General features: G+C 38.0%; 1 protein-coding gene and 1 long non-coding RNA gene across 4 annotated transcripts; one reads left to right on the top strand and one right to left on the bottom strand.

Annotated features, from left to right (window-relative positions):
• Positions 1-24,724: 24,724 nt before the first annotated feature.
• On the bottom strand, positions 24,725-27,796 carry LOC111094206. Its single transcript, XR_005384632.1, has 2 exons — positions 27,703-27,796; positions 24,725-26,153 (listed from the first exon to the last, which is right to left on the bottom strand). It is a non-coding gene; the product is annotated as an uncharacterized LOC111094206 (long non-coding RNA).
• GALNT3 (polypeptide N-acetylgalactosaminyltransferase 3) lies at positions 27,546-71,712 on the top strand. 3 transcript variants are annotated; one of them, XM_038584703.1, is made up of 11 exons: positions 27,546-27,608; positions 48,083-48,704; positions 53,116-53,288; positions 57,890-58,039; positions 59,747-59,981; positions 60,470-60,587; positions 62,263-62,463; positions 64,832-64,963; positions 65,167-65,268; positions 69,316-69,468; positions 70,320-71,712. In XM_038584703.1, the coding sequence occupies exons 2-11, from the start codon at positions 48,193-48,195 to the stop codon at positions 70,440-70,442; spliced, it is 1,899 nt and encodes a 632-aa protein (XP_038440631.1). In that variant the 5' UTR covers positions 27,546-27,608; positions 48,083-48,192; the 3' UTR covers positions 70,443-71,712. The 3 variants fall into 3 exon arrangements, with proteins under 3 accessions (XP_038440631.1, XP_038440630.1, XP_038440632.1); XM_038584702.1 differs by lacking the exon at positions 27,546-27,608 and adding an exon at positions 27,886-27,945; XM_038584704.1 differs by lacking the exons at positions 27,546-27,608; positions 69,316-69,468; positions 70,320-71,712 and adding exons at positions 27,886-27,945; positions 67,483-67,602.
• The last annotated feature ends 377 nt before the right edge of the window (positions 71,713-72,089 follow it).

Genomic DNA, 72,089 nt, shown 5'->3' with positions numbered 1-72,089 from the left:
TCTGTGCATACACAGCATTAATATGCAATAAATGAATATATAAAACATAGAGATAAATATTTATATGTCTTACAAATGGCAATTTTCTTCCTTATACCTATTCCGTAGTTTATTTTCCTATTTTTCATGGTTTTTAAAAATTTAAACATGTGTCCAAATAAGCCCATATAAATCTACATTATTTTTCCTAATGACTATGTAGTATTTAATTATATGAATTACCATAATTTACTTAATCAGTTCCCTATTAAAGTGAAGGGTAGATGGGTTGTTACCTGCTTCTTTCTTTTTCCTACAAATAATTCTTCAATAAATTATAAATTTATTATAAATATGTCTTCCCATGTACACGTAAGTACATGTAAATAGGATAAATTCTAAAATTAGAATTGCCCAAAGTCTCCACCTCCTTTAAGAATCTACCTATTAAAAAAAAAAAAAAGAATCTACCTATTTAGTAGATTTGACAAAATTTGTTTTTTCAGTTGAATAGTTTCACAATGAAAATATGAAGAAGCAAAGAATTCACTGTATAAAACAGAAACAGTGGTGGGCACTGATTTGAGGTCAATAAAACACTCATTTTTGAACGTTTAATGCCTAAAAAAAAATCAGCATGTAGATGCTGTCAAACTAGAGAGGAAGGATCTCCACAAGCTTATGCTCCCATAAGAAACACCAGACTTACAGTTCCTGAAAGAATTTGCTACTAAGTTGTGAAGAGGATACCTTCTAGAGCATTTAAGACCTCAAAGCAATTCAATTCTGCAGTTATTTATTGCCTGTCTGCTCTTTACTAAGCCCCCGTGGACTGTAAAAAGAATTGTACACTGTCCAAGCCCTCCAGGGATATGGCAGTCAGAGAAGACATCTGCACAAACAAGGTATTTCATGAAAGAACCCTATTTGGGGTCACTGTAACTTGGAAAAATTTTTATTTGACAAAGTATGTCATAAGGAAAGGCACATTTCTCTACCACATTATAGCTATCAATAAATAAATTTTGAAGGAAAGGGGAATGGAGGAGGAATAGGAGGAAGGCAAGGAGAAAGAATATGAGAAACAAGAAACAATCTTCAGTATGTATCATCCAAAAAGACTTCTTACCATGTCTTATTTATCTTTGTGTCTCCATCAGTCAAGTGATGGCCCCAAGTTTATACCTCATGACCTATCTACCTTGAATGATTTACTTTTCTCTGCAACACTCAGAGCCTCCCCCACCCCCGCTGTGCTTCTCTGCCTTTGAACATACTTGGTTTTGCCAGGAATGTCTTCCTTACATCAGTTCATCCAGCAACAGCCTACTTACTCTACCACTGCAGACTCAAGGATCATTATTTCTCCTTCCACTCAGGAATACACGCCCACTCCTTCCTCTAGGCTCTCAATTATAGTTTTTCTTTCTTTTCCTGACCTCTTGTTCTTCTGTACAATCAATAGAACGTTATCGGTTCTTCCCTGCAACATTTATCATACACTGTCTTAATTGTGGTTATTGTGAATATTACTTACAACTAGGATATCGTTCCTTTCATCGTCTTCTCTAAAAATACATGCTTGTATCTCTAAAAATACACTGTTTAGCACAGTGCACTATATTTGATTTAAAAAAAAAACTTACTGGGCATCTGCTATCCAGACAGTATACAAATTTAATGGATTATATTACATCAAACACTTGGTAATAATAGCAAACGATTAGAGAGCTAACTATGTGTGGGCACTCTTTTAATTACCTTACATAATTAACATTTAATTCTCATGGCCATGGGATGTAGGTGTGCTTTTATTATCACTTCCATTTTCAGATATGGAAACTGAAGTACTGATAGGTTTAATAACTTGCCCAAGTTTAATAACTTGTGGTTATTAAGTTGTGTTGGCAACAACCATTGAGCTATCGTGTGAGACTGACCAGAGTAAGCTTAAGCATGTTTACATTAACACTTAGGGCGAGGCATTTCAGTAACAAGGCTCAGAGAGGCAAAATAACTTGTTAAAGGTCAGTTTGTTGTCAAAGTTAGGTCTGGAATTATGTGTAGCTCGCAAATCGTATTTTCCACTGCCTATGCTTCAACTCAAAGAAAAGTCCTTTGCCCTAAGGCATGACTCAAGTCTCAGTTTGCATTTTTCAGCAGTAGTTTCTGTCTGCCCACCACCCATTTCCCCTTTTTAAATAGCACTTAGTTATCTTTACAAGGACCTACCACCCCACCCAACGCTCTCAGCAACCCCCCCCCCCCCACAAAACTCTCAGTCCATGGAGGTAACACATGTATTGTTATGCCATTAAGTTTACATGTCTTCTCTGTGAGAAGGTCTGAAGTTCCCTGAGAGCAGGGATAGTCTCTCCTCTTCCTCCCCATCTCTTTTTCTTATAGATGAATCTCTCACACATGATATACATAGTTGAAGTTGAAAATATTAAATGAATGTCTTGCACACTACTTGCTCACTCAATATTTGTGGGAGTCAGCTCTTTGTTGAATAAGATAGCAACTAAAATGGTCTTCATCAGACTCTTAGAATCTCAGGCAGCAGAGAAAGGTCAAGTGTACGCCCAGGTATAGTCTACTTCCTCATACTATTCAATGACAGAGTATTTGACTCACTGAAAATTTCTAAGGCAGTTTTCTTTCATGGGAGGGCCTGTATGGAATACCTGAGCATAATCCAACCTATTATATATAAAGGAGCAACAATTCCACATCTTTTTTTGAGGAAAAACAAATCAGCATTTTCCAGATGGAGAAGTAAAGGGTTTATGATACCTGTCTCAACAGCAAAAGGCAAGCAATCTGTACACAGTATTAGTCTAAATTTAATTAAGACATTTAGAGTTTCTGGCAGTGAAATAATTATAATGTCTACCCATTTCCACCTTTCAAAAAAAGTATAGTTCCAAAAAACAAAACACCCAAACCAAGCCCACAGACTCTAAATAAAAAATAAACATAACAAAGTCCTCTAAAATTCCATTCCCCCCACCCCCAATGATGAGCACTTTTAGGCTTTTAAAAAAGGATCAAATATCACATTTCTTCCAAAGAAATATTTGGAGGAGTCCGCTCTGCTCTGCTCCACACATATCTTTGGTTTCTCTTTGGGATAGTGGTGTGCTGTGTCTAAGAAGAAAGGCAGCAGTGACGCAAGTGCTGGCCCAGCCATGAGAAGAGAATTCTGCTTCCATCTCCTCTGATTCTGCACAGTGACCCCCACTTGAGACCTACTGATCTAGATGGTCTCTCTTTCTTATTCAGTAGTTTGACATTCATTTGCCTTGTGCAAAACCCATTTGTTTCCCATTATCCATGGAACCATTGCCCTGAGTATTTTCTGAAGAAAACAGCCCTAAATAGATGCAATTCGAAAGAATGCATTGAGGTCACCCATGTAGGGGGCACTCTATTTCATACTCTAGGGATACCATGCTATCACCCTGTCTATTATCATTTAAAGATCCTATTGGGAAAAGAAGATGAACATAGCGATAATGTTGTTCCAAACCCCTGGTGCTCAGATACCACAATTACTATGGAACAAAGGAAAAGTGAAGAAGGTTCATATAAATGCAGAAGTTAGACAAGATGCAAATAATTGGTACCACACTTTAGTCCCTACTTTTGACTAAGGACCCTACTATTTCAGCTAGTTCTTCTCCAGACTGTTGAGTCTAAGAGCACTAAAACTGTTACTGTACATAGAAATAAAGCTGTGGGAATTCAGGGAGGGGGGTGGTATGAAAGAGGAAGTGTTTGCTAAGAGACAAATTAGCATAGATCACCATTACATCCTTGTGCAGCCATTCATACTTCTCTTTTTGCTAATTTTGGTCTAGATTTACTATTTTTTTTAAATCTCTGCTGAAAGACAGCACTGAGAAGAGCTGGGCCTGAAGATGAAGTAGCCCAGAGGATAGTTTTAATAATGGCTAATATTTCCTAAGTGCTTACAACCTGCTGACCCTGAGACCCAGGCTGTCTCATTAAATTCAGTGCCTCATGATGTAGGTACTACTGCTAACCTAAATTGACAAATGAGGAAATAGCTTAGAAAGCTTAAAAAAAAAAAATCCAAAGTCACACAGCAGTGTTTTAATCACTATTCTAAATGACAGATGAGCAACATAAGCATCATAAACTGAGGTGAAGCAACAGCTGAGTGAAAAGGATCTGCTCTAGGAATAAAACCCCTCAGACTAAAGTTCTGCTGTCTCAAACTTTCTGAGCTTCAGTGCTTCAACTGCTGAGATTATGCAGTTAGTATGAAAATTCACTAAGATAATGTTTATTTTAAGGACTCTAACTGCACACAAACCATACAAACAATGAATTCCTGTATTACATATAAAAGTGAAGAGTTGTGAGTTAGAGGGATCCCTGGGTGGCGCAGCGGTTTGGTGCCTGCCTTTGGCCCAGGGCGCGATCCTGGAGACCCGGGATCGAATCCCACATCAGGCTCCCGGTGCATGGAGCCTGCTTCTCCCTCTGCCTGTGTCTCTGCCTCTCTCTCTCTCTCTGTGACTATCATAAATAAATAAAAAAAATTAAAAAAAAAAAGAAAAAAGAGTTGTGAGTTAGAAAGCTTCCATTAAAGGACCGAAATTGAGGGAAACCAGGTTGGATATTAGGGGAAGGATGGCTATGTGGCAAAGTATTCCGGTGTTTGGAAGTTGGGGCAGAGGAAGACACACCCGATATGCTTTCTGGGAGAGCAAAAGAGGAAGTGCCAAATGGAATATGGGTAGCTGCTGACTGGCAGAGGAATATTAGACCAAGAAGAAAAAAGAAGGAAAGGAAGAGAGAAAGGGAAGAAGGAAGGAAGGAAGGAAGGAAGGAAGGAAGGAAGAAAGGAAGGAAGGAAGGAAGGAAGATCAGTTAGTGAAAGACAAATACCATATGATTTCACTCATATGTGGAATTTAAGAAACAAAACAAATGATCATGGGGGGAAAAAGACAGAGAGGCAAACCAAGAAATGAACTCTTAACTGTAGAGAACACCCTGATGGTTACGAGGGGGGGTGTGGGGGTTGGGTGAAATAAGTGATAGGGATTAAGGAAGGTAACTTGTCATGTTGAGCATTGGGAGTTGTATGGAAGTGTTGAGTCACTATATTGTACACCTGAAACTAATATTACACTGTGTTAACTAACTGGAATTTAAATAACAACTTAAAAAAAAAAGCAAGGCCTTTAAAATACTATAACCCCAAGGGAAACCAAGCAAAACCAAAGAAAGTAGATTATAAATGAAAAAGATGGGCAAAAGTGAATAACTACAGAAGCTTAGTGATGGGTATGTGAAGGTTCATTGTACTTGTCTCTTTCTGTGCACATTTGAGAAAATTCTGTAATAAAAATGAAAACAAAAAAAGAAAGGAATTAAAGAAAGAAGAAGGAGAAGGAAAAGGAGGAAAAGACAAAGAAAGAAAGAAAGAAAAAGAAAGAAAGAAAGAAAGAAAGAAAGAAAGAAAGAAAGAAAGAAAGAAAGAAAGAAAGAAAGAAACAGAAGAGACAGTTAAGGCTCAAGGTGAAGCTACCTACAGACTAGCATGAGAGAAATAAGGACATGGATTCTTCTCTGGCTACTGGATTATTTACTTTTGCTCTTGTGACCTGCTGGAACAAAAGCTAACCTATTCTGAAAAAGAGAAAACTGTACCCTTGCTCTTCTGCATATTTGTTTTGGGGACTCATATGAGATATGTAGGTTTTTTTCTGTAGCTTGTTTCGTTTTTTTTTTTTTTTTTCCTTTTTTTCCCCTTGAGAGGAAACTCATGAAGTTGAATTTGACATTTTTGCCAAATCTCTTATATCAGCAGTTCTAAAATTTAGTAGGCATCAAAATCCCTGGGATAGGTTTGCCAGATTTAGCAATTAAAAATGCAGGATGCAATGTGTCAACTATATTTCAATAAAAAAATAACTAAATACACAATGCACAGTTAAATTTAAAATTCAAGAAAAACAAAAAAAATATTTTTTAGTAAAAGTATGTCCCAAATATTTCATGGTACATATTTTAAAAATATGTTTTACACGAAATTCAAAGTTTACTGGAAGTCCTGTATTTTATCTGGCAACCCTACCTGGAGGGCTTGGTTATAAGGCAGACTAACCAGGTCCATACTCAGTAAATTTGAAATAGGGCCAAGTGATCCACCAGGTGATTTCAATGTGGCATGTTCTTTTTTTTTTTTTTTTTTTTTTAAGATTGATTGATTTTAGGGAGAAAGAGAGGGACAGAGAGAGTGTGGGCATTTGTGCAGGGGGGGAGCGGCAGAGGGAAAGAGAATCTCAAGCAGACTCCCAGCTGAGTGAAGAAACAGATGTGGGGCTCAATCTCACAACCCTGAGATTACGACCTGAGCAGAAATCCAGAGTTGGATGCTTAGCAGATGGAGCCACCCAAGTGCCCCTCCGCATAGCTTCTTCTTTGACAACACTTTGAGAGATACTGGTTGAGCTTGGATAAAAAACAAAAATTCAGCTGAGTAAATTTAAAGATCTAATTGGCTATATTAAGCAGTTCATGAGTCAGGCAGTGTCCCATCTAACAAAGGGATGGGATCTAACAGAAGGGAGCTCTGAGAAATTGTAGAAAACGGAAGGGTTTTATAGGAATAAGGGTGGGGCAAGGAAGTTAAGAGCAGAAGAGAAGAAAGGATTCTTTCAGGCAAGGTCATCTTCTCCTAGGGAGAAGGGCAGGGGGTCTCATTAGGTGGATCACCTCATCTTCATTTGGGGGATGGAGAGGCTGATGTGATAGATTACCTTATTGGTGCTGACCAGAAAACTCCAGATTGATAGGGTTAAAATTCCACTCTTGGAGAGGTTGAAAATGCAATTAAATCTTGGTTTACTGTCTTGGGAGTAAGTGATTCTACCTTGGCCTTATAGTTTTACTTTTAACATTGGGAATGAAGGATTTCGTAAGGCCAGAAGGGTATCTTGGGGAGAAAAGGTGTGCATAGCTATGGAGAGGCTTGGGGGTGTGAGAGGACCCGTTCCTTAAGTGACAGCAGAGATAGGTTTGAGTGTTAGGATCCCAGGATGGTAACAAGAGAATACATTCATTGAGCTCCACTGTTGTGCCATCTAGTCCTCTCAAAAACCACATGAAGAAAATAACTATTATTATCCCAATCTCATTAGATGAGGAGATAAAAGCTCAGGGTTAAGTAACTTGCCCAAGGTCACAAAGGTAGTATTTAGTGGAGTCAGGTTTGATCTAAGTCCAATTGTTTGCAAAGTCCACACTATACAACAACCGGAGGCTTGGGCAATTTTGCCAGTACAACTACTTTTTCCCATTCAGAGCCCTTTCCAAATAGCTAAATTAACTAAAGTGTGGTCAAGGATATGACATCTGCCCTCAGAAGTACTCACAAGATTTCCATGTTCTGATGTATAATAAGCCAAAGGACCTTGGAAGTTTGTGAAAAGTTTAAGCATCTGAGCTGATGAAAAACACAGAGAGCTATAAAAGAAGGTATTTCCAAAGGAAAGCTTTTTTTTCTTTCTTTCTTTCTTTTTTTTTTTTTTTTAATGGTCTTGTACATTCAGCATCAGCCAAAACCCATCATCCCAAGTCGGGAAGTCGGGGCATGTCAGGAGATGCCCTCCTTTGGAGAATAAACCAACAATTTTCTCACCAGGGGACCTAAGATGGTGAACTGGCTCTAAAAGAGGATGTTAGGTGAGAGCACTAAATATAGGGAACAGGTTGATGGAAGAATTGGAGCTGAGTAGACTAGAAAGGAGACAACTCAAAGAGAACATGACTGCAGTTTCCTAACTCGGAATTGGTAGAAAGAAAAGATTATGAGCAAGAACACGTGGGATGTTTTGGAAAAGGATTTTGACTCAATAAGTACGTGGTAGGTTGTATTATTCAAAATATTTGCTGTCTTTCTCTGGGATGTTTCTCCCCTTTCCTTGTTCCATCCTGGGTTGGGGTTTCATGTGACTTTTGCTGGCTAATGAAATGGAGACACTTCAAGTACAGCCTGGGATTTGCCCTGAACTCTTTTACTCTTTTCCTCCTTTCCCAGAGGGGAGTCAAAGTGGGGCAGGGCCAGGGTGACCTGGTGTAGGCACATCGTGTCAGCTGGAAAGAAGCTTCTGTGGTTAAAAAGTCACTGACATTTTAGGGCCTTTGTTATTTTGCAATATCTCCGTTATCCTGACTGGCAAATAAAAAAAGCTGTCTCGGAAAGAGTTGTCCAAAGATGGAAAAGACTAGCTGCAGGAGTGGTGAACCCCCTGGATAGGAAGCATTCAGATATAGCTAAAAGACCACTTTGGAGGATGTTAAAGAGGGATGGGAAGATCACAGTGCTGGCTGAGTGGTGGAGACCTTAAGCTCCTTTCCATATATGAGATCCTGTGCTACATTAATAGTGGAGTAAAAGGAGTGGCAAGTTGGGCAAGGCTTTCCGCACATCATTCTTTAAACTCACTCGAAGAGGAGGAACACAGTGACATTAGGGCAGATTAATCTCAGCTTGTGGTTACTGAAATTTAGAGCATTGACTTATGCTTGTTTGAGAACAGGCTTCTGGAATGTAACTAAAAGGAGAGTTAAATATGTATGTGGTTTCAGATTAACCATAAAAGACCTTCAAGGGAGAACTGGAACCCAAGAATAGCTAGGGAAAGTGTAATTCAGTCACTACCACGAGCCTCTCCCAGAATCCTGCTGGTAGAGGTACAATGCCAAGCCACATGCATGGCCAGAGATCAGAGAGCAGGGCCACAGGGTGGGATATTGCTATTCTGCTGACCCACAGCCGGGAGAAATACCCTGTCGGAATTCAATCCTTTTTCTCCCCTTTCCTCTTTGCTCCCTTCAGAATCCCAAGAGTTTTCTCTTGGCTCCTCTTCCACCCTTTCGATCACCTCTCACTCTGAGCATTGTCTCTCTTCACAATCTCACCGCTCATCATTTTTATCACCTCCATAATCTGATCTGGTTTCCATTTGCCCTCTTACCTAAGGCCCCCGTGAAAAAGCTAGGAATGAAAAAGGGTAAAACAAAGCAACGTTATGAGGGAAGCTTCTATTTACACAATGAAGTAAGCAGCCTGTGGTGGTGTGTGTGCTATGCACAAGCATGGCTCTGGGGAAAAGAGAGCTATTCCAAACTTCAGATCCATTGCTTATGACTTGGATGACCTGGAACGAGTTGCTCAGCCTCTCAGTATTCTGTTTCCTAATCTCCACCCTTTTTAAAAGCTTTTAAAAAATTTACTTAAGCAATCTGTATACCCAACATGGGGCTCAAACTCATGACCCCAAGACCAAGAGTCACATGGTCTTTCAACTCCACCAGCCAGGTGTCCCTCAGTTTCCTAATCCTTAAGATGAGGTCAATGTCTTCCTAGCAGCATTGTTAGAAAATTCTAATAAAATAAAAATGTTATATTACTAATATGCAATAGCCATCAAGTAAAAAGGCTGATATTTTTATATAGATTACATAACATTTCAGTTCAGCTTGGATTTGTATTTATAGCTTTTAAGTCTTCGCTTTAATGTCTTAAAAGCTGGAACTCTTTTCTATTAGCATTTTTCAGTGTCTATAATTTTTTTGGGTCATGGGAATACAAAATAAGTATTCAGAAATTTGAAATCAAAATCTGCATATATGTTACTATACACATTTATATATGTAATCTTCTATTTTACATTTATATATATTATGGGTTGAATATTTTGGTCCCTCCCAAAATTCCTATGTTGAGTTCTAACTCCTAATGCGATGGTAATTGGAAGTAGGGCCCTTAAGAGGTAATTATGTTTAGCTGAGGTCATGAAATGGGCCCCTCATGTTGAGATTAGTGTCTTTTTTAGGAAGAGTGCTGTCTTTCCATCATATGAGGACACAGCAAGAAGGTGGTAGGCCATCTGTAAACCAGGATATGAGCTTCCACCTGAATCTGGTGGCATCCTAAGAAACTGAATCTGGAGGCATCCTAAGCTTGGACATCCCACCATCAGAACTGTGAGAAATAAATGTCTTCTATTTAAGCCACTCAGTGCATGGCATTTTATTGGAGAAGTCCCAGCTAAGTTTTGTATAGTACCCCTCCTATTAGTACAACTGAGTGAAATTTAGTGATACTGCCTTAATATACAGAATACAGTCCGGGGCACTTGGGTGGCTCAGTTGGTTGAGTGGCCAACTCTTGGTTTCAACTCAGGCCATGATCTCAGGGCTGTGAGATAGAGCCCCAGGTTGGGCTCCACACTCAGCACAGAGTCTGCTTGTCCCTCTCCTTCTGCTCCTACACTCTCTCTCTCTCTCTTTTTCAAAAAGACAAAATCTTTTTTTTTTTTTTAAGAACATAGTCCGTATATCTATATCTGTATCTGATACAGGATTTATACTGTCAACAATTTTTTGATATGAACTCAGTCCTACATGTAAGGAAAGGACTAGACACAATTGCAGTCTACAAGAATTTTCTATTTCAAATGATAAGGGCATTTAAACAGATTCTTTCTTGCTGCCTACCAAATATCTGTTTCCCTACCTTCTTTGCTGAGAATTTATAGTTTTGTGTGATGACAACGTACCCATCTCTGGGCAGTGTCTCAAAATAATCTTATTCTTGAGAATCTTGTTTCCTGCTTTTGCAGCCTCCTTTGAAACTCTTGGTGGCCTTAGGATATAAGAAGCTCCTAAAAGGGCTTCTGGGAAAGCTTTTGCCTTTCTGACAAAAAGAGACAGCAGTAGCTGGGAGAAGTAACTCCATGCAGTCTTAGCTTGAGCACACATGTGCTGCTGGCCAGTGGCAGTCATTTTGTGACCCTGAGATGGTAACTAGGGGGGAGGAAAACCAACACGTTAATGAGAGTGAGGCAGAAAAATAAATGTTATTGATTATATTACTAACTAAACCAAAGGCAGCAACCACCTACTGCCAGACTAGCTATGTGAGAAAATAAACCTCTATTTTTTTTCCTTCCAAATCTTTATTTAAATTCTAGTTAGTTAACACAAATGCAATATTGATTTCAGGAGCAGAATTTAGTGATTCAAAATTTACATACGACACCCAGTGCTCATCATAACAAGTGCTCTCCTTAATACTCATCATCCTCTAGCCCATCCCTCACCCACCTCCCTACATCAGCCATCAGTTTGTTCTCTATCAGTAAGAGTCTCTTATGGTTTGCTTCCCTCAACCATTTTCCCCCTTCCCATATGTTCATCTGTTTTGTTTCCTAAATTCCACATATACGTGAGATAATATGGTATTTATCTTTCTCTGACTTATATTGCTTAGCATAATATATTCTAGCTTCATTCACATGATTGCATATGGCAAGGTTTCATTCTTTTTGATGGCTGAGTAATATTCTATTATGTTATATACCATATATACCATATCTTCTTTATCTATTCATCAGTCGATAGACACTTGGGCTCTTTCCACATCTTGGCTATTGTTCATAACGCTGCTATAAACATTTTGGTGCATGTACCCCTTTGAATCAGAAGGCAGTAGGCCATCTGTATCCTTTAGGTAAATACCTAGTACTGTGATTGCTGAGTCATAAGGTAGTTCTATTTTTAACTTTTGGAGGAACCTCCATACTGTTTTCCAGAGTGTCTGTACTAGTTTTTATTCTTCTTTCTCCCCATCCTCGCCAACAGCTGCTGTTTCCTGTGTTATTAATTTTAGCCATTCTCACAGGTGTGAGATGGTATCTCATCATGGTTTTGATTAGTATTTCCCTGATGATCAGTGATGGTGAACGTCTTTTCATGTGTCTGTTAGCCTTCTGCGTGTCTTCTTTGGAAAAATGTCTACTCATGTCTTCTGCCCATTTCTTAACTAGATTGTTGGTTTTTTAGGTGTTGAATTTAATAAGTTCTTTATAGGTTTTGCCTACTAACCCCTTATCAGCTGTGTCATTTGCAAATACCTTCTCCCATTCCATAGGCTGCCTTTTAGTTTTGTTGATTGTTTTCTTTGCTGTGCAGAAGCTTTTTATCTTGATTAAGTCCAATAGTTAATTTTTGCTTTTGTTTTCCTCTCCTCTGGCTATGTGTCTAGAAAGAAATTGCTGTGGCCAAGGTCAAAGAGATTGCTGCCTGTGTTCTCCTCTAGACTTTGGTGGTTTCCTATCTCACACCTAGGTCTTTCATCCTTTTTGAAGTTATTTTTGTGTATGGTGCAAGAAAGTGGTCCAGTTTAATTCTTCTGCATGTTGCTGTCCAGTATTCCAGAAAATAAACCTCTATTTGTTAAATCACCATTAGTCAGATTTTTTTCTCATAAATTGCAGTTAAACATATTCTTAATAGATACTAGATAAAGCTAAAATATATAGTGGAATTTCTGTTGCTGTGAAATTTCAGAACAAGTAAGCATTGGAGTGAAGTATCACTGGTATGGAAACAATGAGAAGCTCTTTCTGTCATAACAATACAGTTTATTTGAGTAAATATAATCTTCAATATTTAGAATATTCTTACAGTAGATATAGTAGGGAACATAAAACTTTACATTTTAATCCTGAAAGTAGAAAGAAAAAAATAATATAGATTTCAAAGCATAAACAAGGAATGTATACAGATATCTGATGATGAAAGAAAATTATTTGGAAGAAGTATTTTAGAGTAATTAATAGGTATGTGATGTTGGTAATTAACACATACCATTTTACCAGCTGTATCCACATTTGTCAACATCAGGTATTGAGCTGTTTCAAGGAAACTCACACTAATGTATTTAAATTCTTTTTAAAGTTTGGCTGCAATCCGGTTTCTTATTCCTTCACCGCCCTACCATCTATCAGTTTGAGTCTCCATGTGGATTAGATTTTAGAGCGCTTACCTTACTGTGATTTTCTATGGAGACATTATCATCTTAGAATAAATCCAGTAATCTTCTTTAGTTCTGCATTTTCAAAAATCTCTGAGTTTTATGTTTCCAAGCCTATGAAAACTTTTAATACAAGCAAGTCTTACCACATAATTTTTTTCCATAAAGGTAATTGACTATAGTCAGGCAATTAGTTAATATACATTTCCTGTGGACCTCTTTTTAAACTGGCTTTCCCATATTTGCGATACTTATTTGGTCACTACAGAATTTTCCACTCAAATAGAACCTTGTGATTTACTACATTTAGAGGAATCAGAGTCAAGAAGTTCCAAAGACACCCCCTCAACGTGGATATCTATTTAGTCACAGGAGCAGTTTGGATTGTGCTAGGAACTAATCTGTAAAATGTAGCCTTTGTCTTTTTGACATTTGTCCCACAGAGTTCTGACATGGAATGATATGCCTTGAATGATCAAATAGCAGTTTTAATAGAGATTGAGATGAATTTTGTAAATCACCTGTACTAGAAACTACATATCTGTAGATGTTTGCATATCTGTAAACATAATCAGTGAAGTTCAGATTTATTATGTACTTTTTTAAAATAGAAAAGACCATTATTTAATACTATCTTAAAATAACTTTTAATGGAGCCTCAAATTATTCTAAAACAAAAAGTTTATTTAAAAAAAAAAAAGGCAATCAGAGAAAATAAACCAGAGCATTAAAGTTCTTTTCTACTCAGAGTCTTTGTCCCTGTTCTGTGGACAACCATCACTTTGTCACTGGTGATGAAAATTGGCCTGTTTCTCTGCCATCAGCCCTTAAGAGTTATGAGGGCAGGGAATGGACTGGCCCTGTTCCCCCGAGCATCTATCTAGTACAGTGCCTGGCACACACTAACACTGTAAATATTTGTTGAATGAATAGTGTCAATCCCTACTTCAAAACCTTCATTAGCTCCCCTTTGTCTAATAATTTAAGACAATTTCTTTATCCCTGGTATCTAGGTCTTCTTTATACATAATCTGTCCTAGCTCAACCGAGTTGAAATAGAACAAGTCATGCCCAATATGCCTTGAGCTTTTGGATGCAGGGAATGCTTTGTGCAAAATCCTGACTTTCCCTTTTACCCTCTCAAAAGATTCATGTCACCTGCTTTCAAAGGCCCTTCATGTCCCTCTAGCCAAAAGGATTTCTTTCCTTTGTGCATCACCATAGTATGTTTCATATGAGACTTGTCATATTTTGCTTTTAATTATATGCGTTTGTGTTGTATCCCCTCCTGTCCCTCACTGACACTGTAAGCTTCTTGGGGGAAGGGACTATGAATGAGTCCTTGTATTACTCCCCACAGCACAATGTACACAGTAGTCATTTCATTCACACATACGCGTATGTACCTTGTTTTTGGACCACCAGAGTTCTTAGATGTGAGAAAGAAGCTACCTCTAGAAAACTCACACTATTATTTAGAATTGCACAATGTGATTAAAGACACAAGCTTCTGTATCAGCCTACACCAGCTGAATCCTCACTTTGCTGCTCAATAGCTTTCTAGTCTGGAGTAATTTACACAATTTTCTAAATCTCCCTTTCCCCATCTGTAACATGGTAATACTGTTACTGGCCTCATAGGGCTTTTGTGCAAATTAAATGAAATAAGGTTTGTAAGATGCTTCGTACACATAATAAGCATTTGCTAATATTCACTCTTTTCTTTAAAAAAAGATTTGTGTATTTATTTGGGAGACAGAGAGAGCATGTGCATGCATGGTGGGGAGGAGCAGAGGGAGAGGGAGAGAGAGAATCTCAAGCAGATTCCTAGCAGAGCTCAGAGGCCACCCGGGGGCTCAATCTCAGGACCCTGAGATCACAATCAGAGCTGAAACCAAGAGCCAGACCCTTAAGCGACTATACCACCCAGGGCACCCCTCATTAATATTCACTTTTAATATCATTATTATGTGAGCTTAAGATACTTGATTTTTTAGTGGCCGATATGTTTGCTTTGCAATATTGGACTGTAGATTAGAAAGCATCTCTGCACTGAGTAGCCCTCCATCAACAAAGCAATAACAATGACCAAATAATCTAGGGCCCATATATATTTTTCTTGGAAATCTTAGAAAATTTCTGCAATTCTCCATTTAACTTTTAGCAGAGACCTGCGATATGTTTCTTATAGTGTTCAATGTCCAATAAGTCCTCATTAGGTTAATAACAGTAATTTCTTATAAATAACTCATTTAGTATTTATAAAACATTATCAGTGAATACACTACCCCACTGGAATGAACACATCATGAAATATCTAAGCCACTGTGCCACTAATCGCAATACAGGGTTATACAGCTTTCTGGTCCTAGTGCAAGAGATCATCAGGGTGCACACATTAAGCAGTTGAACACATGAGCTGGGACGATACCATTCAAGGAATTTTTCAAGATAATATCATTTGTTTGATTCTAATTTAAACACTTTGGAATTCTTAAAGCATTAGGAAGCTTTGAAAAGTAGGATGTTTACACAAAAGGAGTTTTTTTTAAAAAAAAAAAACAAAAACCTCTTTCTTGACATTTTACAAAATGTTTCTTCTAAAGAACAACACATTTTTATAGGCCTGCACTGATTAAAGAAATCTTATTAGATATAAATGAGAAGCATGTGCTTCTGGTGGTATTGTACCCGGAGGATTTTAGTTAAGTAAAGTCTAAACTTTTAGAATATTTGAAATATACCCAGTTGAGCAGTTAATGAACCCTCTTCAACTTAAAGTAGAAGATTGTTACAAGAGAAAATAAAAAAAAAAAGTACAAAAAAATTATGGAGGAGACAAAAAGACATTGGAATCTTTTCCAGTACTCCCATTCTGACAATTTTTAGGAGTTATAGCTAAAGAAGAGCAGCTTTCCCTCCATCCCTGAAATTGGTTTCTTGCATAACACATTACTTTGAATGTCAGAAATCAGTCCTTGGACTTCTTTAGAAGTCCAAAGACCAAGATTGAGAATGGAGCAAATGCCTATTTTAGTCCTAGAAATGAAGACATCAGTAGTGTAATGGGAAGGCAAGTGAAAGATAAATACATTTGTTTTTCCATCTGTTAAGACATGACTGAAACATTCTTTTCATTTTTTCCTTAATATTTTGTTTCCTGGCAACAAATAACAAAAATTCCCAATCAACCACATCTTTCACAATTCTTGGTTCTTTAAAAAAGCAGCACTAATCCTATTACTTATATTTCTAGTATATAAAATTATTTTCAGAAAATATTTTTAAAATAGGAATATATTTAACTATATGTCTGTACATATATGTGTGTATATGTGTGTGTATATATATGTGTATATATACACATATACAATATAGTTCAGTAAAGGAGTATGACATCAAAACCATAAGGATGTGTTATATAAGCATTCTGGAAAATAACCAGGCATTATCAGGTAAATTTGCTAGAACCTAGCAATTTCACTCCTAGGTGTTTATCCCAGAGAAGTTCTTTCACATGTACCAGAAGGCAAGTAGAAGAATGTTCTTACCAATATTGTTTGTAATCTCTTTCTCTCTCACACATGTACCTGGAGATTTTTCAAATGTTGATCAAGAGTACAATGGATAAAATCAGTACAGTGTGAAATTAAACAGTAACAGCAACTTGAGAAACACATGTAGAAATCTCATCTAAATAGTGAACAAAACAATCAAGTAGCAGAATATTATACATACATTTCTATAACATATAAGATGTAAAAATGTGCAGGGGCACCTGGGTGGCTCAGTCAGATAAACTTCTGACTCTTGATTTCCGCTCCAGTTATGATGGTCATGGGATCAAACATTCAGCCGGGAGTCTGCTTCAGATTCTTTCCCTCTCCCTCTACCCCTTCCCTACTCATACATGCTCTCTCTCTAAAATAAATAATTAAAAAATGTAAAAAAAAAATATGAAAGGAGGTGGAAGGTAAGATGGATGAAATAGATAAAGAGGCTTAAGAATACACTTATTGTGATGAGTGCAATGTATACAATTATTGAATTTTTGGGGTGCCTGGGTGGCTCAGTTGGTTGAGGGTCTACATTTGGCTTAGGTCATGATCCCAGGACTCTGGGATCGAGCCTGCATTGGGCTTCCTGCTCAGGGAGGAGTCCACTTCTCTCTCCTTCTTCCTCTGTGCCTCCTCCTGCTGCAGTGCAGTCTCTCTCTCTCTCTCTCTCAAATAAACAAAATATTTTTAAAAATTGTTGAATTATTATATTGTACACCTGAAACTAATTATTATTAGAGTATATATTAAGGGTAATTATTCTTCAACTAAAAAAAAAAAAAAAAGGAACTGACCCTAAGGAAAAGGTGTACAAAATTAACCGGTATTTTGTTTAGGTATACAAACATCTGTGGCAAATTCTAAAGAAAAGCAAAGGAATGATTAACACAAAATTCAAAGTTAGGAAAGGGTAGGATCCAAAATGGTCCCACAGAAGGTATCAGAATAATATTCTTTCTTTTTAAGTAAGTGGTAGGTACACGGTTGCTTGTTGCCTCATCATTCTGTATATATTATATGTATTTAATAAACACTCTTTTGACACTGCTCACTAGTTGGTAAAAACAATAAAAAGCAAAAACCGCAACACAACCATTGCCATTATTATATTTAAGAAAAATATTTTGAAAATATAATTTTCAGTCCTTTATAACTCATCTACTTGTATGTGGTCTGGGACATTATTTCCTGATTTTTGTAAGATTTAATTGCTGCTTAAAAAAAAAAAAACAACAACAAAAAAAAACGGCAAAACTAGTTAGTCCAGTTCATTATGGCCTGTGATACTACCAAAGGTCAAATTCCATAAAACTAATTGATGGTCTCTCTTAGGTCTTTCATGTTTGACAATATTTAGAAATAAGAGTTATTTTGAAAACTATTTCATTGAGATGTTGTAAAACATATTTATGCATGATGATTCTTATTTTAGTCTACTTTGTCACTGAATAGCTTTATATTATATGCCTCTAGAATGATTTCAGCGCACATGCTGCAATTCCACACATTATTGTGTTTGTATGGGCTCTAATACAATTAAATTACAAAACTCACAATTCCATTTTTTACATTAGCGAATTTTATTGTATCTTCTCAATTCACATTTTTGCTTCTGTCAAGAGATTGGATTTAATTAAGAATTATTGGTCCAAAACTCTTCACAAGCGTTTCACTTTCAACTGAAGCTGTAGATTACTTAAAAGTAGGAGAGACTCATATTTTTATGTCAAAATACCAGTTTGGAAATATTTTATTTACAGTTTTCTAGTTATAACTAGATGGCCAAAATTTTACTATTAAATAGTACAAAGTATTACTTTGGGGGATTTTGTTTTTAAATATAACATTACCAGTTATTATAATTATACCAGAATTTTAACTTTGGGGGGAATTTTTATTATACTTAAAGTGCCCAAATGAACAACTCTTGTATTTATTGCTAAAATGGAAGACTGTATTAAGATAGCTTTGGGCCCTCTTTTATCCTCCTGTGTGATCTAGAGATGCCTGGGATCCTCGATGTTTTGATTACAGAAATCACTGTGTTTGCTTTTTTGGTATGACATTGTTTTGCAGCATCTTATATTTAAAAGAATCTCTATATGAAACAAAATTAACCACTTTGGATTTAATACATTTGAAGATATTGTAAGATTTACATGTGGAAAAAACATATATTGCTTAACTCTTCCATATGTTATTTACAAATAAAATAGAAACTGTGAAAATAGAAATTATCAATGAATGCCTTAAAGACAAGCTGATGATACAAATCATTCATCCTTGGAATCAGGGAAAATAATCTTATAGCTTTTATGACATGATGTGCTTGTCAGAGCATGGATTTTGGGTCTGATAGACCTGTTTTCACAGCCCAACTCTATTAACTCTGTCTTCGATTAAGCTCCTCTTGAGGTCTCTTGCCCTGAGAGATTGTACAGGGGTTTTGTGGAGACTAAATGAGATAATGTAGGAAGAATTGCTGGGCCAAAGTGAGTACTTAGTAAATGTTCTCCCTGCCTCACATCCCAGCTCAAAGCAGGAAGCAAATTTTCTCAGTACAAGAACATAAAGTCATCTCAACAGATTATAAGCAACTTCCTTTTCATCCAAAGCTCTTACCAGTGTTCTTTGTTACATAAACCACAGACCTCAAGACCCTTACCCCGCCGTCTCCTCCCACTCACTTCATATGTTTCCCAACCACCATTCTCTTTCACTTTGGAGGTTTGGAACAAGAGAATGGTTGTTGCAAGGAATTAAAACCACAACCACCACCACCACCACCCACCAAAACAAACAAAAACACCCAAAACAAAAAATTCACAATGGAGGGAAGAATGGAACTAAAAAGGAATGTGCATCATCATTATCAGAGAAAGCTTAGATAAGACATAAGTTGTGACTACATACTTCCTACACAAAAAGGCAATGATGCAATCATGCAGTTTTGTAAGGTAAGCGACCAAGGAAATCCCCCTGAGGCTGACCATTTGACATAGATTTCTTTTGCACCAATCCTGTGCTCACTACTACGGAAGGCCTTTGGAGTGGGTGCTAGTTTCCGAAGATAGAATCAGATATATAAGATACTCAATGTAGAATTATTTTTTGATGTCTATACTCAAGTTTAATTTCTCCTTCAAATCCCTAGAACACCCCATGGTAATGACCTATTAGTAACGCTGAGATTTATCCTGTTTCATGAGGAACACAACTGCATTCCATAGGTCCTTCCTAGGATGTCCCAAGGTATGGAATGGGAGTCAGGAAATGTATTTGTGTGAGACAACTGGCATTAGGCCATCACAGGTATCCAGGCTGTCATCTGTTGATGCTACATCTTGGTCCCAATGCACCTTTTAGTTATGGTTAACGTTTCATTTTTATTATGGGTTATTGTACAAAATTTAGGTTTTCCTAGCTCTCTGTGCTTCATCTGAAGCAAGGATTGGCAATTTTTTTTTTCCATAAAGGGCCAGGCAGTAAATAACTTGGGCTTTACAGACCATGCAGTTTCTGCCACAACCACTCGACTATGCCTTGGTAGCATCAAAGAAGCCACAGACAATAGGTAAAGGAATGGGTACACCTGTCTTCCAATATAATTTAATTTACAAAGACATCCAGATCTAGATCATTCTATCCTACATTGGTAAACATTTCCGGGGCTCTCTGAATCTTCCTGGGGTACAAGAGCCTTGGAGCTGTCCAGTACCCCATTTAGAAATGTTTTCTGTTTTTATCATTCTTCAACTTTGGGCAAGACATAACCCTGAGGTCTTACTATCCTCCAGAGTAGCTTCTTTTTTGCTCTCAGAGTCCCCTCACAGCCTGCATTTTAGGGTCAAGTTTGCATTCCTGCACATCTTCTTCTGTGAATGGTGGCCCGAGTAGTTATGCAATATGGCATTCCTGAATGGTGAGGTTCCAGGGCTTCTGCTCAGGCATGCAGCCAACGCCCCTTATCTCCAACCCCCCCAAATCTCTTCTCTTTCCCCATTCTGCACAAATTTTATCAAGGTTTGGGGTGGAGACAGAAAGCTGCTTCAGACTGAGCACATACTTTTTAAAATATATGGTTTATAGCACATATTTTGTGTTTATTCAAGGCTTAAACTTTCAAAATTCTAGTAAATCCAAACTTTTGCATCTCAAAACCATCCTCTGGAGAGTACAGAGGGTGCACAAATGTAAAAGGTGCTTATGTTTTTGTTCTTGTTGAGACACCAAGTTTAGATGAAATAGTTAAATTTTTAAAAATTCCCCTTAACTTAGTGGCTTAAAACAACAACGAATTATTTCTCATGGCTTTGTGGGTTGACTGGGTGGTCCTTCTGCTGTATTTGCCTGGGATCAGTCACAAAGTTGCATTTAGCTGGGGGTTGCCTGGGGTCTGAACTCAGCTGAACATCTGGGACAGCTGGGCCTCTCTCTCTACAAGGTCTTTCACTACAGGCTTCTTTATAGTATCGCAACATTCCAGGAGAACAGAAGCAGAGGATAAAAAATCACTTAAAGCATAGCACTGGAAGTGACATAACATCACTTCTACTGTATTCTATTGGTCAATGCAAGTGGAACAGACACTTCAGATACAAAGGGTGAGGAAATGGATTCCACTTGATTGGACACCGGATTTCATATGCATAAAAGCATCCCACCAAAGGGCAAGTAGGGTTGAAATGCAGCCTGGGTTCCTTCCGTTCAGCCCATTGGATGCCCTGGAGTAGATTTGCATCTACTTTGAGGGAGGGGGTCATCTACTTGCCAAGCCATGGACCCTCTCTGCTCATGGATGGCGTTTTCTAATTCACACAGAATACTCTGTAGGCTAGAAGAGGTCCTGCTGGATATCATCTCACTGTGAATCAAACGTACACTGTATGTTGATGAAGGCTAACATCTTTACTACAGAGTTTAACTAATTATTCCAAAGATGTACAATTTGCAGTGGGGGGGAAAGGGGAGAGGGAAAGAAACTGGATGTTATTCCTGATCTACCTCCTCTCCCTCCCTATTCACTCTCAGGAGTGAAGCCACATTACCGGGCCCTAGGGGGGTGTGTCCCCAAAGATTCTCCTTAAGCCTTGAGAGGATGTCCCACATGGGTGATTCCTCTCTCCTCTACTCTTCTCCTTCCCTGTCATTTCTAAGCCATTTAACCTCTTTCTATAATATCTCCATTCTCACTCCCTTTTTTCTGTTATTCACCAACTGCTTCAATTGAAATAAACAAACTTCCTTCCCTAGTAGTGATTTTTATCTCCCAGCAGTGATTTTTTTTGTGTGAAGCCCCAAATGTCAGTTGCACGTCAGAAACCCCCATTCCTGAAGCTTTGCAGAAGTGAGGAGTACACTGTGGTCTTAGAGTCTGCTGAAAATCCTGGAAGTGGAGAACAAGTACATTTTGATTTTGTGATTAGATGTAGAGGAGGGAGGCACCTGAATCGCTCAACTGGTTAAGCAATGGACTCTTTTTTTTTTAAAGATTTTATTTATTTATTCATGATAGTCACACAGAGAGAGACAGAGAGGCAGAGACACAGGCAGAGGGAGAAGCAGGCTCCATGCACCGGGAGCCCGACGTGGGATTCGATCCTGGGTCTCCAGGATCGTGCCCCGGGCCAAAGGCAGGCGCCAAACCGCTGCGCCACCCAGGGATCCCAGCAATGGACTCTTGACTTCGGCTCAGGTCATGATCTCAAGGGGTAGGATCAAGCCCCAGGTCTGGCTCCACAGTCAGAGGGGAATCTGCTGGAGATTCTCTCCCTCTCTCTCTGCCCCTCCCCTCACTCAGTCACAGAGCATGTGCATGCTCTCTCTTTCTCTCTCAAATTTTTAAAGATGTAGAGAAGCAGGTATGGTGATAAGATATTATCTTGGGCAGCAAATTACTTTTCTGTTAATAAATTAAAAATCAAAGACACAAAGGGGTGCCTGGATGGCTTAGTTGGTTGAGCATCCAGCTCTTGATTTCAGCTCAGGGCATGATCACAGGGTTGTGAAATCAAGCCTGGCATCAGGCTCCAAACTCAGCGGGGGGTCTGCTTGAGATTCTCTCCCTCTCCCTCTGCCCCTTCCCCTGCTCTCTCTCTCTCTCACTAAAATAAATAAATACATCTTAAAAAAATCAAAGACACTGAAAAAATATAATTTCTTTCAAAATTCCCTTTGTAATATGCATTAAAAATCAATACTTCTCTCTTTCAGTCACAACAATGCTCTCTCTTTTGGTCTGATACCTTAGAGCTATTATGCTAAAAGAATAATGTGACTTAAATTATTTAACAAATTATCATAACTTGTTTGGCAACAAATGATATCATGCTCAGGTAGTGTCTCTTCACAATTCCCCCTTCCTGATATTGGATTAAGGAGAAGGCAAGGACCAAGGGAAGAGGAAAGTTTACTTTATGCCACGGCACTGGAATGAAGAAACACCAAGGTGATTTGGGCTGACCTAGGAGTTCCATAAGAGACTAGGGCCTTCAACTGGGCAGGAGGGAATTAGGAGAAGTTAAGAGAGACACACAGATTTTTCAGAGATGGGAAGCTGAGTATGCTATCATCAGGAGAAGGTAAGGGAGCTGACTTTTCCATGTTAAGGGCACACTCTACTTCCCCATTTCTAAAATGATGACGTTTTTTTTTAAATATTTATTTAAGTAATCTCAATGTCCTACGTGGAGCTCAAAGTCACCACCCAAGATCAAGAGTCTCATGCTCTTATGACTAAACCAGTCAGGTGTCCTTCCAATAAGTTTTTAATTACAATAAGCATGCTTTACATAAAGTTTTGGTAACTAGGATTAATATTTTTACAAATAGGAAGTGCTAAATCATTAATATATTTTGATGATTTGCCTTTCTGCTGTGATTCCCCTAATATCATCATTGTTTAGGATCTTGGGTGGCTGATACAAAGTGGCTTAATAAAGTCAGAAGAAAAGTATTATAAATCTTTCAAGAGATGAAGATAGTGAGCACTAAAGAATGTGAGCACCACCGCACTGTTTTCCAACAGCAAAATTTGAAAACAATCTTCATTGTCCATTAAGTAACTGGTTAAATTCATTCATACAAAAAAGAAACCACGCAATAATTAAAAACAATGCTGTAAACAACGAATTCATTGACATGGGAAGATTGGTTAGGTAGAAAACTCTGGCTACAAACAAGATCCCAATATGACCTAGTTTTTATTTTAAAAACATGTTTCTGTCTCCCTCGGTATCTTCCATTCCACTCTCCCTAGTTTTTCAAAAGTATCTGGAGAGATAAACAGTAGAAACGGGTCTGGTAGTTAGCACTGATTCATCTACATGGGAGGAATTTGGGGTGTTTCCAACTGATTCCTTTTATTTGTCTTGATTTTTCTAAAATAAATATGAATTGACTTACGATTTAAAAAGTCATTTTACAGAAAAATATCCATTTAGGAAAGAGTGAGTCAGGGACACCTGGAGTATATATCTGGGGTCAACGTCATGCAGGACGATCACTATCTTTTCCCAGAAAAAATCCTTTGATGCCACAGTAAGAATTTAGAGCTAGCTGGATTGAATATTAGCCTGACTCAGCATGGTATTTCTTTTTGCTCTTATGCTAATGCTTAAAAGCTTGAAACTCTGCGCTCAATCCATTCCATCAAATATTTATTGAGCACCTACTATGCGCCAAGCATTAAAGATACAAGATTAACAAGACATTGTTCTGTTGCATTTTGTCAGTAAGCGCCCTCATAGAAATCTGTACCTCTTTGAAAGTACCAGATGGTTGTTCCGTTGATATTCTTAGGAGGGGGAAACCCTCATAAGCAATCTTCACACAAGACACTGTCTAAAAAAGTTCATACTAAAAATAATCTATTCATGTTTTCACTGGTTTAACTCATAATATTTTAAACACAATGTAGAATTATGCTGAATCGTTATAAAAAAATACCCACATATTTGTGGCTCTTCACTATGATACCAGCACTACTCTCCTTTTAAATCAATAGCCTTTCAATTCTTTTAGTAGAAATCATTTCAATCTGTTTAGTCTTGGAGCCAAGACTCTCAAATTGACTTTGAGATCTGACTGGAGACTCCAGTTTCCACATAAGAATTGTTTTTAAAGGCTAAACCAGGCAGGCAGTAGGTTTCAAGCTAAAGTTGCTAAGCCCTGGGTCATCAACAATTTAAACAATTAACAAACAAAAGACATTTAAAATTAAACTTAGTGAATCTGAATAATTTTACTAGTTATATAATTTTATGAACTAAAATTTCTACCTCTGTTAAGTAATTCCCATTCCTTCGTCTTTGTTTTCCATTAGTTGTTATTCCTATATCCAGAGGATTTTTTTTTTTTTTTTGCATGACCATTATCTTATCGTGGAATTCATATGAGTCAGTGTGTAAAGGAACTTGGTGATCACCTTGTACCAGTATTTTATTTTGAGGAAGAGGAAATTTAAGCCCAAAAGTAAAGTAACTTGGTGCTTCGCATAGTACATTTTGAAACATCAGTACCTGATAACTGATAGTGATTGTTATTAGACGCTTGTCTTTCAAATTCTATTACTCTTACTTGCTTTAGATCCTTTCTCCGTACTGCTTGGTTAAACCATTCTTTGGATTTGTATTTGGCATAAGACATTATGCATAATGGTTTTTTCATGATATTTAATTAATCAATTTATTACCTTAACAAATATTTACTCAGTACCTACTAAGGGTTCGATGCTGGTCTTGGCATTAATTAAAATGCTAACAAAACTTATTAAGCAGTGAATATTATTTTAAATCTACATAAATAAGCATTTTATGGCTACTTCCCTCTCCCCCTCTCTCTCTTTCTTTCTCCATGTGTAGATAGATATGTTTCTTCTTTCCTGTGTGAAATCTTAATTTTCTATTTTAACTGCCATTACATGTCAAACATGCAGTATTAAAAATAAGCTTGTTTCTGAGAAGCATGTCTACACTAAGTCTCCTGGGTTTTATTTTATAAACAAATACTAACTTCTCCTTTATAACGCAAATGTTTTATTTTATAATCTTGAATAAGATGATACTTTATCTCATTGGATTTAGAGCATTAAACATTGCAACATAACACTTTTCTTCTGGGCCTGCGGCATTTTAATTTTATTATTAAGTAAAAAAACTTTCATTAATTTTAAGACTTTGCTTTCAAAATGACATGAAATAGTACATGTAATGCTGGTAGGTATGCCAAACCCAAAAATACTGCTTTCCTTGTTTAAATTATCTGTTTCTATTGTAAAACTGGCAGTCAATTTTTAGTAACTTCTGATTTTTATATTTGCTCTGTTCTTTTTTTCACCTCTCATGCAGCATTTTGGTCCCATTTTCTTGCTCTCTCTTTTTGTAGGTCTGCCCTAGCTTCTTTCTCTAGTTATTATTTGACTTTACTTGTCTTGATGTCAATGAATCTCAGTCCTTGGATTTCAAATTGCTATTCTATATCCATTTGTTCGGTCGGCTCTTGTCAGAGAAAATTGTTGTTCTTTGTCTGGTGGTACCTCAAAACTCTGACAGTCTTTGGTTCCTGCTTCATTCAGTGATGGGTGATGCAAGACAAGGGATAGTCTCTGAGGTTATACATTTAGGATTTCTCTCCAATTTCCCAAAGACTGAGACTCTAATCTTCATCTAGAGGCAAACAACAAAGGAAGTTGCAGAACCTCAAAAAGAACGGGTGGGGGTGGATTTTGGTAGGTGATATTTTCAGCTCTGGACCTAAGGACAAAGATTATCAAGTCAGTATGGTCGTACATATAAGTAGCTCCTGAACTTTTTTTGTGGAGGGAGAGGGAAAGGTTAAAAATTGCTTGTAGGTAATGATATTAAAATGTCTCAAACACAAAAAGTTTCCTTGATGCTTGGAAAACAATTATGATGCAAACAACTAACCAAAGTTTTAAATAGGTGTGGTATGAAATAGGCCTGTGAATGGGGCACACCTGGGTGGCTCAGTAAGTTAAGTGGTTGACTTTGGCTCAGGTCATGATCTCAGGGTCCCAGATAGAGCACTGCATCAGGATCCCTGCTCAGCACAAGTCTGTCTGTCTGTCTCTCTCTCTGCCCCTCCCCTCCACTTGTGCTCTCTCTCGCTCTCTCAAATAAATGAATAAAATCTTTAAAAAAGAAAAAAAGTACTGTAGAGGCTAAAACCAATTTCAGACTAGCCAAGTCCTAAAGTTACACCTATTGACATCATACTAACCAGTATTTCTAGATTTTAATTTTAGGTCACACATAACACTAACACACCAATAAGAGGAAAACCCTAAGTGTATGTGTCAAAATGCAGGAGGAAGACCACAGCTACACTTTACAGAAAAACCTGCCACCGTGTCATTAAGCATACTACTGAAACGTTCTCGGCTGCTTTTCTATTTATATTCCTGTGTACACTGAAGATCCGGCCAAAATAGTGAACGAGTTTATAGGAAGGGCATTTTTCTTAGGTCCTGCTTTTGGGGGTGTCCGTGCGTCTCCCAACAGCCGCAGGAAGGCTCAAACAGAGTTGCAACCATCATGGGGTGGGGGGGGGGAGAGAAATGCTGTTTTTAAAAACAAGTTCTGTGTTGAGGCACAGTGGCAGGCCCCCGTGTGTCGCCCCGGGCTCTGCAGCCCCTCCCCGCAGACGCCGGCGGTGCGGCCCCCCCGCAGCAGGGGAACCGCTCTGGACGCGAGCGCGCGCGCCAGCGAGGACAGCGGCCCCGCACCCATCGCCTCCCCCGCGTGGCGCTCGGGCCGGTTCCAGGGCTCCGCGCGGCGCCTCCTTCGGACGTGAGGCGCCCCCGGCAGAGCGGGCGCTCGCACCGGCGGAAACCACCGAGTCAAGTGATGAAATCTGGGCCGGGCCCGGGGAGGAAGCGCGGCCAACGGCGCGGGGCCTGACCCGCGGGCGAGCCCCCCCCCCCCCCCCGAGGGAGCGCGCGGCCCCGACATGAGCGGCTCCTCGGGGGCCCCGGGCGCCCCGGGCTCCGGGCGGCGCAGCCCCGCCCTCGCGCGGACCGCACGGGCGGGCCGGGGAGCGTGAGCCCGAGCTCGCCTCGGCCGCCGGCGCCCAGGTGCCCCCGCCCGGGGAGGCCGGCGAGGCGTGCGCCCGGCAGGCGGCGGTGGCGGCCGCGCTCCGCCCGGACGGCTTCCGCGCCGCGCGCCGGGCGGCCTCACCTGGGCGCTCAGGTAGGGCAGCGGCGGGGCGGGGCGGGGCGGGCGGCTGGCGCGCAGGCGCGGGACGGGGCCCTCGGCCCTGCCGACGTCGCCGCGGGGAGCTCACCTGGGAGACCCGCCGAGGAAGCGCAGCCTCGCCTCGGCCTCTCCCGGCAGCGCGGGCGGCCCAGCGGGAAGGCGGCGGCGGCGGCGGCGGAGCGGGCGAGCGGCGACCGTAGGACGGCAACCCGCCGGGGGCGCGGCCGCCCACCTGCACCTGGCGCCCGCCCGCCCCGCCCCGCCCCGCCCTGCGCCCCGCGCCCCGCGCCCCGCCGGCCGCTGCCTCCCGCCGGCCGAGCGCTGCCGCCAGGTGAGCGGGCGGGTCCCGGCGGGCCCGGGGCGGCGTCGGGGCGGCGGCGGGGCGGGCGCCGAGGCCGGTTGGAGGGGGTCTCGAGAGCGGGGTTTCGGTTGCCCCTCCGCCGAGCCGGGGCAGGTGGCGCTCCGGGGGCGGGGGGGGGAGCCCTGGCTCCCGGGAGGGGCCGGGGTCCAAGCCCTGGTGGCCCGCAGCTGGCCCCTGGGAGAGTGGGGGCTGGGGGGGCTGAGGGGGGCTGGGGGGCTGGGAGGGCGGGGAGGCTGGGGGGCTGGGGGGACTGGGGAGGCTGGAGGGCTGCGGGCTGGGCAGCTGGAGGTTGGGGGGCTGGGCGACTGGGGGCGTGGGGGACTGGGGGGCTGGAGGGCTGGGGAGCTGGAGGTTGGGGGGCTAGGGGACTGGGGGGCGTGGGGGACTGGAGGGCTGGAGGACAGGGGGCGCTGGGCGACTGGGGGATCTGGGGGACTGGGGGGCGTCGGGGGCTGGAGGGGCTCGGGGGTGTGGGGGACCGGGGGGACTGGGGGGTGCCGGGGGGCTGGGCCAGGCGCCGGACGGCCGCGTTTCCACGGGGGCCAGCAGGTGGCCGGGCTGCTCCCGCCCCGGTGCCGGGTGGTGGTGGAGTGGGGTGCGGGCGGGGGGACAGGCCCGCGACGGGAAAGGGCAGGGCTTTGCCAGGCAGCTTTCCCAGCCGGACCCCAGACAGTCCTGGGCTGGAAGCCGCCCGCCGCCGAGCCCTTTAAATGGTTTCCGAGTGGTTTGGAAAGCGCCCTGCGGTCGGGACGCGGACCTCCCTCCCTCCCTCCCTCCCCCCGTCTCTCCCCCCCCCCCCCCCCCCCGGGCCTCACTTTTCCGGGTGCGCTCCCTAAGCCAGGGCAGCCCCGCGGGCCTGATGGAGGCTGCAGCTGCCGCTCACCCGCCGCGCCGCCTCCGTGAGGACCTGTTGACTTAGGGACCGGGTGTCGCGGGCTGCGTTGCCGGCGCATAGGACGCAAAGGTCCAGAGAAACTTTGTTTCAGGATCCTGCCACCACTGAACCTGGGTGTGCCAGGCCCAAATTCCTTTCCCGGCCTAATTAGGCTTTTCTGAAGCTTAAGACTTGAGGGTGAAAACGGTGCTTACCTTCCTCTTTTATTTCCTTCTCCCGTGACTCCTCAGAGACACTTGGCTTCAAACTCATCAGAGAGCTGTTGCTGTTTTTAGAACCCCATGGAGTTAACGATTCTTCTGATTTTTAGAAAGTGTTATTAAGCCAGCATAATGTGCTATGAAAGTTATACAATGAAGACAATTAGATTCAAAAATCCATTGTTAAAAAATAAGAAAGTTGCTGCATTTTCTGGTTGTGAGGAACGCTGTTGCCCCTTTTGCTGTATACATTTTCTTTGAGTCTGTGGCTAAAAGACATGAGGCTTAAGTCATACCCTACAATTAGAATTCTTTAAATTTAACTTTTACTTTTAATATCTGAAGTCTATCATACATGTTGAGCATTCTGAACAGTTTATTTGTACCAAGCATCTTTCTTTTTATATTGCTTTAACTATAGCATTTTTACAGAGGTTTCTAATAATAAATGGCAATTCCAGTGTCTGCATTTGCTTACTTCTATCTTTGCTGGTTTTTAAAAATATATTTTAAATTGCACTCTTAACAAAATGCCTTGGCAATTCCTATAGTTCATTGTTGTTGTTTTTATTAAATTTTAAATTTAAATTCAATTTATTTAACATATGTTGTATTATTTAGTTTCAGAGATAGAGTTCAGTGATTCATCAGTTGTGTATACCATCCAGTGCTTATTCCATCAAGTGTTCTCCTTAATGCCCATCACACGTTACCCCATCCCCCCCACCCACTAGCAATCCTCAATTTATTTCCCATAGTTAGGAGTCTCTTATGGTTTGCCTCTCTCTCTCTCGTATTTTATTTTATTTTTTTAAAAGATTTTATTTATTCATGAGAGACACAGAAAGAGAGAGGCAGAGACACAGGCAGAGGGAGAAGCAGGCTCCATACAAGGAGCCCAATGTGGGACCTGATCCCAGATCCCAGGATCACACCCTGAGCCAAAGGCAGACGCTCAAACGCTAAGCGCCCAGACGCCCCTCTCTCTCTTTTAGTTAGTTTTTTTAACGTGCAGTTAAAGGTAAAAAGTCAACCACACAAACAGGATATAATTATGATATTTTCAAGCAGTGGCTTCTGCTTTTGTCCAAAGGCCCTGGCTGGCCCTCCTAATCTTCTCTCCATACAGAGAAAGAACATATGTTAAATACTATTTTAAAAATTAGATGTAGATGTTGCACCTCAAATCTAGAGTATTAAACTTCCATTGATTATTGAGCCAGATATTAGACTACCTTTACTCTTAAAGGAGAAATGTAACATGTTTGCATTAGCTAGTGTAACAGTGTGCCTCAGTTAAACTATTTGTAAAATGAAAAAAAAAAAAAAAAACTTTCCTAGATTAAGGTAATGAGGCCTTAAATCAAGAATCTTCTCTTACCCTAGCATCATCAGGATTTCTTTCTCACTTTGGATATTCAGTCAGTCCATACAGTTTGTGATTAAACCAAAGCTGAGAGAGGTATTCTAACTTCAGTTCACCCAGCAAGTTAGTGGTAGACATGGCATTATTATTTCCAGAGACTTGACTCAAGGCTCATGTTATCTCACCACCCTTAATCCCACTTATAAGATGTTTATCTTTTTGTCTTTCATAGAGTGTGTAAGGCCTTTGTGAGTACAAAATAGTCTGTTGTTCTTTGTCCAGCTCTGATTTGCCCTAATTTCTATTTGTCCAGATGATGCCTGACTCCAGGGAGAATGAGTGAGAATGTCATTCTTCTCTTATTGTAGATCACATGTGTATTGAAGATGCCATGTGGATTGAGATGTTTAATCCATTCTTGGTATTTCAGAGCCACAGTTAGTTTTTTGAGTCAACACGGACAATATAATTTAGTCTTCTGATCTTTTATTGTATTGGCCTAAAATATATTTTATGAGGCAGCAGCCCAGGGTCATTCCTCCATTGGCAACACTCTAGATTTTTGGCTGGAGAGCACAGTTCTTCAACATTAGTATTTTTAAAACTTCTCTTTGGACTGTAGTCTTCAATAAGAAATATATTCTAACCTTCAATGCAGTACACTCTATGTGTGTGTGTGTGTGTGTGTGTATATATATATATATATATATATATATATATATATGAAACAAGGCTCACAAAACAATATTTAACCTCACAATGTGGATTTTCTCTATTATTTAAAAAATACTGGTCTCGTCACACTGGATTGATTTTTCTATGACCACAAATGGGCTGGAACCTATAATGCAAATAATGGCATCCTATTGAATGTGCATTTTGAAGGCTGATTTTTCTCTTGGTGTGCTGTGTCATACACACACACATACTTGAAAGAAAGAAAAGCAAGCTGTACATTTTTAAAAATATATAATTATATTGTAATCCTCATTAAACGTTTCTTGGGGGGCTTGAGACTCTAGGAGTTGGTGTTAGACTAAATTTATCAAACAGGAATGTACAGTGAAACCTCACTGTACATTATTGTATTTTAAATGTATACTGAAAGTATACTGTAGTATGTTTTGGGGACAGGAAAAACTGGAAGGGTTTTCCTGAAGGGATATTGATGGTAACAATTGTCAAGTTTGTAAGAGAAAAATAATTATCTTCAGCTCTATTCTAAATTCTAAATTTTATGGCATATTAATAGTGCTAGATGGAGTGTTAAAAAAAACTGTTAGAGTACACATCCAGTTTATTCTTGGTTTGTAGTCTGTTAATTTTTGTTTGTTTGTTTACTACGAAACAGTTATAAGAGACAAACTCTAGGAATCAGACCTCTAACCCCTAAAATGACTAGATTGGGAGATTGAGAGATTGGATTAGGTTCCTAAGTGACCTGTAGGGATACAGGCTTGGAAATTCTGATAGGATGACTAAACTTTCCATAGAAGCTTTTAATTTTAACTCCTGATAGAAGGAATTTTCCTCCAAAAGAAAAGTAGTATATTTAATATTTTGGAAATGATCTAGGCCGAAATCATCTTCAGAACATATTCAGTTCTCTGGTTCATAAAGTGTCGAAAAAATGTATTTGTTATGACAGATCTTTTATGGTTAGAAAATCTGATGACATATTTTCAGTCACTTAATTATGCATCTAGTTAATATCAGAATAATTCATTTTATATAATTCGGGTGATTTTAACACAATTAATGTACTGCTAATAGCAACATTGAATTCAAATCAATGCCAGTAATGGCAAAAGACCGAAATGCATTAATTTATGTGGTAAAGCAGAGACAAGTGGGACTCTAAATTCTAGGTCATTAGTGGCTATTGACAGATGAAGTTTCCTTGAGTCATTCTCTGAGTTGGGCTCATATTTTTGGCACTAAGTGGAGAATACTTCCCTGAGTATACATTTTCCCTGTAATTGTTTTAGTTTCAAACTGTCCCAACTAGTTCGTTCATCTATACCATTGCCCGCCGGACATTTTTAAGAGGTCATAATTATCTGAGATTATACACGAGTAAATAAGAACCTTCACCCCGTCAAAGACAAAAACAACCTGTTTTACTTCCTATATTTTATTTATAGGTATTACTACATTTAACATTTCTTATCCACAATCCCCAACCACCCCCCCTCCAAAATCTCTGAAAACCAAAATGTTTTTGGTAACTCATTTGTCAGTAAAACTTGAACTCAACTTTCTACAAAACCTAAATGCATTGTCAGCTATTTATCATCTATTCCACTTGGTGGGATGTGTCTTGCTGTATCATAGTATCATATACTATGATATTTGATTACATGGTACTGTTCCAGGCACCGCTGGGGGCATACTCTTTTATTGGGTATGCAAACCATATCTCCTTCCTAATATCCAAAAATACTCTGAATTTTGCTTTATTCTATTTTTTCAAAATATTCTGAATTTTAAGACATTTTGGTTCCAGGTATTTTGGAGAATGGGTTATGGATCTGCACCACTATCCAGGGGTCATGGCAGAAATCCAGAGGTGATTTTTTACTCTCTTAACCTCCACAACTTTTAGATGACTGAATCTGTTAATATCTTCTGCCCTTTCCCCCCCTCTCAAATTCTCCTACTTCTGTTCTAGTTCAGGATCTCATGAACTCCTAACTGGGGTGCCATAGCCACCTGCTACCTGATATCTCACCAGATGGTGTTAAGCTCAAATCCATCCTCAGCAGAACCCCTCAGCTAAAAATATAAACTTGTATTTCTCTCTACTATGCTTAAGTCTTTTAATAACTTCACGTAGTTCAGGATAGAACCCATGGTCCTTAAAATGGTACCACAGAAACTGGCCCTTGCTTAATTATGGTTTTACTCTGTAAACCAAAATTTTATGTTCCAACAACGGATTTCATTGTTTCCTCCTATGTGCTTTTGTTACTTTCCACTGCTGAGATACCTTACTTTTTATCTGTATCTCTAGAACTCTTCTGGTTCTTAAGACTCAGTTGAGATCTTACCTCACTTAGGAAACTGCATACCTCCCCCCACCCCAACCCACACACACCTCCACATACACCTGAGCTGGGGGGCGACGTCCTATGCATACTTCTATCATGAACTTTACATGTATGATTTAATATAGTCTGCTTTTGTGCTTGTGTATACACACATCACTTTTAGATATTTACAAAACATGGAATATTTCTCTTTCCTCTAAGCCTATTGTGGAGTAAAAATATTGGGGTGAAAATAGCACGGGGAGACACTGGGTAGTCAGTATAGTCTTTTTTTTTTATGGGCAGCAACCACAGAAATTGAGGAATTAGGAAACTTGTTTCATGTACTTAATTAGTCTATTTAATTTAGATTGCTGTTATCTCCATCTTATTCTTTTGAATTCTGTTATTTTTGTGCCTTCTGGTTTTGTTCCAAGATCTGAGTTTTACCATTTATTACTGGAGTTAACTTTGTGATTGAAATCTTAGTTTCTGTTTATAAATGTTTTACAACTGAGTATATTGCTATTGGTGAGAAGTTAAGGGGGACAGCTTTTACTTAAATAATATAATCAGACTAGACCAAAAAAAAAAAAAAAGGCATCTGTCAGTTTTACCTCTCTTTTTTTTTTTTTTAATTTTTTTTTTTTTATTCATTTATGATAGTCAGAGAGAGCGAGAGAGAGAGGCAGAGAGAGAAGCAGGCTCCATGCACCGGGAGCCTGATGTGGGACTCGATCCCGGATCTCCAGGATCGCGCCCTGGGCCAAAGGCAGGCGCCAAACCGCTGCGCCACCCAGGGATCCCAGTTTTACCTCTTAACATAAATATTTTTCAAATCCATCTACTTTTCTCCATTCCTGTCACTACCATCATCTCTTGCCTGGATTTTTGTGGATGCCTCCCTCCTGATTATCTGAATACTTCTTGGTTAGTTCCCTATGCTGTACCCAGAGGGATTTTTTTTTCAAAACATTCAAAACTACTTAAAGCCCTTTATTGCCTTAGGATAAGGCAAGCTGCTTGACTCAGCCTAAAGGCCTGGCACCACCATTTAGCTCCTGTGTAGTGCACACACTGCATGTCATGTTCCTCCTGCCTCTGTCTTTTCAAGTGTCATCATCCCTGCCTGGAACACTCTTCCCTCCTCCTTTGGCCTATCTAGCCAAAGCTCACCCTTCAGATTCCAGTTTGAGCTCCCCCTTTCCAGCACTAAGTAGAATATTTCACCAGTCTTCCCCTGTACCCCCACTCCCCACCCCAACTATGGATTACAGTGAAGACTGTAGTCTCAAGAAATTAAGTCCCACTTAGTACCTGGGAGTATCAACTTTGTGAGATTTCTCACAGAAGGAGCATATTTTAATATGTGGCTTATATTTTAAAAATTAGATCTTAGTGATTAATACCTTTATATTTTTATCAAGGAACAGAAGTTAATATTTGTTGTCCTAGTAAGTATTAGCCCTTATTTATGATTTTACTATTGAGCACTTATGTGCCAGGCATATTTTAAGCAATTTATATGAATTACACATTTAATCTTCAAAGTCACTCAATGAGGTACATGCTATTTTTCTCCCTATTATAGAGACAGGAAAATTGAGAAATTAAGTAATTTACCACTATCTATGAGGCCAGTGCAATGTCAGAGCCAGTCTTCAAATCCAAGCTGTCTGATTCCAAATCCTGTACTCCTATCCTGCTTATATGTAAATAAAATTAGAATTATTAAAAGGCTCACAATGGCAACAGCAACTAAATCCAGTCACCTCTCATCTCCCCCAGTCCTGCTGCCTCCAGAAACAACTTTAACCTTTTTTAGGAGTTTCTTCCAGTATTTGCCCTTTGCAATAATGTGTATCGTTGAGTCTGAGTAAAATTGTTTTAATCATGGAGTTAATAATTCATTTAAGAAAAAATTGCTTGGTTTTTCCACATATCCATTTCTATTTCTGTATACTCCCACATCTTCTCAGTATGATTTTCCCACATAATCACACCGATTTACTGGTTTCTTCTGAAGCTCTCTGTCCTCTTGTTCCAGTTTGGGCTATTGTTTCTAGACCTGTTCCATAGCAATTGTTTGGGATTTTTCTTTGCTGACATTTCTGTTGGAGTCCCTATTTCCTAAATATGATGATTTTGTTGTTTATTTACTTTCTCATGAGGATCAAATACATTCCCCAGTAGCTTCTTGAGAAATAATGAATGAAATTAAGAAATTTGAGATATCTGTCAGAAAATCTTTATTCCACTTTCAATTTTTTCCAGCATATTTTTTAGATAGTTACTCTATCCACATGCTCCAAAATCTTAAAAAAGTAAGGAGCTGTATATGATACGTCTTCCTTTTGCTGTTGCCCTCTGACACCTGGTTTTCTTCCCTGTGAGAAAACAGTGCTTACATTTTATGAATATATATATATATTCATATTCATATATGCAGGATTCATCTGCATTCTTATGTATGTAATTTATGTATAATGTAATGTATATAAATACATACATAAGAATGCAGATGAATCCTTTTTTAAAATTTAACTTCTTGTGGAAAAAACCTCATATCAGCATATAAAGTACCTTATTTGTTTTTAATTTGGCATAATATCCCATCATATGACTCTATCATAATTTATCTATTATAACTTATTTTCCTATTGGTAGAGTTGGCGGTTGTTCCAGCATTTTGATGTTAAATGATGCTTTACTGTGTAGACTTACAGGTTATCATTCTACTAGCATAATAGCATATCTGTGAGATAAATTTCTAGAAGTTATCCTCACACCGATTGATACATTGATGGAGGCAAGTAGTGTGATATCTTGTGAGTTTGATAATTCTGAGTCAGATGGATAGGGGTAAGGATGAAAGAACACCTGGTACTAAATACCTGATGGCAAAGCGGGTCCTTTTGGGGGACAGTTAATAGTTCAGATTTCTGAACTGAAAGGTTTCTGATGCAAATTATTATTTTCTTTCTTTTTTTAATAATAAATTTATTTTTTATTGGTGTTCAATTTGCCAACATACCGAATAACACCCAGTGCTCATCCCGTCAAGTGCCCCTCTCAGTGCCCGCCACCCAGTTGCTGGTGGACCTCCTCCCCTTCCACCACCCCTAGTTCATTTCTCACCCCCCCGCCCTCCTCCCCTTCCACCACCCCTAGTTCATTTCCCAGAGTTAGGAGTCTCTATGTTCTGTCTCCCTTTCTGATATTTCCTATCCATTTCTTCTCCCTTCCCTTCTATTCCCTTTCACTATTATTTATATTCCCCAAATGAATGAGAACATATAATGTTTGTCTTTCTCCAATTGACTCATTTCACTCAGCATAATACCCTCCAGTTCCATCCACGTTGAAGCAAATAGTGGGTATTTGTCATTTCTAATGGCTGAGGAATATTCCATTAAAATTATTATTTTCTTTGTGTTACTTGAGCTTTTTGACCATGACCTTTGTTTTTTCAGATTTGACCCATCTTTCTGAACTGGTTAAGACTTGCTGCTTTTCAAGGCTCATCAATCTCCTTATACCCTTTGCCTTCTATCATTACCTCTTTTAGCATTCATGGCCTCATAACCTGCTTTTTAGCTCTAGGTCCTCCTCTGCAGATAATCTAGAACAGAGCACTCATTAGCTGGTCTTTTTTAACAAGTCAAGAACTCATCTTTGCACACTTAACAATTTAACAAAGTTCCCAGCCTCCTCATCGATTCATTTGCTGAATTCAGCTAACGCTAACTCCCAGATCTCTTCCCAAGTCTCCACACCCCTTCTACTCAATCTCTCACCTGGATTACTTTAATAGTCTTTTAATCCCCTTCAGTCTTCTTTTTGACTGCCTACCCCCACCCCACCCCACCAACTGCCCCCAAATCCATATTCAGCACAGCTTCAAGAATAACCATTTTAAATTTCAGATGTGAGATTAGGTCATCACCTTAAGATCTCTCAGGGCCTCTCCCCTTTGCCTAAAGTAAGTACAAATACCACAGAATTAGGTACCCCTCCCTTCCTTCCCTGTATGGAGCTTTGCATTCAGCATTCTCATGGGTCTCAGTGTGTGGTAATTGTCTATGAATGGTCTTGACGTTGGCTTTTGAGAAGAATTAAAGTTTAGTCTGACCCTGGTTTATTTCCAACTGAAATGTGTTAATAAGACTTTTTCATGCTTTACCCATGAGGGGTGTGTAATGCAGGAATTTCAGGTGGTGACTAGATCAGTGGAGGGATAGTCTGTAATTTCGAAATAGGTGTAAATATAGTCTAATCTTAAGACAGACATTGCTTTTATGCCTAATTTTTTTTTTTAATAATGTGGATTTGTGGACTATTTGATTCTTTTACATCTGGGAAGTGGAAGCTAATGGAGACTGGGTAAGTACAGGGAAATAATGTAAATGCTCAGCCTGAAGCTTTTTTGGATTTCTAGACCAAGGTTTGGCAAACAACAGCCCTTGGCCCAAATTCTATCCCTGACCTGTTTTTGTAAACAAAATTTTATTGGAATTAGCTTTGCCCATTTGTTTGTGTATTGTGTATGATTGCTTTTGCACAACAAAAAGAGAATTGAGTAGTTGCACAACTACTCATACGGCCCACAAAATAAAACTTATTTACTATTTAGCGACTTATAGAAAGTTTGCTGACACTTTTAAAGATAGGAATGGAAGCTGAGATGTGGAGAATGATTACCTCGTAAATTGTAGATAAGCCTGTAGAAATGCAAAGTGATAGCAATGGAGCAGCAAGCAGTCTTACTCATTTGTTTCCACATTCCCCTATCCCTAATAGTCTGAGGCTTCAAGAGAGAGAATGAGTGGATAGAAATTGTTTATTACTTGTGAGTTTTGGGACTCCTTCATGAAAGGAATGTTCACTGAACTTACTGTGTGCAACCTATATGCCCATCCTCCAGTTATGTTCCACGACACAGCCCCAGTACACTCCCTTTACTAAGATTTTGAGAAAAAAGCCTCACTAATGTGAGGCTTCCCTGGTTTCAGTGGAGATGATGGGATGCTACAGTAGCAGACAAGGGGCAACATTTAACCACCAAAGACAAAGTAGGGATATATACAATAATGGAAATCAGGGGCATAGATGTAATCAGAAGGCATTGTTTTTCAAACGGGATGAATGAAATAGATGAGCACTACCACAGTATCACTTTGTGTATGTACCAGAAAAAAACCCACTAAGCCTGGTGGCAAAAACGTTGGCTTTAGTTACCACAGTTGAGCATCATTACCTCTTACCCAGTTTCCAAATGTAAGTCAATTCACAGGCCCAGAGACCTTTGATTGAAGTTGAGGCCTAGTCTTGAGAAGGCTGCACAAATCTTCCTCAGAAGCCTTCCCCAGAAGGACATGTAGCCATTTATTAGAGAGGCTATGCTTTGGGGAAAATACTCAGACCTTTCCTACTAATTCCTAGGGAGCCAGAATACACTTTGTGGCCCTCTAGTCATAATGGGAAATTATAGTAATTAGATAATAGATGGAATCTTAGCTCAAGTCTGACTCACAGGGGGCCCACATGTCAGCAGGTCTACGCTGTGCTTATTTCCCCATTTCCTTAATGTATGATTGGAGTCAACATTCTGGATGACTAGCAGAATCCCTATATTGGTTTTCTAAGTCATAGATTCAGGACCATCGTGATAGGAAAGCTAAGTAGAAGAACTTAGAACTTTTCCTCCTTCTAAGAGAGTAAATTAGAAATAATGCTGTATCCCCAAGGGAGTTGTTGAGATCAGTGCCACCATCACAGATTTGAAATAAGACTTGAGGTACCTATTACATCTCATTTAACTCACTTATTTGGCCTGTGCAGAAGTTGGATGAATCTTAGAGAATGAATGGACTATTACGAACTTAATCATTGGATGATTCCAAATGTGCTTACCGACCCAGATGTGGTATCTTTACTTGATATAATCAACACAGCCTCTGGCATTTAGTATGTAGCTATTGACTTGGTTAATTGCTTTTTCTCCATACCAATTTACAAGGAGCACCAAAGGCAATTTGCTTTTATCTAGCATGGCCAAGAGCCAGGTCAGTTCTCCTGTCCTAGAAATCTTAATTATCCCAACATCCACAAAATATCACATTGGTTTACTATGTTGATAATATTATGTTGACTGTATCTGATGAGCAGAAAGTAGCAAGTGCTTTAGATGTTTTAGTGAAGCATTTGCGAACCAGAGGGTAATGAGAATCACAAAAATTCGGGAGGGCTTCAGTAACATATCTGGGCATTCAGTTGTCACTCTACTTAATATACTTTTTTTTTTTTGAGGCAATATTTTCTTTCTTTTTTAAAAAAAAATATTACATTGAAGTTGTTAGATATGAAGTTTACTAGTCTTTAAGTAACAGAATATTAGGTGGGATTGTGACAGAATTTGATAAGTAATTCACATTGTCACAGTAATGGATACAATGGCTGTTGGTACTCTGCATCTAATTTTGAGGTTTCCTCTTTACTTGTAAGTAGGATGCTTGCATCTTGTTAGGTGGAATATGGAGTTGTTGCTATTGTACAGGAGTTCAAATGTGTGAGAAAGTGTGCAGATGGAAACTGAGTAGCTGAAAAGGTAGACAGTGCTGCTTATCAATTTATTGTCTCTCAGTTCCAAATTTATTCTCTTCTGCTCTGTAATAATGGAGGGACACTGGAAGGACACTGAAAGCAGAAGGTGCTTCCTTTCCTGGTTCCAGGGTGGCTTTCTGGTTAGGCTCTTTCTGGGCATAGTTGTCTTCTACTTTTCAGCCTCTACATAGTTTTCCCTAGTGTCAGGTAACTGCACAGCACATCTTTTTCTAGAGCTGCCACCACCCTGTACTTTCTTCAGAGCTTGACTTGAGCAGTAGTGTTGACCTGGAGTCATAGACATCATGGACCAGTTCCCTAGCCTTGGTCACCGCTCCCTGCACTCTGTTTAGCTTCATACATGTGCTGCACACTGGGGACCCCCAAAACTGGGTTTCTAGGTAACTTGCCCAAATTTTAACACAGGCACCAGTCTGCCACCATATCAACCCAGGCTATACATAAAAGTGCACTAGACTCCTGCAGAGGACAAGCTTCTTAGCTCCAGGTGCCATCAGCAGCCAGTAGCCAGCAGTTATCTTCAGCACCTAGCAAGTTCCAGTGTTTGACATTTATCTCTGAGTGGCTTCTTCTGGGACTCCAGAGGGCAGATTTTTTGGCAGGTCTCACTAGTGATACACTTGTGTCACTTTTGCACCATCAGGGGTCTGACACTGTGCTCTCTCCGTAGAGATCTCTGGATCTCAGCACTGACGAGGGGAGGGTTCTTCCTTGGGCCCCCATCTCAGCCTTGTGGGTAGTGGTCACCCCTTATATCTACTACTATGTTATTTAGAATTCTCTTTTACCCTCACTAACAAATTCCTTGTTACTCCAATCCTCTCTTAATAATAGATTAAACTTTCCTTTTTCAAATCACTATGTAGTTTCTGTCTCTTTACTAATCCAAGAGCCATCAACTATGTTTACAAGGTAAACAGACAGACAAATCTTTTAAAATTTGGTACTTCTGCCCAGGGGAAGTACTAGTTAAGTGGGTAATCTGTGGTACTACTCAAATTACTCCTCAAAATTCCTCTACTGTCTATATGCCATAAATAATCATATAGACTTTCACAGCTGCAGATTTATTCACAGTAGCAGGAGACGTATGTGAGCTCCCCTTCTCCACCATCCTACACTCCCCACAAAGGATAGTGTAGTTCCATAATTACTAGTTTGCTCCAAACTGTAAAGATAGAATTGGCTGGTCCACAAATCAAGATCCTGTCTATAACCTTTCACCTTCAAAGATAATATTGTTAATGGAGATGCTTATTTGACCAAGTTTAGCTGAGAATTTGGATGCTTGACCACACACCCTTTTCTGTATTAAAACCTGTGCCTCTGAGTTTTTGGAGGTCAACTCTGGCTTTTTGTCATATAACCAAGAGACACACTTTTGTTCAGAAAGTAATCCTGCTCTATGACAGTTGCATGCAGTTAGTTGTCTGCTGGTGGCATTTTCCAGCCAGCCAGCACAACAATACTTTGTCTTTAGCTGAGATCTTTGGAATATGTCTGCCTTCTCCTGTGAGGCAGCATGTAGCCATCTCCATGCGGTTTGCTTTGCATCAATGTTTGTCACCTGTCATATATCCACAAGTTACTTCCTGCTCAGAGGAATTGCTGGCGAGGATGTAGACACGGACTTAAGCATAATCAAAACTAACAAACCGCAATAGCAAGTCACCATGACATTTGATTTTACCAAAGAATACAAGCAAAAATGACTTCCTGCCACTCCTCCCTTCCCTAACCAGGAGATGAGGGCATTTAATAGAATTTCTGCCCAAGCACATAAAGTTTATTATTAGGGCAAGTTTTTTTTTTTTTTTTTATTCTTGTTTTGTTTTAAAAATTTGATTAGGAAATCTAGATGATAATGTGTGGCAATGATCCAATATACATTAATTTTGCAATATTGTCCTTTTCTTAATTTGCAATATATGCTACATTTTTGCTAATCTTTAGATTTTTGTGATTACCCTTTACTCTTTATAGCATGTTTTAATTCATGCTATAGCAAGCAAGTTTCATATACCAATTAGGCTTTGTGCCAGTTAAAGTCACCTGGAACTAGACCCTGAATCCCTGAGGATGTAAAATTTTATTGTCACAAATATAGGAATAAGAAATGGAAAGAACTACTTTCCTCTTTTTTTATTAAATGTTATTTTCACGTGCAGTTATGAAATGTTCTGCTTTTCACTACTTTTCTACTTTGGAGGATTGCTTCAGTTGGAATTTTTAAGTTAAACTAATAACTAATGTTTTTGCAGTGTGTCTTTTTTACCTGGAAGGAACAAACAGACACTAAAAATGGATCTTATCTTGATCTTTTCCCATTTGAATCTACATTTAAACAACATCCTCAGGTGATTCATTGTCACACTAGAGTTTGAGAAACCATAGTCCACATAAGTGGAAGCCACAGCTTTGTGGTTAGGTTATTTTAATTTGTGGTATTTTACTTCTTTCTGTTCCTATAGAAATATGTTTTTGCCCCAATAATCATCCATCGATTTTAACCCAGTCTCAGATTGCTAGACTCATGCATATGGTTTTAGCCTTTTAAAATATCATTTTGTGGATATTTTTATTTATTATTAATACACTTTTGTAATATCTACATATAAAGTACCATATACATTGATATTTTTTAAGATCAGAGGGCTTCTGAATTTTAATTTTTTTCTAATTTTAGAAATTTAGAATTTAGAAGGTCTTTGAATTTAAATTATTTTTTTCTAGTTTTAAAAAAGATTTCATGGTATTCCTATCTCCTATGAATCTGATGTTCTATAATTAGCAAGTGACCATTTTAGATAGGTATATTTAAAGCTTTAGAAAGAGTTCAGTAAGAACAAGACCGTCATCTGCTAATCATTTTATATCTTGAATTTGCTGTTGGGCTGATTTATTGTTTTTTCATCTCTGAAACTTCTGAGTTTAATTGGAAGTTGTTGATTCTAGAAGAAATTTGTTTTGTTTCATTGGCTGTTTTCACATAGGTCTTCAAATTTGGTAAGTAGTGAGGTCTAGGAACATGATGTTATTCCCAGCAATGGGAATTAAGAATCCTGGTTTTCTTTAACCCATTCATTTATTGTGTTGGATAATGTATTTTATTGTTCAGAGTTTGTGTTTTTCCATCTTTTTGATGGGAATAAAATATGTAAAAAATTATTTTACAACACTAATTTGCAGTAGAACCAGTGTCTCGTTTATATCAGCAGTAATCTCTAAGCCTTTTCAAGAAACTTTGGGTCATTCTTGCTTTGGGTTTAATCTCTTCATGTCAAAATAACTTTTTCTCATTTTATATCAAGAATCTATTTTGAAAAACCTGTCTTTGGAATATTAGAAATTAATAGTGGGATTGCCTTTGGATAAATGCAGTCCTTTCCTTTTCAGGTGCTAGTTTTGATTTGCCCAAAGTCTTATGACCTACACCAGTGTAATTCTTAGTACTTGCTACCCTTTAGAATTATCTGGAGAGCCTAAAATAATGACAAAAACAGGACCAAGGCCCTGACCCTCAAACAGTTAAACTCTCTAGAAGGGAAGGAAGCCTAAGGCACTCTTTTAAAAGAGCTTTCTGCTAATGTGTATCCAGAGTTGAAGACCACTCATAGAGACGCTTAATGTTGAGTGTAATTTCCATTAATGGAAGCCTGATACTGCATATTAGCAGCAAAGGACAAAAAAGTCATATAAAAAAGTCACATAAAAGTCCCTGGGAGATTTATGTTGGAATCTTCAAGTGATCAGCAATTAATAAAAGACGACTGTTCCCTTTTGAAATAATATGAAGAGAGGAAAGCATCATGTTCCTACTTTAGTAGACTCTGTCACTAAAAGATCTCAATCTTTTGATACTCTATTGTTAAAATCTACAATCTCATCTTCAATCTTTATTTCTAAAAATATGCTCTGAAAAGAGTTGTGTTCTTTTTTTCTTTTCTTTTCTTTTTTTTTAACTCATTTGTCCAGAAAACCTTACCTGATATGAAGCTATTTGTAGTTCTTTCCTTAGGTTTTTCCCTTATCTCTTTACATTTAGAGTGTTAGTTTTTTTTTTTTTTTAAAGGTCTACTTATTTATTTTAGAGAGAGCTGAGTGGGGTTAAGGACAGAGGGAGAGAGAGGCAGAGAGAGAGAGAATCCTCAAGCAGACTCGCTTCTGAGTGTGGAGCCTGATGTGGGACTCAACCCCAGGACCTGAGATTACAACCTGAGCTGAAATCATGTCAACTGTCAACCTGCCAAGCCACCCAGACACCCCTTAGAGTCTCAATTCTTGACTATTAAAGATCTTATTTCAGATAACTTCAGTTAAAAGCTTAGTAATTTAGATCAGACCTGAGTTTGAACACAGTTGGGAGAATGGTACCCTTCCACTTAAATGAATGGCATTGGCCAAGCCCCTTAATCTATTTGACTCTCATTGTTTGTCAGGAAAATAGGAATGACTTCAAAAGATTGTTGGAAGACTAAATGAGAATCTGTGTGATGTTAAAGTATCAGGGACCTAGTCAACATTTAACAAAAGCGAATTATTGTTTATTATTTCTAATAATAAGCGAAATCCTGATCATTCTTTCCTTTTCCAGTCAACAAACATTTTTTGGGTGTTCACTGTGTCACCAACATTCTGGTAAGTGCCAGAAAAACAACCATGAATAGGGAGACACTGTATGCCCTTCATGAGTTTTCCTTTACTCCTTCATTGGAGATATCCTAAACTAAAACCTACTAATTGAGTGGCTTCCTTAGATAGACAAACACACAATGATAGATTATTGCCTTATTGATGAAGAACTTCTCTAGTTTATAATTTATTCCAAAACAAAAGACTTTCTTCCAACTACCTCATTAGTTCTATCCTTCTTTCTCATTTACCACCCTACCCACAAATATGATTTCTGGCATATAATGTTTTGGGAAAACCATCACTGTTAGAGAAGTAACTGGTCCTGTCATCTCCCTTTATACTTTCCTTGGATCCTTTCTTGCTTTATGTGTTGTTAAAACGTCCAAAGGAGACCAGCTCATTCCTTCTCAAATTCCTGATCTAGCTTACGTTTGGCGGCTCAGGATATCCAGTATCACTAGAAGCACTGGAGAAGGGGATTTTTGGTGATCAACTCAGGGATAGGAAGGAGGATGAACATAGGTTGATTTTTATATCTATTTATCAAGCTGTAGTTAAAGAAAGGTGATCAGATAGTATTTCATAGGTGACCATTATCCTATGAAGCCTCAACTATTGCCTGTTCTTATCTCCCTAGAACCTCTTAGATTAGATTGTTGCCCTATTCGTCTGAATGTGCCCTAAATCCTAAACCTAGATCTTCGAGGCATGACTGTAACTAGTCTAGTGGATTCTCTGCCAGGGTTCATTCCTGGTTTTGCACTAAAGCCCATTGGACCAGCTCTAGTGCAGTTTACTTTTAAAGATGAACCAACTGTGAAATAAATAACATCTTTCAAGGATAAACTGCAAGCTGTAAAATCTATATTCACTTGACATGGATGCTTTATCTATTAACCTGTTTTCCCTTGATTGCCTCGATTTTGTTTTCATATTCCCTGATCTTTCTTTCCAGTTTATCCTTTTTCCTGTCACCCCTTAAATGTAGCTATTTCTCTGGTCTCCATTATATACTGCAGGTGAACTCTTCTGTACCCCAAGACTGACTCCCTAGAGTCATCTCTGGCACAGAGCTTTTCCGTGATTTTCAGTCCTATATATCTTTTTACTCATGAGAACTCACCTTGAGAGTCCTAGCAGCACCTCAAATTTGTTTCCCAAAGTGAACAAATTATCTCTTTAATTCCTACTCCAAGTCTACTCTCCTTCCTATATTCCCTGCCTTTGTTAATGTCATCACTGTAGCCACCCATTTCCTATTCTTTCCTTTCTCTCACCAAGTGCTGTTTGATTCTACTTCCTGGACTCCTGAATTAGTCCTCTCTATCCTTCCTACTTTCCTCATTTCTTTGGTCACCTTTACTGGTACTGAGGAGCCTGTGATTTATCTAAAGCATAAATATGATTATGATTCTTCCTCAAAATTATCCAGTTCCGGACAGGCCAGGTGGTTCAGCGGTTTAGCGCCACCTTCAGCCCAGGGCCTGATCCTGGAGACCCGGGATCGAGTCCCACGTCAGGCTCCCTGCATGGAGCCTGCTTCTCCCTCTGCCTGTGTCTCTGCCTCTGTCTGTGTGTCTCCCATGAATAAATAAATAAAATCTTTTAAAAATTAAAAAAAAATCTTTAAAAAAAATTATCCAGTTCCTCCCACTCAGAACAAAATTGGCAGATTCCAAACTCACTTTGTGTGCTGGTCTTTGACTTCCTTCCTTTTCCCCTCCTGCTGTGTCCTATCTTCCACTTCTGCTGTACTCAAGGACTGCCCATGTCTTGTCTTGCTTTTATGTCTTTGTATCCATCATTCATTCTCTTCTCTGCTTTCTTGTCCACCTGTCTAAAAATTGCTTATCTTTCAATTTTGCTCACAGATGTTATCTTTGGGAAAATTTCCCCGGGATTTTTCCTTAGTTTCCGTATTGCTTTCATAGTCTTACATCTCAGCACATGTCACACTGTTTTGTGGTTGCATGTCGACATGCCATATTTCATACTAGTCTCTGGTCCTTGAAAGCAAGAGCTATCTTTAATTTGGTAGCCAGAGCCTAGCACAACGTTTGGTAAACAAGAAATTACACGGCAGCAATTGGGTGGTTCTGAAACTATGTATTATGGCTTTAAATAATGTAAAAAGCTTACCATGTCATTTTAATTCTTATATGAGGCTCTTAAGGTAACCAAAACTCAGAAATATTGGAATCTCATTTTTATGAGCAACATACATTGTAATTGAGTTATTCTTTGAAGTCAAAATGCTTATTCCATACATATATATATATATATATATATATATATATATATGTATCTTTCCAATTAGGAATAGTATATAGAACTAACTATTCAAGTTCTGCCTGTTTTATTTAGCTTAAAATGTCTTACTAAAGGCCAGAGAATCCATCTTAGAACTTGGCTTTTTAATTTTAAATTTAGCAATACGAGAGAAACTGAATAAAGTGTCAAACGTAATTTTCACTTCTATAAATTAAATTTGCCTTAAAATATGTTTAGAATTTAAGGAAAAGGGCATGTTCCTTCCCCTCTGCCTCTGCAAATTTGAGTATAATGGTGCATGGTATAAATTATATGCTGAAACCCCTTCATATTACAATTTTGAAAACATCATGAAGAAGTTCAGCCTTCACTGTGACTCAGGCTATCATCAATGTTCTCTTTTTTCTTTTCCTTTCTTTCTCTTCTGGTGGCCCAAATTGGAGTTTAATCAACATGTTACTCTGTTCTTAGGGTCAACTGCAAGCAGTATTTTATTAAACTAAGTACTGCTTTTGTAACTCAGTGATTTCTGTTGCCTCTTTAGTGTCACATCAAGTAAAGTTTAGTGCTGTCTTCTTTTTGCTATTAGATTTTGTATTTGTGTGGCCTATTGCAAATAGCTGTGGTATAAGAACGCGATAGATGCTCTTAATTTTCTAGTCTTTATTGGTTCTGTCAGGATTCACAAGTGTAATCAGGTGAACAAATTTGAAGCATGCCAGTTTACTTGTTGGTGAAGCTGCTTTATAATCTTAACTGGTTTAGTTGGAGTAAAGGTTTATAAATTGTTTATAAAAACAATTACATGCCTATCATGTAGTAGATATTAGCCACAATTTACAAGGTATTTTTTCCTGGAGATAAATCTCTAATAATTTATAGCTTCAATAGATTATAGCTAATAACAGCAAATATGTTCTTTCTTCTAAAAGTGTAATTTTCTTGAGGGCAAAATATCTTTGTATTTTTGTTAACCATAAGAGTACATTGTTTATAGCTTATGTTTAGTTGTTGGTTGAGTGAATGAGTTGAGCCATGCCTATAGGAATGAATAGCTACTAATGCCATTTATCATTTCTGTTTATAGGTATTGCCATTTAATGAAATCTTCTTGCCAGCAAATCTATGATAAAAAAATATAAGTAACAGAGGAAACTATAACTGTTATTTGTCAAGTGGCAAGCTTTTAATGCCAGAATGACTCACATAAAGCGACTAGTAAAATTACATCTTAAAAGACATTATCATAAAAAGTTCTGGAAGCTTGGTACAGTAATTTTTTTCTTTATAATATTTTTGATTTTAATGCAAAGAGAAGTAAGTATTCAATATTCCAAAGAGGAATCAAAGATGGAAAGAAATATAAACAAAAACAAGATGTTTGATTTCATGCTAGAAGCTGTAAACAATATTAAAGATGCAATGCCAAAAATGCAAATAGGAGCACCTGTCAGGCAAAACATTGATGCTGGTGAGAGACCCTGTTTGCAAGGATACTATACAGCAGCAGAATTGAAACCGGTTCTTGACCGCCCACCTCAGGATTCTAATGCACCTGGTGCTTCTGGTAAAGCATTCAAGACAACCAATTTAAGTGTTGAAGAGCAGAAGGAAAAAGAACGTGGAGAAACAAAACACTGTTTTAATGCTTTTGCAAGTGACAGGATTTCTTTACACCGAGATCTTGGACCAGACACTCGACCTCCTGAGTATGTTCAAGAATATTCATTGTTTACTGTTTAACATTAGGGTTTCAGGGGAGGGGCATCAACTAAGGAGTTTGCTTGTTCTTCAGCCATTCTGAGGCAAAATAACAACAACTGCTGTTTAATTATGTTTTGCTTATTATTGAGGCTATCCATATCTATTCTTGGTGAGGCATTGCAAATGTGAAAAGTTGTTACCTTACAAATTAGAAAACTAAATTTTAAATCTGACTTTTGTGGAACCACAAAAAAAATCCTTTATCTTAAATGCTTTAGTTTTCTAATCTATTAAGAAGGGTATATGGGACCGGTTTTACAGGGAATGTGGGAGGCAGAGGAGCTATTTCTATTCCTCTGTATATTGCTATAGAATAAATAGAGATGTTTAAAAAGTGCCAAGACTTTGGAGCTGTATTTCAGAATGCCCTGTAGCCTTTTGTAACCTTTCTTTTAAGGAACAGTGTTGTTAAATTGCTAATTCAATGATGATTTTTTTTTCTCTATAGATTTTTGTGTGGTATCATATGTATAGAATTGTCTCCCTTTACCTTCTGAGAGCCCAGCATTGCTTTTTATGTCACTCTATTTACATGTCATCTCAAGTACACAGTATCTTTACTGCAGTTTCCCTCCAGATCCTACTGTACTGTCCAAAATGTTAACCATTTCGTTATCTTTGAGGTAGTGTTCAAATGCTCTATTTGATTCAAATAGCTAATTGATTCAAACCACCTGTTGATTTGTTGAAAGTGTAAGACTGTAAGCAAGCGAAGCTTACACATTTGCTTTCTGATCATGATAGAATTATATTTGGAAGTGAACCTGACTTAACAGACGTAAGTCTATGGCCTCACTCATATTTTTCTAGATTTATGATCATGAATACTTGTTCCAACTATTAATCTCTCAGTTCTGAAGTTGTGTGGATTAGAATTCTGTCTCTCTATCCTAATCTGTGTGATTCAAGGTTAAGATGCTCATCATTTTCAAATGAATGTGTGAAGAAACAAGTGAATGTCCATAAAATATTCTACCTTTATAATAAGGCACAGAATAGTTCCGTTCTTATGTTAATAGTTTAAAATGCAGGATTGCATTTGACTGATTTGGGAAGAGGTCTTGACTGAAAAGCAATCCACATCACTAGTCAAGAAGCATAATTTTTATTCTTTGACATGACAGTCCCTGTCAGTTCAAGATATGTTTTTTTTTTTTTCCCAATATAACATCAAGGAGCTACAATAATACTCAGTAATGAAATCATTGTAAGTGAAAAACAACTAAGCACTTAAAGAACCTTTTTTGGATAGGAATTAGATACCTAGAACTGTGAAGAATTGATGAAGATTTAACACTTTCTTACTTTAAATTTAACTTATATCAGCAAGGAACACATTTTCGGAAGAATTGCTGATCTTTTCCATGCTCATTAAAAATTTAGATCCGGGATCCCTGGGTGGCGCAGCGGTTTGGCGCCTGCCTTTGGCCCAGGGCGCGATCCTGGAGACCCGGGATCAAATCCCATATCAGGCTCCCGATGCATGGAGCCTGCTTCTCCCTCTGCCTGTGTCTCTGTGCCTCTCTCTCTCTCTCTGTGACTATCATAGGTAAATAAATTAAAAAAAAAAATTAAAAATTTAGATCCAAGGGCTCCCTGGGTGGCTCAGCGGTTTAGCACCTTCGGCCCAGGGCGTGGTCCTGGAGACTAGGTATGGAGTCCCACATCAGGTTCCCTGCATGGAAACTGCTTCCTCTCTGCCTGTGTCTCTGCCTCTCTCTCTCTGTGTCTCTCATGAATAAATAAATAAAATCTTTACAATATATATATAGATCCAGAGTCTCCTAAACTCAGATGGTCATACAATTGATAATTTAAAGCACATATCTATATGCTAAATTTTACAAATGGTTTGACTGGGAATATGCAGTCAATTTGGCAAGTTATTTAATTTCACTACTTTAAATGACATGTGGAACAATTTCTAAAGCATAAGTTTAACATGCTTTTTTTGTTTCAGAATAATTGGAGTTTATGAAATCATACTGTGCAATTTTATTATCACTTGCATTGATGATACAACATGACACGTTTACTTGGTATTAGTAGTTATCAGTTAAGCAGATAACTCCTAGCCTAAACTGAAGGAAAGCCTTGCAAGATTAAAGTGATCACATTTTATTTATGTGAATTTTTGTGAATTTTTATATTTAAAATTTCAAAACTTTTTGTAATTCTTGATTAATATATTAATTAGTCACACAAATAAATATTGAGGAAATTTTTTTAATCCCAAAACTCCCTTCTGAAAATGCTTATAAGACAATAAATCATAAGGGTTTTTTTTTTTCTAAAGGAAAATAGCGAAAATAGCATGGAATTTTTTATAATTTTAACTTTTAGTTTATGTTGATTTGTAGACCTTTATGTTTTAAAAATACAAGCTTATCGATAGTTGTTTCCTTCTAATTGTGAGTCAAGAATAATTATGAGCAAGTTTGCGTTTGGACTTTATTTCTAATTGGTAATTTATCCAAAATTCAATTTAAAATAAATAATTTGCTTTCATTTGTCAGTGAGGATGAATGTGATTATTTGCTTCTGTCTATGTATGTATATTTGAAATCATGAAGGCATGGGAGAGCAAAATCACTTTCGCTCGTAGCCTTCCTCTCCTTTTCTTACTTAGCAGTGTTGACACACACTGTTAATACTTTATCGTCAATCTAATTCCTTTTTTATCACTACAAACATCCCACCCTAAAGACCTCTCCTCAGAAGAGGATCTGACACACATTCAAACTGAAGTATGGCTATGAAAGTGACTACTGAGAGTTTGTAGGATATCTTTCTTAGGGTGGCTTTCCCAGGCCTCTGGTACCATACTGGGGGCTCTGGTTTCACCATTGACCCTCACAGAGCATTTGAAGTGTGCAAGGCTCTTATCTCCGTAAGTGAATTATTTACTTCCTTATCTTTGGGTTTGAATAGCACTGTTTGATTGTTCACACACTATATTTGAGGTGCCTTTTGACTGTGTGGAAGGATTTTATACTGTCATCTAAAATTGTACAACCATTTATGATTGTACTTAAAGAACTTAAAGATAATTATTTTATTTATTTATCTTCACCATAGACCACACATATTTTATGTCCCAGGGTTACTCTGGTTTGACAGTGTTGTGAAGCCCTCTACTATATGTTGTATCTTTTGATCTTCACCTCAACTCGGTAGGCAAGGGACTGTGGTCAGCTTCAGTCTCAAAGGCTGGAGACTGTACAGATCCACCCACACCCAAAGGCTTCATGTGAAGATTATTTTCATTGAGGAAGAAATTATAAAAATGAATTTAAGATCAATTTGTAACTAATGTGATTAACAAATGTGTAGTACCATTAATCAGTCAAAAACTACTTACAGTCTCTATTCTTAGGCCCATCAGTGTTTCGTAGGGCAACAGGATCACAAGACTTTTAACACAGATTTAGGATTTTTTTTAAAGATTGTATTTATTTATTCATGACAGACACAGAAAGAGAGACAGAGACATAGGCAGAGGGAGAAGCAGGTTCCCTATGGGGAACCTGATGCGGGACTTGATCCTATGACCCCAGGATCACAACCCGAGCCAAAGGCAGACGCTCAAACACTGAGCCACTCAAGCACCCGGATTTAGGGTTTTTATTTAAAATTCCTAAGTTTAGTATTTTGAAATGCTAGGTCTTATTTAGTAAACTATAGATTAGATTATTGGAGCAAAAATTTTAAAACAGCATGGCATATGGCATATGGTAGCAACTTAGTAAGTCTTGCTGAATCATGAACATCATAAAAATTAGATTATATGGTAAGCCATTTTTTCCCTTTTGGTTCCAGTATAGATTAAATAAATTGATTTTTAAAACTTGAAAAATATTACATACTTAAGAAAATAAGAATCTCTGCAAAGGTAAATAGTCATTTAATAAAGTTGCACTGTTTATAAAATTGCAAGTAATAAGAAAAATGGAGGATTTTTACAGGGAAGGAGAAAAACTTCGTTTTTATTTGAGCAATTACAAGTATTTGCCATTTTTACAGGTTGTCTCACCCATAGGTTATTTTCCTTTTTTAAAAATGCTATTTTAGAATTATACTGTTGAGAAAACTTACAATAGCATATTTTGATTCTTGACATGTAATCTACATCAGTGGACATGAACTCTGTGTAAAAAATTTTGATCTATTTACATTTATATAGCATTAAGATCAGCTTACATGGAAAAAAAAAGTTATCCACTATTGTTCCTAAGATGATAAAGTTTGAATGATAGAACGATAGAATCATTCCTAGAATGATAATTTTAGTAATGACACAGCTGTGAAATAAAGTAATAAAATTCATAATTGTTCTTCTACTTCTTTGACTTCTAGATGTATTGAACAAAAATTTAAGCGCTGTCCTCCCCTGCCTACCACCAGTGTCATAATAGTTTTTCACAATGAAGCCTGGTCCACGCTGCTCAGAACTGTCCACAGTGTGCTTTATTCTTCTCCTGCCATACTGCTGAAGGAAATCATTTTGGTGGATGATGCTAGTGTAGATGGTAAGAAAGCACATGCAAATGAGATGGTGTCCCAAGTAAATCCATGGGATTTTGTCCAAAGTCTGTTTTATTATATTGTACTCTCTGTACACCACCTCAGAACTTAAATATAACACCTTGAATGGTAGGTATGATGGATGAAAGTAGAATCTAAGGGGGTCCATATTTAAATATTTCAGAGTTCAGAAATGTTCGAAGTACCATAATTCATAACCCAATGTAAGACTTTTATCGTAAGGCGTAGTGGTTAAGAATACAAACTTGAGCCCTGAGTCAGGCTGCGTTGGTTTGAATCCCAGTTCTGCTCTTGACCAGGTATGTAACTTGGGTAAATTACATAATCCCTCTATGCCTCAGTTTCTTTATCTGTAAAATGTGGGAAATGCCGTATTTCTTCAAATTTATTATATAATACATCATTAGTTTATTTACCACTTGAATAAAAAACCCTCACAGCCAATTAAACTAAGATGCCATTGATTATAAGAAATGTCCAACCATGTAGCATAGAATTGAAGAGATACGTAAGTAATACATAACTCTTAGGTTTGTTTTGAGAATTAGATGGGTTAATATAGATAATACATTAATTAATAATATAAATGGGTAGTTAAAATTATTATAGAGTTATACATTCTGTTTTGGCTGCTAAGTATTTTAATATTGTTTACAAAGTAAGCTAAATTGTTTAATGTATTTCTGCTTAAAATAACAAGTCACTTGTCAGTTACTAAATTATACATTTTAAATTGGAATCACAAGGTTAATTAGACAAATAACCTAAGTTGCTAAATTTTCAAACATCATGAGTATTTTAAATACCAACCAGATAAAGATTATTTCAACAATCACAAAATTTATTCTTGAACGAGTGGAGTTTGGATCCAAATTCTTTAAGATCAAATTCCAACTCCAATACTAACTAGCTGTTTCTTCATCTATAGAATGGGAATAGTAATACTCTCTCATCAAATCCAAAGCAATATCTATTTGAAGATAAACCATTATTTTATGTACTATGAAGAAAGGAAAAAAAAAAGATACTGCTTATTAAGTGACATATCATCAATAACAAGATGTATACAGACTTAGGGAATTATAATAAGTGAATAAAGCATAAAATTATTAACCTGACTCATTTAATGATTTCTACATACACTCCAAAACATTTCTATAATTTCAAAATATCATGAGTGGACTGAGATTCTGTTCTCACGTTAAATTAACACCTAGGTGGAGTAAGGTTGCTTACCATCAGAGATTTTTGGCCTGGATGTGAAACATATTCACCAAATGGGGACATTTTATAATTCCAGTCCCCTACTTATGGGTACACACTACATACAGATCTCTGATTTGAATTCCCAGTCCTCTTACCGAGGTTACATCACCACTCAATTGTGATTAACTAATTTATTTACTGCTTGAAATGTTCTGAATTTTTTCTGATTCTTTCTACTTGGTCTGCAACCCAGAGTTTAAAGTGACATTAAGTTCTGCATGCCTCTCATGTTTTGTCTTAAAAAACGAAGGAAGGAAGGAAGGGAGGGAGGGAGGGAGGGAGGGAGGGAGGGAAAAAGGAAAAGGAAAAGGAAAGGAAGGAAGGAGAAAGAAAAAAGAAAAGAAAGAGAAAATGAAAAGAAAAGAAAAGAAAAAAGAGAAAAGAAAAGAAAAAAGAAAAGAAAAGAAAAAAAGAAAAGAAAGAAAAGATATTTTCCCTCTTTGGTTTTTTGAGCTTTCTTCTCAGATGATTTTTATTTTGTTTTATTTTTCAAGCAGTTAGAGATTAGGGACAGTAAGGCTATTTGTAGTAAGCCTTCAGTTGAAGGTAATTTCTATTATTTAATTGTACAAATAAAATTAATAGAATTAAAGGAAATCAGAGAAGTGATATCCAATCATGATCTTCCTATTTCATTTTCATTTTTCTTTCTCTCTCTTAATCACTGTCTAAATAAACACATAATGTTTATCTAATTATATCCATGTCAGAAATCCAAATTTGAAATGTGGCATTTTCATATAATAATATTATTAGTCCATTTCTCTCACCTTCAGAACTTTATTTTTGCTGACGATGATGGACCAGATGCATTTTACTTAACCATTCACCTTCATTCACTCCGAGTGTTAGTATACCTTACACTGTAGTGAATATCCTTGTGCTTATGTCAGCTTCCTCTGTTTGAATTGTATCTTTGGTTAAGTTAGGCTGCTGGCCAAAGGGTCTGGATATTTTTATAATTCTTTATAGCAATTAACAATACATTTGCAACAGTTTCCTTGGTGGGGGATATCTTTGCATACCAATGTAACTCATTTGTCTTATTGAATCAAAGATCTATCTGTGGAAAATGTGTCCCTAGTCACTGTAAAGGAGTTTGTGAGGTAGAAACAAACTATAGCCCCTGATTTCAGTTGGTTTAGGGAAAAGCAGCAAAAATATGTGGAAAATCAAGTGAAAAAGAGATAAGTAAGTCCCAATGGTAGTAAAACAAAAGATAATCCATCATTTTCAGAGAGTAGGCCATGTGGTAAGCCCTGCCTTTATTTATTTATTTTTTTTTAAAGATTTATTTATTTATTCATTCAGAGAGAGCGAGAGAGAGGCAGAGACACAGACAGAGGGAGAAGCAGGCTCCATGCAGGCCCGATGTGGGACTCGATCCTGGGTCTCCAGGATCACACCCCGGGCTGCAGGCGGCGCTAAACCGCTGCGCCACCGGGGCTGCCCTAAGCCCTGCCTTTAAATGCTTTATTTGTATAGCAATCTTTCAGTTTAGCCTCCCAGCAATCCCTTGTGAGGGTGTTATTATCCTCATCTTAGAGATAAACTGAGGTGCGGGTAAAATAAAATAACTTACCTAAAGTCACACAGCTAAAAGTAATGGTGCTATAAATAGATAAACCCAGGAGATCTGATTGCACAGCTTTGTGCTCTTAACCTCACAAAAAGATGGGTATGGGTGGGTGCTGAATTTAGGCAGATTAAAATATACAGGAAGTTCAGAAGTTGTAGGTAAATTAAAAATTCCTTAACACATCAAACAGTGGAACAGTTTACTGAAGGAATCTGTAGTGACTCCATTAAAAAAAAAAATCAGTTCCATTAAGGCCTTTGAAATGTTTTCTGTTTTTTTTTTTTTTTTTTTAATTTTATTTATTTATTCATGAGAGACAGAGAGGCAGAGACACAGGCAGAGGGAGAAGCAGGCTCCATGCAGGGAGCCCCATGTGGGACTGGATCCCTAGACTCTGGGATCACGCCCTGGGGCCAAAGGCAGAGGCTAAGCCACCCAGGCGTCCCCTTTGAAATGTTTTTATGTAAGTTTCTATTTTACAAGTCAAGCCTATGATTAAGAGAAGAATATCCATGATTTATATTTTAAGACAAATTACAGCCCTGCTTGTCTTTCAGAGAATTAATTCTGAATACTTAGGTGTTAAAAAGTTAAGTCTGTTACTCTATGTTAACAACGTTTAGATTTAGTTTCCACAGAAGTTGTTTATGACTCTCACCTCCTTTATAAATGTTTAAGGTTTGAATAAGCAACTCATTTATCTGTACCACTGGAGAATAGAAAAAAAACCCGATATAATCACAGATAAAGTCATCTTCACTGGCTTCTGAAATCCGGCAGAAGCAAACATCTACCCCAGGACATTTATTGATGTTCTCATCATTCCCTGATCTTTTTGAGGCTGTACTACTATAGGCCTGAGAGGGCCACCTGAGGCACTATATTATATACTCAACAAAGAATCAAGAATTTAGTGGTGAAAAAGCAGACTTAAGAGTTGTTTCAAGATATGAGCAACACTTGACTGACGTGATCAATGTATTTTACCTACTGTTTTAACTCTTGCTTATCATGTCTCTCATCCAAATTGGAATGTTGAAAATCTCAAATTATGTACCCATTCATAAGAGCCTGTTTTTAGCTTCATTCCTGACTTACATGCTCCTTTCTCCTGTCATATTTTTGCTAGGAAAAAAAATTGTGTGTCAGAGGATTCCAAAGCTTTCAAAAATTTATGCTGACTCTGAGAAAATATTCCCAAACTGCTCTATAGCCTTGGGCTTTCCTATTTGCCATTTTACCTGAACATTTTGGTTTTAATTTATTTTGATCACTGCCTAAATATCAGAGAATCCTCTTGATACTTGGCATTTTTCTTTAAATTTCCAGTTTTAAATCTCAATTTTAAGAAGTGTCAAATATATTTTTAGTCAAATTCAATTTCCTTCCCTCTCTTAGCTAATGTTCTTAGATTCCCAAATGAGTCTTCTTAAGTCCTGGGGTCTACTGCATTAGAAGTCTCTCCTTTCCCCCAAATATATTTATTGATATTGCATGTACATGATAAGTTTTATTATAAACGTGTGTTATAGTAATTCAGAAGTTAAGATTTGCATATGTAGCTATTTCTTTCATTAAAGAATTAGAGATATAATTTTCATCTTAATGGAAGAATGTGTGCAACTGTTAAGATGACGAATGTGGAGATGTCATTGCCCTGTGGTTTCTTTATTACTTTTCATATGTTATATGTGAATATAAACTTAGGAAGAATTAATCCTGATACTTTTTTTTTTACAGAGTACTTACATGATAAATTAGAAGAATATATAAAACAATTTTCTATAGTAAAAATAGTCAGACAAAAAGAGAGAAAAGGTCTGATCACTGCAAGGCTGCTAGGAGCAACAGTTGCAACAGCTGAAACACTCACATTTTTAGATGCTCACTGTAAGTATATATGTACATAGTTGTAACATTTTCTCTCTGCTTCCCTCTATTTTAAAAAGCGAAGAAGCCTTTTCTTTAAATGATTAATTGTATTTTCTTTAACGTCATTTTCAACCGGTGATTATAGCAATGACAGCCGAAGCAGATTACAGCTCTGGATAGGAACCTCCTTGCACTTACATGGAGTTCTTACCTCCTCCTCCGGAGGAGGCTCCTTTAGGCTCCTTAACTCCAATATCCTTCAGTGATCAACCTGCACAGCAAGTTATTCTTGCCTGAGCTTTGCTTTTTCAGATCCTCATTCTGTTAAAAAAAAAAAAAAAGAAAAAAGTGTTTTTCCTTGTTATTGCTGATTCTTACAGTTTAAAAAGAATGAAAGTTTTAAGCGCAATCAATTGTCTTTAAACTTTGTCCTAAAAAAAAAAACAAAAAACAAAAAACAAAACCTTTGTTCTAGTCCTAATACTTTCAATTTCCCTATTTTAATTCTTTTTTCAAAGATTTGCACATCCTCCTGAGCTAAGTTAGGGGTATCCCCTTCCAACTTCTGGGGTATCTTTTCTATGAATATTATCAAGTTTTGTTTGTTCTACTGCTACTGTTTTTTATTTTGTTTTTAATGGTTTTGTTCTCCAGTGTCAATGATTTTAAATGAGGTATATGGCAAGTATTTTTAGAGTCCGTATTTAAAGTTCCCATTAGGGATTACTAAAATGTCACTTAGTCCTTCAGCTATAAATTTAGTGGGTTATCCTTTTTATATTAGTATTTAGTTTTGAACTGAATTGGCTAGTCCTTAGATTATGTTTGACCTGGCAAGTGGTTTTGGTTATACGCTAATTGTTAGAGAGTGCTTTTGGATTTGCTTGGGTCTCTTTAGAGCCAACAGACCCAGTACTCTCCTAATACCTGGCTCTTAAATGAAGAGAGGTCTGAAGGTATTCCAAAAGAGGTGTTTTAAAAAGGAAATGATTCATTCTCCAATATTTCCTCTCCTGCTCCAAAATTACAATTATGTCAGACTGGATAGTCTTCCTCTCAGGCAAATGTATCTGATGACGATCTTGATGCCAAGTGGTCCTCCTAGTAACTGCCCAATGCTGCCCTCTGCCTGATGGGAAGACCTGGGTAGCACTGAATCTCTGGAATTCTGTGTGTGAAAACAGGAGTCATGTCCGTAACCCACTTTCCGATAGGCCTGGGGCAGGTTTGAATGGTCCTTCTCCAACTGCTGAAATCAGAATATTCTGACTCCTTAACTTATTTTCTCCTAAGACTCAGAAATTAGGATTTTGATTACTACACCTTAGGGAGACCAGTTTAAATCAGAGCACTTCTGGGGTTAGGTGGCATGGATCAGCAAAAAGTTGCCTTTGACTCGTGGCCCATTTCAGAGGGAAACACACCATCTGAAACTTAAATACTCCAGTGTTATTTTACTTCCTCACTAAGGTAAAAAAACAAAACAAAACAAAACAAAAAAATCCCTTGTGTAATAAATTTTCCCAACTTTGCTGATTCTTCCTTTACCCTTTTCACTCTACCTTCAATCTCATCATAAGAAACCTTTAAGAAATCTCCTCGGTGTTAAATGTTCAAAACACAATTGACTATTCTTCTCATCTCTCTAAACCGTCTTAAAAAAAAAAACAAAAGAGAAAACCCTCAGTGTTTTCATTGGACTGATTAGAATTGTGTCCCTTCCAGGTGAGTGTTTCTACGGCTGGTTGGAACCTTTGTTGGCCAGAATAGCCGAGAACTACACGGCTGTAGTGAGTCCGGATATTGCATCCATAGATCTAAACACATTTGAATTCAACAAACCTTCTCCTTATGGAAGTAATCACAACCGTGGAAACTTTGACTGGAGTCTTTCATTTGGCTGGGAATCGCTTCCTGATCATGAGAGGCAAAGAAGGAAAGATGAAACCTACCCAATTAAGTAAGAGGATTGCTCTCAAAGTCTTACAAGTCAGTTCAGTTATTTGAATATGTATGCCCTCTTAGCTTTCTACACTTTTTTGCCTCCAAGGTAATTCTCACTAACGAAATAAAGAACACACACATTCTATGTAGGGAATAGAAAAGCCACTTATGTATATATTTACTTACACATGATATTACCGAGTCGGAAGTAGAAGTAAATGAGGCCTTTCATCTTCCTCATAATCATCACTTCAGAATCTTTGGGCTTGGTCAGAAGATACGTCATAATTTTGTTCTGCTGGGAGAAGATACTTAAAGTGCTTCCCTTCCCCCACAAATCTTGAAACTGAAGATAGCATTTTTAGTCTTTATTGTCAGACTATAAAAAACCTTGGAAATTGTGATCTCTCTTTAATTTCTTTGTGAATTTGATTCAGTTGCTCTTTAAGCTCTTTTTTCTTATTTAATTTTTATAACAAAGTTTGACAATGGATTATTTTTCAGAACACCCACTTTTGCAGGCGGCCTTTTTTCCATATCAAAAGAGTATTTTGAATATATTGGAACTTATGATGAAGAAATGGAAATCTGGGGAGGTGAAAATATAGAAATGTCTTTCAGAGTAAGTTCATAAATATAGTACATTATAGTACAATATAGTACACATTCTGTTCTAATTAGCTGATACAGATCATAGATGTGTGCAGCCTTTACTTTTATGTGCTTTCTAAAATTTAATTGCTAGAAATTTTAGAATAAGGGTATTTCTTTTAAAATGTAACTTAATATATTTACTCGTTGCTGCCAGTGTAACAAGAGGATTCAGTTAAACGCCTGTGTCCAGCCAATAACACCAATTAATGCACTTGTAGCTACTGAATTCTAGCCAAGATAAATATAATTCAATCTAGTGCTTCAGGAAATGAGTTGATTATCAAGGGAGTCAGAATGGAAAAACATTTATGTATAATTTTTAAAAGACATTAACTCTTGGGATTAAATGAGCTTTTTTTCCCTATGCATATTAAAAGTTAATATGAGAAACAAAACAAACTCTGGATGGCCTCCACATATACTTATTTGACTTCATGAGTTTATTTTCTGCAAGGACTCTCTCATTCATCTTTCATCCTTCGGTCTGGAACGTAGTGGGAAAATAACTAGGAGTTAGAAGATTTAAGTTTTAGCTCTGGTTCCATCACATAATGGCAGTGATGATCGTAGCCAAATTTGAACTGCTCAAAGGAGGAGTCTTTTTTTTATCCATTTAAGTATTCCCAACCCCTAACACATGTTAGATTTCAGGCACAATTTGTTGAGTTAAAAATACCACTGGGTTGTCTCATTTGCCCTAATACTAGCACAGATTATTAAACATATATTCATTTTAGATTTTTTGCTTAGTGACTATTTATGGCAGAACTGATTGCTAAGATATTTAAGTCAGTAGATATTGATTTAATAATTTTCCATTTTATTTAGAGTTAATGCAAATAAGTGTTTTTGACCCTCTGTTTCTAAATAGGTGTGAATTTTTTTATAATGACTGAGTACTGTACAAGCTTAAAAGATTGTACTTGGTTATTATCTGGACTTCTTTCTCTCTCTCTTTTTTTTTAAGATTTTATTTATTTACTCATGAGAGAGAGACAGAGAGAGAGAGAGGCAGAGGGAGAAGCAGGCTCCATGCAGGGAGCCCCATGTGGGACTCGATCCTGGGTCTCCAGGATCACACCCTGGGCCCAGGGTCTCCAGGGTTTCCAGGATCACGCCCAGCACTAAACTGCTGAACCACCAGGGCTGCCCCAGGACTTGTTTCTTAATTACAAAATTGAATATGCAAGGGGGAAATAAGAGTCTGGTTCTGCCTACTCTAAGACTGCTAATTCCTGCCATAGATGAGAGAATCTTTGGTTCAAGTGAGGTGCTCATGTGCCTTGTATAAGAAGATAGAAGTCAAAAACAGAAGAATCTTTGGTCTTTGGTATGAGAGAGCTTGCATAATTGTTTGCAAAAAAAGAAGTGTGGGGCTTGATTTTTATGAAAGTTCTGAAATCACTATTTTGTTAAATTACTTTCTGAAAATATGCCTTTGTGGTCTTTAGTTTTTGTACCATTTCATAAAATTGTTTTTTATATTTAAGAATTTAAGTTGAACTGGCAAGGGACAGAGACTATTTGTGGAGACTATATATAAATTTTTATATTTTGTTTTTATTAATATCTTAATGAACTTAAAAGCAACACTTTGATTTTTTAAAAATACTGTAAATTAAACAAATATCATTAATTATCAGGTATGGCAATGTGGTGGGCAGTTGGAGATTATGCCTTGCTCTGTTGTTGGACATGTTTTTCGCAGCAAAAGCCCTCATACCTTTCCAAAAGGCACTCAGGTGATTGCTCGCAACCAAGTTCGCCTTGCAGAAGTCTGGATGGATGAATACAAGGAAATATTTTATAGGAGAAACACAGATGCAGCAAAAATTGTTAAACAAGTAAGTTAGAGCTAAATAATTAAGTTACAATAAAAGTCCACACCAAGTTCACATATTCTTTTTCTTATTTGAATCAGTTTAAGTATAAAACTTTTTTTTAAAGATTTTATTTATTTGAGAGAGAGAGAGATGGAGAATAGCAAGAGAGAACATGAACGGGGGGGAGAGGAAGAAGCAGGCTCTCCGCTGAGCAGAGACCCATGATCGTGGGCAGACACTTGACTGACTGAGCCACCCAGGTGCCCCCAAGTAAAAAACTTTTTTAAAATTTATTTTTTAAGTCGGTTTTTTAAATGCAACATATAATAACTTATTGATGCCAGTTTTTTCTTTTTTTTAAGGAAAAATCAAATAAACTGCTTTTTAAAAAAAATTCAGGCATTCCCCTTGTTCTTTAAAATGGAAGATATTGGGGCGCCTGGGTTGGCTCAGTGGTTGAGCCTCCGCCTTTGGCTCAGGGTGTGATCCTGGAGTCCCGGGATCGAATCCCAGAATGGAGTCCCACATCGGGCTCCCTGCATGGAGCCTGCTTCTCCCTCTGCCTGTGTCTCTGCCTCTCTCTCTGTGTCTCTCATGAATAAATAAATAAAAAAATCTTAAAAAAAATAAAATGGAAGATATTTAGTTTTTGTAACTGCCTTGGTTCAGTATTTTCCTCAAACTAAGATTAAGTGGAACCACTTTTAACTGGTTTTGGGAGATGTGATTGACACCTAAATAAAGGTGCTAAGTTGGTTTTTGAACTGGGTATGGAAACAGTGTCAGAATGTGGCAGGAGAATAAACCCAGGAATATCAAGGCTTTTTTTCTTTCAAGTTCTGGTTCCACTGCTTGCTGGGTTACCTTGGCAGAGCCCCCTTTGCAACTGTTAAATGGGATGACACTCTATAGGGTGGTCGAGAGATTGGCTCAACACGGGGTGCATGCTCAGCCAACCTTTTCTCTGCTTCCCCGTCTTGAGAGGCGAAATACTTGCCTGTCTCCCAGAGAAATTATGGCACTCTTGTTACTGATCTCACATGGATCAAAGCTCTGCAGAATTATGATGCCTAATACATTGGAACTGAGCTCCAACAGGTTCAGTACTGGTTGTAGTTAATGAACTAGACTTTTAGAAATGTGCTTCAGTGAACGGCACCCAACCCTCTGTAAGAAACAGTGCTGATTTTAAGAGGGTATATATTGAAATTAAAGGGCATCAACATTTTGACTGTTACAACAAAAGGTCTGATTACCTCTTTCCAGCTTTTCTCTCCAGTATCTCCCTGTAACATGTCAGTAAGATGCAAAGTCAGAGCATGCCTGGGTCAGATAGCCATCTTTTTATTTAAGGCCACCAGGCCAAATTGGGCAGACTGTGTACTGCACGCGGGTCCTTGGCCAAGCAGATAAGCATGTGCTAACTGCAGCTTACACTCCCTTATCACTCACAAGGGGGGAAGTGAACCATTAAACCCCTATTTTTACCACAGGGCAAACAGATCTTGTGATAAAATGCATAACCTAGCCGGAAGTCCTTTAAAGTTTTATACATTTTGCAAAAACTTAGACGTTGGCAGAGAAAATATTTACCTTAATTGAAATGGTAAGCTTGGGCATTTAAACTTTTTGCATATTTAGGTAACAAATATAATTTTTCCTTAAAACTTTGCCTATAGACCAAATATATTTTCAGTTTAATAGTGTTCTTTGAAAATTGTTTTCTTGGGGCATCTGGGTGGCTCAGTGGTTGAACATCTGCCTTCACCTCAGATCATGATCCCAGGGTTCCGGGATTGAGTTCCGCATCAGGCTTCCTGCATGGAGCCTGCTTCCCCCTCTGCCTGTGTCTCTGCCTCTCTGTGTCTCTGTGTCTCTCATGAATAAATAAAATCTTAAAAAAATATATTTTAGAATGGTTCAATTAGTGCAGAGCCCGAGGTGGAGCTCATTCTACAACCTGAGCTAAAATCAAGGGCCACACTTATCTGAGCCACACAGGTGCCCCAGCAAATATTTCTTTATACCTGCTTCCTCACACCTCACTTTACAGATCATTTTTGGACATAAAATTAGGATCAATTTTGAATTCTCCCACTACCATTTCTCTAGAGATCTTTGCCTCATGAGGGAGGTTGAGTAGCACAAAGAAAGAATAAAATAGCATTATGTGAGCACCTACCGTGGTAACTTAATTCTTTTTCAAGGCAGAAGCAAGCAGGGAGGCATCTTTATTGCCTGAATAAATGGTGAATGCAGTTAAATTACATCTTATATTTTGGCCTAGAATTTTTTTAAGACACAAATATAAATGCAAAGCATAGCATTTGAACTTCTTTATCAGTACTGTTTTGATTAAGCATTCTTTTTACTTCTCATCTTTCTCTAGAAATCATTTGGTGATCTTTCAAAAAGATTTGAAATAAAGCACCGCCTTCAATGTAAAAATTTTACATGGTATCTGAATACTATTTATCCAGAAGCATATGTGCCAGACCTTAATCCTGTTATATCTGGATATGTGAGTATTTTCCTGATCCTTTTTACTTGGTATATGCCTCACCACAGATATTTACATGGTTCAGGGAAAATTGCTGAAATACTTTTTGGTTTATGGCTTTTAAGATTTCACATTACTATTTATTAATACTATTTCCTGAAATTATTTGAAAAAAATATCAACCACATAGATTAAAACGCTTTTTTTTTTTTTTTCCCCTTTAGATAAAAAGCATTGGTCAGCCTCTGTGTCTGGATGTTGGAGAAAATAATCAAGGAGGCAAACCATTAATTTTGTACACGTGTCATGGACTCGGGGGAAACCAGGTGAGCCCTGCACTACTCAAAGTCCTCCCTTCTCACTGGCACTTACAAACACGAGTAGGTTGTCAGAAGTCCCAAATCAGCTTTGTATTCAGTTAAATGAGTGTTTAAAATGTTTTAGGTTAAGTTTGGCAATTAATATTAAAGTTGCTGAGTACTTGATTCTGACTTCATTCTGATTCTGAAAACAATTTGAAATGGCTTACCCATTCTGTAAAAAGGCAGATGAGAAAATAATAGAACAAAGCCATTTGAAATTTAAAAATGGGATCTTCTGTATGGATCTTTGATGTTGGGGCACTACTGGCAAGGTGATTTTGCAAAATTATGCATAAAGGCTGTATTTATTTAACTGCACTCAATAGCAAGTTCTAGGGCAGCCCTGGTGGCGCAGCGGTTTAGTGCTGCCTGCAGCCCAGGGTGTGACCCCAGAGACCTGGGATCAAGTCCCACGTCCGGCTCCCTGCATGGAGCCTGCTTCTCCCTCTGCCTGTGTCTCTGCCTCTCTCTCTCTCTCTCTCTCATGAATAAATAAAGAAAATCCTTAAAAAAAAAATAGCAAGTTCTATTCAGTGTTAATACCAAAAGAACAGTATTATAAGTTCTTTGCAAGTCGTGGTATTATTTCAATATGTTGTTAGGTAAAGGCATGTTCTTGATTATCCTCCACTGATGATATATCTGCTTGTTACCACTCTTTGTTTAAACAGTCAAGACTCAAATGTCACATGTCACTACTTGGCCTACTCTGGGCACAGAACTTATTAAAATATCATTTCTAGTATTTAGCTTCTTGCCTTGCCTTTTACAAGTTAACTCCTGGAAAGATTGGACTCTTTCATTTGTTCATTCAACAAATTCACTGAGTGACCCCTGCTTGCAGGATATTCTACTGGGTTCAAGCAATTTAGATTCTAACTCCTGCAGGAAATCTACACTTCAAAGACAGTGGTTACAGTCAGCATGATAAGGTCTGGGATAAAGCATTCAGACTGCTTTATGGAGGAGGGCATCTGAATGGATTAGGCTGGATGCCCAGACATTTTCCTTGGAAAGAGGACATTTGAAAACATTTTTTGGAAGGTGCCTAGGAGTTAGTGAGAACCTGGTGGGAATGAGAACTTGTATTCTTGAAGGAGAAGAAAAACATATGTAATTTTGGGCATAAAGAAAAATAAAACAGGGTAGGTGGATAATGTGAACATGCGGGAGGGGGAGAGGTGTTTGTTTTTGGAGGTTCAGGAAGACTTCTTTGAAAAGGAAACATTGGAGTAGAGGCTTAAAGGATCTGGGGAGGAACCGTGTTCCAGCAGAGGGGGTGCATGGTGAGAGGCCAGTGGCAGGTAAATGGAGCCGTCAGAAAGTCAGTGTGGCCGCAGCAGAGTGGTCCAGGAGGACAGGGTGGGAAACAAGGTCAGAAATGTTGATAAGCGGCTTGGTCATAGAAAGCTTTGCAGGCCTCCCCTAGTAAACTTTTTAAGAAAATGGGGACTCCTGGTGGCTCAGTGGTTGAGCATCTCCCTTTGGCTCAGGGCATGATCCTGGGGTCCTGGGATCAAGTTCTGTATCCGGCTCTCCATAGGGAGCCTGCTTCTCCCTCTGCCTATGGTTCTGCCTCTCTCCCTATGTCTCTCATGAATAAATAAATTCTTAAAAAAAAAAAAAAAAGGAAGGAAATGACTCTGATTTCTAGCACTATAATATAGCCATTGGTTTTATTTTGGTTTATTCCCTTTAAATTTTTTTTTTTTAAGTTAAGCACTGCATTTGAACTCCTTTGCAAATTTACTTGAGCACTAAGTGTTTTAGAGCTATCATCCAACTTGATCATTTCTTTCTGCTCCCTTTTACTGTTTTGACCAGATAATATTTTTGTAACATAAAGCTCCACTGTAACAGCACTTGTACATGCCAAGTAAAAATAAGTGTTTTGGAGACGCCTGGGTGGCTCAGCAGATGTCTGCCTTCGGCCCAGGGCATGATCCTGGAGGCCCGGGATCGAGTCCCACATCGGGCTCCCTGCATGGAGCCTGCTTCTCCCTCTGCTGTGTCTCTGCCTCTCTCTCTGTGTCTCTCATGAATAAATAAAAATAAAAAATAAATTAAAAAAGTATTTTGGTAATGTGGCTCTGTTGACCAATATACTGGTGCAATGCAGTGTAAGTCATTATGGTTTTGTAGCACTTAATGCTTTGCTTCTCTGGCTTTCTATTCCAGGGTATTCATCCTCATTCTAGGCTGTCTCTCCAGTGTTCCCAGGTGGCTATTTACATATTCTTTTTGGTTGCCCAAGTATCTTCAGCTACTTCCTGTTCCTTATAAATTGCCTTTCAAGGATTAAAAAAAATATAATGTGGGTGAAGTAAAATACTGACTTTTGTACCATCTTTGAAATCCTAAGATTTATCTTTCTTAAAGAAGTATAACCAAAGTGCTGTTTTCATGATCTCCTCTCATTTTCATTCAGTGTCTCCATCTGAAGAACTATCGGTTATAAAAATGATGGATATATTTGTGGAAGGAGCTAAATTAAGCATGAGGCCAAGACCAGGGGAATTCAAGATTAATTCAGCTAATGTTTGTGGAGTGCACATAAAGGGGTTAGAACAGCCCCTGCTTAGCCCATAATAAGGGCTCAATAAATATTATTGCTAAGACTAATTATTTCATTATTGAAAATCCATTATGTTCACTTATTTTATCTTTGGAATGTCAACATTATGACATATTTGCTTTGTAGTGGATGTTATTACAAGATACGCTGCCTGACTTTGGTCCATGGTAAAGCCAGCTAGCTACTAGCACGCACAATTCCAATAGAGTGCTACCAAAGTTATTTCTGGTGTACCGTAGGAACCCTGGAAAAGGCTGTAATCTCGTTCAGTACGACAAGCTCAGGGAAACTAAAGAAGCAAAGTAACATTTGAATTGACTTTCGAAGGATTAAAAAGGAATTTGCTGGGCAGAGGAGGATCCAGAAGGATATTTCAGGCAAAACACAGTAAAGCAGCCTTAGAGTTATGGGTGCATGTGTTCTGCATTGGTAAAATTGTGTGAAAAGAGCATGCTGTACAGTGCAGGCTCTAGTGGTTGATAGAAGCTTGAAAACGGAAGAATTCATGTACTAGTTGAGGAGTGTGGACTTCCTCTAAGCAACAGTAGTGACGGAAGAATTCATGTACTAGTTAAGGAGTGTGGACTTCCTCTAAGCAACAGTAGTGACTCACTCAAGTAAGGGAGGTAGGGCATCAGGTAGGTGTTATGAAAGACTAACTGGCAGCAGAGTGAAATTGCAGAAATTGCAGGTAGCTTGACCTATTACGGTAGAGATTCTGAGTGCCGGAATAAGAGAAGTGGGGTACAGAGCAAAGTGGGATGGTGACATCTGAGAGGGAAATTCAGTAGAACTAAGGAACTAATTAGTTCATTAGACATAATGGAGAGAAAGAAACATTAATCCTGGTAATAATAGCTAAGATGAATTAAAAGTTTACCATGTACCAGTTATTGTTCTGAGTGTTTTTACATATATTAACCCTTTATCCTCATAACCCTGTGAGGTAGGAACCCATTTTCACAGGCAAGGAAACTGAGACATGGAGAGTACCTCATTTACTTATTCCTAGTGTTAATAGAAACTCCATTAATTGAGATGAATAAGAGAGAAGGAACACTTACGGAGAGAAAGAGGCAGTTAATGTGCTTGCTAGACGTTTCCGGGTCCTTTCCTGTGGTGTACCTGTCCTAGCTAACCTCCATCCCACCTGCTTACTTCCCATTTCTGACATGGGAGGAAGATAGTCTCTTACATAACTACCTGCTGGTGATAGGCTGGAAAAGGGTTATAGCATCTTCTGTCATTAAAAGCTCAGCTTATGTTTCTAATACCTATTTTTTTTTTTAGTATTATTTTGTTGAGTACACAAAATAATGACTTCATTATTCAGAGGGTTGCTCATTTTTTAAAAATCAATATTATTGGACCATTATCTTGCAGCTGAGGATATATGATGAGGATACAGGTCAGTAATAGCATTGTTCTTTTCACAGTATTTTGAATACTCGGCTCAACATGAAATTCGGCATAACATCCAGAAGGAATTGTGTCTTCATGCTGCTCAAGGTCTTGTTCAGCTGAGAGCATGTACCTACAAAGGTCACAGAACAGTGGCCAGTGGAGAGCAGATATGGGAGATCCAGAAGGTACCTCAGAGCAATTAATTCATCCCTTTATGTAATTATTTTGATTAGCTCTAATTGCTTATCTGGGAAAATGCATTAAACATAGCATATTAATGTTATCCATCAGAATTTCTCTTTGTTAACTTTGTTATTGTGTAAGTCTACCAATGTGATAAGAGAGAATGACTCTATGCTTAGTGAAAACATGATTTATGCAGATCAACACTTTTGTGCATTATTAATAATAGTTGCTCATATTTGTCTTTTTAGAGTTTTTACAGGGCTTCTGGCAACAGTCACATTTTAAAAATCGTGGCAGAGAGAAAAAAAAATCATTATCTTTCTCTCACCTAAAGTGATCCTTTTCTCCTCTTGTAGTACTTTTTTAAAATATGAATTTAGAATTGAGAGAATACGCAAAAAATCTTTTCTGTTTTTAAATCTATGTGTTAAGGCTTAGCTGGGATATAGCAGTTCTTACCTAAAAATTGTTTTGTGCCCTACTAGAACACTAAAAGACTTATTTTTATAACTTATAATTTTTAAAGAATTTGTCACTTATGGATATACTGATGGGATGGTTCTTACTTGAAAATTTGATTCAGACCTTACTCTCTGTACGTATATTTATGTACTACCTTCTGTTGATTGAACAATTGAACAAGTAGTGTCATAAATGGTATTGTTTACAATAGAAACCAACAAGATCTTATCAGACAAGGCTGACCTGAGAAAGATTAAAAATTGAGAATAGTGTACATTTGGTAGGTCAGTTTCCTTTAGCTTAGATAAGATCATAATGTAGTTTTCATGTTTATCAGTTAACTGTGAATCTTGAAATTTAATGCCTGTTGTGTTTCTTTTTTTTCTAGGATCAACTTCTATATAATCCATTCTTAAAAATGTGCCTTTCAGCAAATGGAGAGCATCCGAGCTTAGTGTCATGCAATCCATCAGATCCACTCCAAAAATGGATTTTTAGCCAAAATGATTAAGTGTTCCTTAAAATTAAGGAGTTGAAAAAGGAGATATTCTTTCTCATAAAACTGTGACTAGGCATACACTGTAGTTTTTGAAAATTATGCAAAAGCAGCTAATTGTAACTTATTCCAAGTGCATTTTTCTTATTTATATCTTAAAATATCTATGTAGCACTGCTACAGAAATCTTTTTAAGTTTCCGTTTCAAAGCACAATGACTAATAATACCAAAGACTATTTTGAAATGTCCAGATGTAGGGAAAGAGATGTTTACAGTATGATGAAAATAATTTTCTAAGTAAAGTGATATGTGTGTGTTTTGTACCTTAAAGATACGCATAGCTACATTCGCACACTCACAATTTAAAATATTTCTTCTAGCTTTTTGGGGGGAGGGAGAAAGATTTGATATTGTATTTTTTTAACTACATAGAAGTGGATCAATGAAGGTCAAGCATTGGCCTTTGTGTACAAACCAGGAAACTTTTATAGATCTAGAATTTATTATATAAAAAAATGCAGGTAAACTTATTTGCCTTTTGTTTACTTATCTGTCATAGGTTTCCTTAAACATAAAATTAAATGAATAAGGAGAATATTTTTAACACTTCAATATCTTGGCAAATTTTAAAATATTTTTTAGTCTGAAGCCCACTTGACTTGAAGCACTTAAATCTTGCTTAAAAGACATTTCTTAAATAACTATACTGTGTGTTTTCCCAAAGCAATTAAAAAAAAAAAAAACAAACTATAAATTACTATCTGTTGAAAAAGTGTCTTTTCTTTCTGCTGGCCTTTATTTCTTACCAAAATTCACTAATCTTGAATGTTTGTGAAATTGAATTTCAAATGCAGAATACTTGACTCATTTAAGACCTAAAATTTTATTTTTTACTGATTCAATCTAGATTGTCTTTGTAAAGAATTTTTTTCATCAAAAAAGCCTTCTATGTGGAAAACACAATAAAATGAATCCTTATCACTGTTGTAATTATTTGCTTTAAATTTCTTTCCTCTTTTGGATAAAATATATAATTCATGTTAGATGAGGGGAGCATGAATTTTGTATACTTAATTTCTGATTAATTTCTGAGTACCTGTCCTAGAGTCCTCAGATATTTCTTAAGGAGTACTCAAGTATTTCGTGATAATGGCATAAGGAATAAGGAATGGACAAGATTCTATGCTAGATATTTTGAAGTTTTATATGAAATTCTGATATTCCTTGAACATCTGATAGAGTAATTTTTGAAAGATGTGATACCAAAAAAAAAAAAAAAAAAAAGATGTGGTACCTGCATAGATTTAACACTCTTTTCTCTTTGGTCCATTTTATATAGAGATCTCTTATATTCTTATTCAAGAAGTAAAGTATGATTAGCTTCATATTTTAAATATTGCTGACACTCAGTTGTACTAAAGAAAATATTTTTAAATTATTGGTCCCATCGTCTCACTATTTGTAACTTTGAACTTGCATTAAAAGACCTGCATTCTTGGGGTCTGGGGGTGCCTGGGTGGCTTAGCAGTCAGTGAGCAACCAGCTTTTGGTTTCTGCTCGGCTCATGATCTCGGGGTCATGATCTCCAATTGTGAGGCTGAGCCCAGCGTTGAGCTCCAGCATCAGCCTTCACGCTCTGTGCAGAGTCTGCTGAAGATTCT

This window comes from Canis lupus, chromosome 36 (assembly GCF_011100685.1).
Source record: "Canis lupus familiaris isolate Mischka breed German Shepherd chromosome 36, alternate assembly UU_Cfam_GSD_1.0, whole genome shotgun sequence".
In the NCBI taxonomy this organism is placed as follows: domain Eukaryota; kingdom Metazoa; phylum Chordata; class Mammalia; order Carnivora; family Canidae; genus Canis; species Canis lupus.
Note: the sequence above shows the minus strand (reverse complement) of the source record. Positions and strands in the feature narration are given on the sequence as shown.

Bases quoted from the DNA above. Each gene is read 5' to 3' on its own strand.
- GALNT3 (XM_038584703.1), top strand. From the start codon at position 48,193: ATGACTCACATAAAGCGACTAGTAAAATTACATCTTAAAAGACATTAT. The intron at 58,040-59,746 runs GTAAGTATATAT...TGTCCCTTCCAG, and splicing joins CACATTTTTAGATGCTCACT to GTGAGTGTTTCTACGGCTGG. The intron at 64,964-65,166 runs GTGAGTATTTTC...TTTCCCCTTTAG, and splicing joins ATCCTGTTATATCTGGATAT to ATAAAAAGCATTGGTCAGCC.